Raw genomic sequence first — 72,089 nt, 5'->3', positions numbered from 1 at the left:
TGCGAGCTCGAGCTCGAGCTAGCCATCGCTCCGGCCGTCCTCCCTCACCTCTGAGTGCGCCGTTCGCTCCGCCTCGTCGAGCTGGTCGTCCCTGCCAAAGGAGAAGAGCCCCGAGCCCTGCATCGCCCTCGTCACCTCGTCTTCCACCTTCGGCCACCGGCAAGCCACCGTCGATTCGTCGGATCTCGTGCCTCCCCGAGCAGCCTGAGCATCCCCTCGTCACCGCAGTGAGCTCCGGAGTGTTTCCCGCCATTTTCCCCTCTCTTTCCCGAGCTCTAGGCCCAGTTACACCGGAGCCCGACGAGGACTGCCGTTGTAGCTCGTCTCCGGTGATCCTATGTTGACCGCTTGGTCCACCCGAGGCGTGCAACAGCTCCAGCTCGTCGCGTAGATGCTCTAAGACCCCAACCCCGTGTGTTTTGCCCCCAATTTCGATGACATCGAGGATTCCCGAGCTTCGGCCGCCGCCAAGCTCGTCGCCGGCGTAGATTCCGGCCACCCCAGCCCTTGGGGTTTGCTCCATCGTGCGTGCCATCGAGTGGCCGTTCTCCCAGTGCCTTCTCTCGCTCGAATGGTCATCAGATATGCGTTTCCGACGCTCTCCGCCGTCTCTGGTGCTACCGGAGGCTCACTGCCGTCGAGATCGACCTCGTCGCTGGTGGGTTCAACCCCCTGGGCCTATGACAGGTGGGGCCAGCCCCAGACTAATTAGGTTTAGTTAAATTAAAAGTAGAAGTTTTATTAAAAGTTAAGTAGCCACTGACATGTGGGTCCAGCTCTATTAAATAGCTAATTAAGTTTAAACTTAATCTAAAACTGGCCAGAGTTACTGACCAGTGGTCCCACTCGTCAGGTTTGACTTTCAACGGCCAGCTGGCCTACTAATGTCATGCTGATGCAATAAATCTAATTCTGGTTTTAAATAATTCCAAAATAACTACAAAACTTTGGAAATTCATAGAAATTTGAATATAACTCCAAATCCCATGTTCTCGCTCCTCCTCTTATATTTTGCATTAGGTCAAAATGCTTCAAATTCCTTTATCACGTTAGTTGAACCCATTCCTTTGCATGACATGTCTTTGTCATAGTAATTAGCTAAACCTTGCAACCTAGCATACCTGGTAGATGCTTGAGCCATGATATGTCTTGTCCTGCTATGCATGCTATGCTTAGAGTTGTGTTGGTCTGTCATCTGGGTGATGAACAAGATCGTGAGAATGTGTTCAGTTAATAAGGTTGTGTGTTGAACCTGATTTGGTAAAGGTACCGGTGAAAGGCTATGTAGGAGTACATGGCAGGTTGTTTCATTGGAACCGTCCTTAGGAACTGAGTTCTGTGTATGTAATCCAAGACGAGATACAACCACATGCTGGGCCCGGAAATATGACCCCGCTCGACTTATTAATCGCTTAGTACTCGGTCTAGGAGTCGCAAGTAGTTTCTCGTGTTTATAGTCATGTTGGAGGCCGTGCATAGTGCTGACCTTAGAGGTGGGCTATGATGCGGTAGGCAGTGGCATGGTGTACCAAGTGGCACCCGGATGGTGGGCTTGGGAACCCTGCGCAGATCGTTAGGGGCCACGTCGGAAACCTCGGCCAGACTTCCATGCGGGTTACCTTTAGATAGGCGATAAACCTGGACTAGGTGTTAGCATGGTTAACGGTCGTGGCCGACTCCCTCGCTGGGCTTCCGCTTGAAGGTTGCCGAGGTGCATGACGAGCACATAGCGATAAGTGGCGAGAGCGTGTGTGAAGAAGTACACCCCTGCAGGGTTATGATCTATTTGAATAGTCGCGTCCGCGGATATGGACTACTTGGAAACATATGTTGTTCATAGACAACTATAATGGCTACTCATAAAAGTATAAAGATAAGTGTGAGTGTCGTGGATGGCATTTCTGTAGGAAGACGGGAATGATTCCATGATGGTGTATTGTTGTGTTGTTAGTGGACTCGTGTACGAGAAAAAAAAGTTTTCAAAACTATTTTTAAAACGTAGTTTTGTGTAGCCAAGAGTCAAAGCTGGCTTTCTGCTTGAAACCCCACAACCCCTTGTTGATACCTTTGCATGAGTATATAGATTTGTTCTAAAGTCTTGCTGAGTACTTTTGTACTTATGTTTGCTTAATAAATTGTTGTAGAGGATGTTAATGACCCTAATGGTGGTTCTATCTAGACGTTGACGACGACGATTAGCTGGTGTCCCGGCTACGATTTAGCCCTAGGTTGGGTTTGTAGATAGTCAGGCCATGTGCCTTTACCTTTCCATCTGTCTGTACTCAGACAGTTTTAATCTTGCGCTGGCTTGTAAGACTTGTTTGAATGACTTGTGATGATGGGTCGTGAGACCCCTATCTGTGTAATATTATGTGTGAGGCTCTTCCGAGCCTTCTAAATATAGTTTGTATGTTTATGGTTATGTTGTGATGCCATCGATGTATCTATGCATATCGGGTATGCCATGCGTATGTGTGTTGTACTTGATATGCATGGGGTTTGAACACCTAGTCGTATGCCTTAGTAGCACTCCTTACGGGGAAATGCCCCTTTTTGTTTCCACCGAGCCATGGTAGTTCGCTACTGCTCCGGACACATCGGTTGACCGACATGTGTCCTTCTTAGCTGTTGTGTCTGTCCCTTTGGGGAAATGTCACGCGGTGTAATGGAGTACTTATAGCTTGCTACGACTCGTCTACACTCGCTGATGACTGACACCTGCTTTGCTGGGTCAAGTATGCATGTCCCTGTACGGTACTGCCACTTGGGTTTATGACTAGACATGTCGACCCGGGTTCTTTGACATCGGAATGCTAGCGACACAATTGCATACGTGAGTCAAAAGGCGCAAACGGTCCCGGCTAAGGTAAGGCAGCAGCCGTGGGGTTAACCGTGGGTGAGACTGCAAAGGGATGTGATGTGTTATAGGCTGGATTCATATGGCCTAGAATCAGGGTCCCGGCAACGTTGGTATCAGAGTCTGACTGACTGTAGGATTACCAAGCCAAACTGGTCAAAGTTGAGTCTAGAATTGCTTTAGTTATATATAAGGGAATTGTTTGTGGAAGGGAACATAAGATTCTTGCTTCACTTCTTAAATTATTCTATTCTGGCCATCCTCATCTTTTCTGCGGGGATTAAGAACTAGGTTACTTATCTTTCTCTGAGGATCGTGTATTACTGATCGGTAGATTATAGGATAACGAGTCGAGAGTTACTCCGGGTTTATTTTATTCCAAGGGAAAGAAAGTAGGCTTTGTTGACCATGGAATTGAACTTGATAGTTGAGTGGTTATGCTATCCTATCTTTTGTGGGTTATCTCAAAATTGTTTTTGAGCATTTACAGCCGTTATGCTGCCAAATTTTGTCTTCAGAGCTCTAATACCTTTGCATTACTCTCTATTTCACATGCCTGGCCGTCCTTCTCGTCAGGTGGTCCGTCTGACTAGGTGCATTGATGTGCCGGGTCACACGACAATGCTAGTCAGGATGATGTTAGTAGCCGGTTACCGCTAGTACCCAGAGTATACAGTGGAGGAGAAGTACCGGGATTTTAATCAAAGTCAGTATATGTGCACTGTCAGGGTATTCCCAGATTACCCAGGAGCGGAGGAGCTGACCCATTGGTCTTATGGATTGGGGGTCACTGTTGACATGGCAGTACAAGATGCTGCCTATTCAATGTTGACCATCATGAGAGCCAGACATGCACTGCTGCAGAATTCATAGTTCTGCTATGTTCCCGCCTCTCAGCCAGGAGAAGAAGGATACCTGAGTGGGGTCTACTTTGATTCCTCTATGGAGGATCCGCTACTGCAGTCCACCGCTGAGATGTTAGAGAATAGAGACAGGGATGCTCGTGCCCTTCGTAGGGAGCTCTATGATACACGTGCACGTGTGTGGACGGCTTTGACACAGCTGGCACCTGTAGTCCAGACAGGGTATGGAGATATGGAGATGTTGAACCCTGTTAGGACCCATCTTCCAGCTCATGTTGACTGGCTTGCTATAGGAGGAGGCTCGAGTATTTCCTGATCCGCAGGTTGAGCTCTCAGGCCATGGAGGCAACCTTTATCAGATGTTTTATGCGGATACCTGTGAGTGGAAGAGTAGTATGGTAGTAGTTGTACTTCCACAGTCATGTGTGTCTTGTGGAGTATGCTTATGTCGTGAGATGAATTCCGGAGGCATAGATAAATAATTTATAGGAATCTTGGAAAGACTCTGATGAGTAGTATCATCTTTTCAGTAGTTTGCTCTTCGGGTTGACGTTGTACTAAACTATGTAATGGTGTGTATGAAACATGGTGTATATATAGCAGTTGCTTGTTACCATGTTGTTCGGATGTTCATTTACGCATTCCATTTGTTCAGTGCATTCTTAATCCATGGCTAGTATTGATGTTGATTTTAGTCTAAGTTGTGAGTTTGTTTGCCAGGATGGTGTTCACCAGGCTGAACCGTGCCCCTGCCCATGAGCAGGGAGAGGGTAGTCAAGCACCGCAGGAGGAACTGCCTCACCCTCCTTCTCTAGCGGAAGTTATGCTTGAGGCGGAAAGAAACAGAAGAGAGACCAACTGTTTGCTAGAGCGTATTGAGAAAAATACGGCTCGTCGGCCGAGGAATGATGCAGTGTCCCTCAATGACTTCTTGAAGCTGAATCCTCCGAAGTTCCATCACTCCGTCGATCCCCTCAACGCTGATGACTGGTTGTGCAGTATATCGCGCAAGATTCGCTCTGCAAATGTTTCTGAGGCCGACAAGGTGACCATTGCAGCGTACTTTCTGGAAGGACCCGCCAATCTGTGGTGGGAGAACTTTGAAGCTATGCGTCCTGCCGGACCAGTAGCCACATGGGCACACTTTAGTGCAGCCTTCCGTCTGCACCATATTCCAGAGGGTCTGATGGACCATTGCTATCCCACAGACAACAGCGCCAGAAATTGACACGTTGACAGAGGCTGGTCTTGCGTTGGTTCTTCCCTTGAAGAGGAAAGGGTGATGCAGCACAGGAGCAGTAAGTATTTCCCTCGGTTTGAGAACCAAGGTATCGATCCAGAAGGAGGGTCTCGTCAAGTCCAGAGTACCTGCGCAAACACAAACAAGCTTGCACCCAACGCTTCAAAGGGGGTGTCAATCCCTTCAAGATTGTTTGCAAAGGGAGATCTGAAGGCGGAAAGTGCAACGAAGTAAAAAGTGTAAGGCTGAAAATATGGTGTGGAGTAGACCCTGGGGGCCATAGTGTTTACTAGAGGCTTCTCTCAAAATATCAAGTATCACGGTGGGTGAACAAATTACTATCGAGCAATTGATAGAACCGCGCAAAGTCATGACGATATCTAAGGCAATGATCATACATATAGGAATCACGTCCGAGACAACTAGACCGATACTTTCTTCATCTACTACTATTGCTCCACACATCGACCGCTATCCAGCATGCATCTAGTGTATTGAGTTTATGACGAAAAGAGTAACGCTTTAAGCAAGATGACATGATGTAGAGGGATGATCTCAAACCAATGATGAAAACCCCATCTTTTTACCCCTGATGGAAAAAACACGATGTGTGCATCGCTACCCCTTCTGTCACTGGGTGAGGTCACTGCACGGTATGAACCCAAAACCAAGCACTTCTCACATTGCAAGAATCATAGATCTAGTTGGCCAGACAAAACCCACAACTCGAAGAGAATTACAAGGATATGAAATAATGCATAAGAGAAATCAGAAGAAACTCAAATAAGATTCATAGATAATCTGATCATAAATCCACAATTCATCGGATCTCGACAAACACACCACAAAAGAAGATTACATCGGATAGATCTCCATGAAGATCATGGAGAACTTTGCATTGAAGATGCGAGAGAGAGAAGAAGCCATCTAGTTACTAGCTATGGACCCGTAGGTCTATGGTGAACTACTCACGCATCATCAGAGAGGTCATGGTGTTGATGAAGAAGCCCTCCGTGTCTAAATCCCCCTCCGGCAGGGCACCAGGACGTGCCCCAGATGGGATCTTGCAGAGACAGAAGCTTGCGACGGTGGAAAAGCGATTGCGATGATCTCCTGATTTTTTCTAGAATTTATGAGAATATATATGCGAAAGACCTAGGGAAAAGGGCGTCCAGTGGGCCCACAAGCCTGGATGGCGCCCCCCTGGCCGCGGGGTGGAGGCTTGTGGGGCCCCTAGGGCTCCCCTGCCTTGGCTCCCAAGCTCTCCGATCTTCTTCCGTTCCAAAAAAAATCTTTTCGGGGATTTTCTTCCGTTTAGACTCTGTTTCAAAATATCCTCTAAAACGGGTCAAAACATGGAAAAAACAGGAACTGGCACTTGGCACTGAGTTAATAAGTTAGTCCCAAAAAATATATAAAAGGCATGCAAAACATCCAAAGTTTGACAAGATAATAGCATGAAACCATCAAAAATTATAGATACGTTGGAGACGTATCAAGCATCCCCAAGCTTAACTCCTGCTCGTCCTCGAGTAGGGAAGTGAAAAGAATGAAATTTTGATGTGGAATGCTACCTAGCATAGTTTTCCTTTGCAACTTCTTTCATGTGACATGAATGCTCAGATCCATAAGATTCAAAACAATAGTTTTCTATTGACATGAAAACAGTAATACTTCAAGCAAACTAGAAAAGTAATCATGAACTTTCAAAATAACTAGGCCAAAGAAAGTTATCCCTACAAAATCATATAGTGTGGCTATGCTCCATCATCCTCACACAACTAATGTAAATTATGCACAACCCCGGAATTGGCCAAGTAATTGTTTTCGCACTCTTACTTTCTCAAACTTTTTATAACTATCACGCAATACATGAGCTCGAGCCATGGATATAGCACTATAGGTGGAATAGAGTGTGGTGGTGGTTGTGAGACAAAAAAGAGGAGATGGTCACATTGACTCGGCGTATCAATAGGCTATGGAGATGCCCATTAATATATATCAATGTGAATGAGTAGGGATTGCCATACAAAGGATGCACTAGAGCTATAAGTATGTGAAAGCTCAAAAGGAAAACTAGTGGGTGTGCATCCAACTTGCTTGCTCACGAAGACCTAGGGCAATTTTGAGGAAGCCCGTCATTGGAATATACAAGCCATGCTATATAATGAAGATTCCCACTAGCATATGGTAGTGACAAAGCAAGAAGCTCTCAATCATGAAGAACATGGTGCTATCATGAAGCACAAGTGTGGAAAAAGATAGTAATATTGTCCCTTCTCTCTTTTTCTCTCATTTTTTCATTTGTGCTCTTAGGTCTCTTTTTTTCTTTTCTTTTTTTTGTTTTTGGGCTCTTTGGCCTCTTTTGGTTTTCCTCACATGGGACAATGCTCTAATAATGATGATCATCACACTTTTTATTTACTCACAGCTCAAAGATCACAATGATGATGACTCCATAAGAAATGCCTCCGGCAGTGTACCGGGGTGTGCAACGATCTAGCATGGCGTATAACGTTGAAACATCTCGCTAGCTATCTTACGATCATGCGATGGCAATATGAGAGTGACGGCACAAGTCATGAGACGGAACGGTGGGAGTTGCATGGCAATATATCTCGGAATGGCTATGAAAATGCCATAGTAGGTAGATATGGTGGCTGTTTTGAGGAAGGAATTTGGTGGGTTTGTGCACCGGCGAGAATTGTGCGGCACTAGAGAGGCTAGCAATGGTGGAAGCTGAAAGTGCATCTATACTATGGGCTCACATTAGTCATGAAGAACTCACATACTTATTGCGAAAGTTTTTATTAGTAATCGAAACAAAGTGCTAAACGCATACTCCAAGGGGGAGGGTTGGTAGGTGTAAACCATCGCGTGATCCCGACCTCAACACAAAGGATGACAATCAATAGATCAATTATGCTCCGACTTCCTAACGTAGCGGTTCACCATACGTGCATGCTACGGGAATCACTAACTTCAACACAAGTATTTCTAGATTCACAACACCCTACTAACATAACTCTCAATATTATCGAATCCACGTCTCAAAACTAATTGATAGGAATCAAAAGTTCTGTGTCTACTCAATGCACATGAAGATGGAGGTTTTTGCATCCTCTTTGGGTACCTAGCACATTTGGGACTACTTTCATAGCATAAGCCAACTACCAAATCACGCACTGTCGTGCTCTAAAGATATAAGTGAAGCACAAGAGCAGAAGTATCTAGCTCAAAAGATATAAGTGAAGCACTAGAGCAAAAGTATCTAGCTCAAAAGATATAAGTGAAGCACTATGAGCATTCTAGCAAAATCATGATAAGTGCATGTCTCTCTCTCTCAAAAAGGTGTGCAGCAAGGATGATTGTGACACAACAAAAAGAAAAGACTCCTAAGATGCAAGACGCTCCAAGAAAAACACATATCATGTGGTGAATAAAAATATATCTCCAAGTAATGTTACCGATGGATTGAAGACGAAAGAGGGGATGCCTTCCGAGGGCATCCCGAAGCTTGGGATTTTTGGTGTCCTTGAATTTGGGTTGGGATGCCTTGGGCATACCCAATATTGAGCTCTTTCCACTCCTTATCTCTTTGTCCATGAGAACATCACCCAAAACTTGAAAACTTCACAACACAAAACTTAAACAGAAACTTGTGATAACATTAGTACAAGAAAACAAACTACCACTTCTTTTGTTACTGTAGCAAACTTGAATTCCATCTATATTGATGATGGGCTACTGTATTCTCACTTTCCATGTCTAGTACCCCCCCCCCCCCCCCGATACTAACCATAGTTTCATCAAAACAAGCAACCAACTCAACAAAAACAGAATTTGTCAAAAACAGACCAGTCTGTAGCAATCTGTATACTTCGTATACTTCTGGTACCTCAAAAAATCTGAACAATTACGACGGCCTGGCAAAAAAGCATATCAATCAGAAGCAAAAAGAATCAACTCAAAAGCTCTTTCTGAATAAACATGAAAGATCATCTCGTGAGTGAAAAGTTTCTGTCTTTTCAGCAGGATCAAACAACCATTACCAAGACTAGTCATAAAGGTTTTGCTTTGCTCAAACACAAAAAGAAACACAAAAAACACAATCACAACAGAATTGTGAAAGCATGGACGCAACAAAACAGACAAAAAAAGATAAATTCATTGGGTTGCCTCCCAACAAGCGCTATTGTTTAACGCCCTTAGCTAGGCATAGAAGCGATAGAATCACGTATCGTCGTCTTTGGTGCTCAAACCATAAGTGGCCCACATCATGGATTCAAAAGGCAATCTTATTTTCTTTCTAGGAAAGTGTTCCATGCCCTTCCTTAAAGGAAATTGAGATCTAATGTTCCCTTCCTTCATATCGATGATAGCACCGATAGTCCTTAGGAAAGGTCTACCAAGAATAATAGGGCAAGTAGGATTGCAATCAATGTCAAGCACAATGAAATCCACGGGTACATAGTTCCTATTTGCAATAATAAGAACATCACTGATCCTTCCCATCGGTTTCTTGACCGTAGAATCAGCAAGATGCAAATTAAGAGAACACTCTTTAATCTCATTAAAACCCAGAACATCACATAAAGACTTTGGAATCACAGAAACACTAGCACCCAAATCACACAAGGGATTTTGATTTTGATGGTAGGTTCCCACTCATCATGAAGCTTTCTAGGGATAGAGACTTCCAATTCAAGTTTCTCCTCAAGAGGTTTTATCATAGCTTCGACGATATGATCGGTAAAGGCTTTGTTTTGGCTATAAGCGTGTGGAGAGTTCAACATGGATTGCATCAAAGAAATAAATTCAATCAAGGAGCAACTATCATAATTGAATTCCATGAAATCCACGGTAGTAATTTCATTACTACTCAAAGTTTTAACATCTTCTACTCCACTTTTAATGCTTTTAGCATCAAGATAGATGGACCCCGAATCATTGGGGCAATTTTCAACCAAAGTGGATTCATATCCAGCCCCATAATCATTAGGTTTGACACAAGAAAACAAATATTCAATGGGAGTAACACCAAGCACTTTAAGATCTTCGTGATTCTCATCATGAGAACACGCCTTTTTAAGCCAGTCATGTCTAGCACAAATTTGGGCGGTTCTTTCTTGGCTCTCAATCATGGAAACATGCATAGCTTTCAAAGTTTCATCCATGTTGATTTTTGGAGGAGCACATGTAACTTTCAAAGCATCAACATCACAAGAAATCCTATCCACGCTTTTAGCCAAATCGTCAATTTTGAGTAGTTTTTCCTCTATGGATGCATTGAAAATCTTTTGAGAGTTGATGAACTCTTTGATATTACTCTCTAGATCAGAGGATAATCTATTGTAATTTCCATGAGTATTGTTGTAGGAGTTTCCAAAGTTATTAGAGGAGTTACTAGGAAAAGGCCTAGGAACATAGTTTCCTCTAAAGGCATTGTTGTTGCCAAAGTTATTCCTACCAACAAAATTAACGACCAAGTTAGCGTTGCTACTCTCAATCAAAGAAGACAAAGGCATATCATTCGGATCCAAAGGAGCACTTCTACTAGCAACCAAATTCATTAACTCATCCATCTTAGCACTCAACGAGTTAATTTATTCTATAGCGTGTACCTTCTTACTAGCAGGTGACCTGTCAGTGTGCCACTGAGAGTAGTTCGTCATGATGTTGTCTAAGAGCATTGCGGCTTCTCCTAACGTGATTTCCATGAACGTTCCACCTGAGGCGGAGTCCAAGGTATTTCTAGAAGAAAAATTCAAGCGAGCGTAAAAGATTTGAATAATCATCAAAAGACTCAAGCCATGAGCGGGAGAATTTCTAATCATTAATTTCATTCTCTCCCAAGCTTGTGCAACATGTTCATGATCAAGTTGCTTGAAATTCATGATATCATTACGGAGAGAGATGATCTTAGCCGACGGAAAATACTTGGATATATAAGCATCTTTGCACTTATCCCAAGAATCGATACTATTTTTGGGCAAAGAAGAAAACCAAGTTTTTGCGCGATCTCGCAACGAGAAAGGAAAAGGCTGCAATTTAATCACGTCATTATCCACATTTTTTTCTTTTGCATATCACAAAGCTCAATGAAGGTATTGAGATGGGATGCGGCATCTTCACTCGGAAGGCCAGAGAGTTGCTCTTTCATAACCAGATTCAGCAAAGCGGCATTGATTTCGTATGAATCCGCACTAGTGGCGGGAGCAATCGGAGTACTAATAAAATCATTATTATTAGTATTCGAGAAGTCACAAAGTTTGGTGTTTTCGTTCATGGTGACTTCAGCAAGCAAGCAAGCACACAAGCAAACAAAGAGCACGCGAGAAAAAGGGCGAATGAAAAGGCGAACGAAAAAGGAAAACGAAAAAAGGCAAATTGGTGAAGTGGGGGAGAGGAAAACGAGAGGCAACTGGCAAACAAAGTAAATGCAAGAGATGAGTTTGCGACACCTACTTGGATGAGTTCTTGACTTGATCTTCCTCCCCGGCAACGGTGCCAGAAATTCTTCTGATATCCCACACACAACAGCGCCAGAAATTGACACGTTGAAAGAGGCTAGGCTTGCGTTGGTTCTTCCCTTGAAGAGGAAAGGGTGATGCAGCACAAGAGCAGTAAGTATTTCCCTCAGTTTGAGAACCAAGGTATCGATCCAGAAGGAGGGTCTCGTCAAGTCCAGAGTACCTGCGCAAACACAAACAAGCTTGCACCCAATGCTTCAAAGGGGTTTTCAATCCCTTCAAGATTGTTTGCAAAGTGAGATCTGAAGGAGGAAAGTGCAACGAAGTAAAAAGTGTAAGGCTGAAAATATGGTGTGGAGTAGACCCTGGGGGCCATAATGTTCAGTACAGGCTTCTCTCGAAATAGCAAGTATCATGGTGGGTGAACAAATTACGGTCGAGCAATTGATAGAACAACGCAAAGTCATTACGATATCTAAGGCAATGATCATACATATAGGCATCACGTCTGAGACAAGTAGACCGATACTTTCTGCATCTACTACTATTACTCCACATATCGACCGCTATCCAGCATGCATCTAGTGTATTGAGTTCATGATGAACAGAGTAACGCTTTAAGCAAGATGACATGATGTAGAGGGATGATCTCAAACCAATGATGAAAACCCCGTCTTTTTACCCTTGATGGCAACAACACGATGTGTTCCTCGCTACCCCTTCTGTCACTGGGTGAGGTCACTGCACGGTATGAACCCAAAACCAAGCACTTCTCCCATTGCAAGAATCATAGATCTAGTTGGCCAGACAAAACCCGCAACTCAAAGAGAATTACAAGGATATGAAATCATGCATAAGAGAGATCAGAAGAAACTCAAATAAGATTCATAGATAATCTGATCATAAATCCACAATTCATCGGATCTCGACAAACACACCGCAAAACAAGATTACATCGGATAGATCTCCATGATGATCATGGAGAACTTTGTATTCAAGATCCAAGAGAGAGAAGAAGCCACCTAGTTACTAGCTATGGACCCGTAGGTCTATGGTGAACTACTCACGCATCATCGGAGAGGTCATGGTGTTGATGAATAAGCCCTCCGTGTCCGAATCCCCCCTCCGGCAGGGCACCAGGACGTTCCCCAGATGGGATCTTGCGGAGACAGAAGCTTGCGGCTGTGGAAAAGCGATTGCCATGATCTCCTGATTTTTTCTGGAATTTATGGGAATATATAGGCGAAGGGCGTCCAGGGGGGCCACAAGCTTGGATGGCGCGGCCCCCCTGGCCGCGGGGTGGAGGCTTGTGGGGCCCCTGGGGATCCCCTACCTTGGCTCCCAAGCTCCCCGATCTTCTTCCCTTCCAAGAAAAACCTTTTCGGGGATTTTCTTCCGTTTGGACTCCGCTTCAAAATCTCCTCTAAAAGGGGTTAAAAACATGGAAAAAACAGGAACTGGCACTTGGCACTGAGTTAATAAGTTAGTCCCAAAAAATATATAAAAGGCATGCAAAACATCCAAAATTTGACAAGATAATAGCATGAAACCATCAAAAATTGTAGATACGTTGGAGACGTATCAACCATAAGCGAGAGGAATTATGTGCCTTCACCCACGGAAAATGGACCGTGGATGCTTATAGTCGCGAGTTCGGTAACCTCGCTCGCTATGCAACTGAAGAGGTGTCAACTGATGCCAAGAAGCAACCAAGATTCCACAAGGGTCTGAGCCGTGAACTTCGTCATGACCTGCGCCTCCACGAATGTACAAGCTTTCAAGCTCTTGTCAACAAGGCGATCAGTGCCAAGACAGGTCATACCGACTATGAAGCCACGAAGAAGCACTCCTGTGACTCTGGCTCCTCATCTGGTTCCCGTTTCCAAAACGCACGATGTGGGTTCGAAATAGTTCTCTGCCACCAAGATATACCCCGAGGCCATCCTATGTGGCGCCTCAGGCGAATCAGACCAACCCTCCAGCAAAGACCTATGGTGGTCCAGCTAGCAATGTTGCACCACGTGCCAATCAGGTGATCTGTTACAAGTGTGGAGAACCAGGGCACTATTCACGAGAGTGTCCCTAGAATATAGGTGCAAAGCAACGTGGAAAATCCGTTGGGCAAGGCAAGTCGGGCAAAGCTTACTATGTGAAGACAACTCCTGCACGTGGCCGCGTGAATTATGTTTCAGCAGAAGAAGGTGTAGAGGATCCCGACGTTATATTGGGTACACTCCTTGTCAATCATCACCCAGCGTCTGTTCTTTTTGACACTCGGTCATCTCATTCTTTCATTTCAGAAAGTTATGCACAGTTGCATAACATGTCCTTTTGTGATATGCCAATCCCATTGGTTGTCCAAACCCCTGGTAGTAAGTGGCAAACCTCCAGGATAACCTATGACAATGAAATTCTAGTAGACAGGCTAGTTTTTCTAGCATCTTTGATAGCCCTGGAATCTTCGGATATCAATATCATCTTGGGTATGGACTGGATGTCAGCTCATTATGCCAAGATTGATACTCATACTAGAAATGTTCACCTTACTCATCCCTCGGGTGAGATAGTTAATGTCTCTACTCCAGTTGCCAAATGCCAACTCTATTCCCGCAATGCAAACCCTCTCCCAGAGCTGGAAGACATTCCGGTAGTCCGTGACTTCCCGGATGTTTTTTCAGAAAAACTGCCAGGAATTCCACCTGACAGGGATGTAGAGTTTGTGATAGACCTTGTTCCGGGAACTGTTCCAATAGCTAGAAGACCTTATAAGATGGCACCCCTGGAGCTAGCCGAACATAAGAAGCAACTACATGAGGCCTTGAATAAATGTTTCATTCGTCCTAGCTCTTCTCCTTGGGCTTGTCCCGTCCTCTTCGTCAAGAAGAAAGATGGAACGGACCGGATGGTTGTAGATTATCGACCAGTTAACCTGGTCACCATAAAGAACAAGTATCCGCTCCCGGGATCAACGATATGTATGATCAGCTCGCTGGATCCTCAGTCTTCTCCAAAATGGATTTGAGGTTGGGTTACCATCAAATCAAGATAAAGAACGGGGACATTCCAAAAACGGCTTTTGTCACTCGCTATGGCCAATACGAGTACAACGTCATGTCCTTCGATATAACCAATGCCCCTGCCACTTTCTCTCGCTTGATGAATTCAATCTTCATGGAGTATTTGGATAAATTCGTCGTGGTATACCTCGATGATATTCTCATCTACTCGAAGAACGAACAAGAACATGCAAAGCATCTAAGGCTGGTATTGATGAAACTTCGAGAGCATCGCCTTTATGCCAAGTTTTCAAAATGTGAATTTTGGTTACCAGAAGTGACCTATCAAGGCCACGTAATCTCTGGTAAGGTTATTGTTGTCAATCCCGAGAGAGTTCAAGCCGTCCTTGATTGGACTCAACCTGAATCGGTTAAGCAAGTTAGGAGTTTTCTTGGTCTAGCGATCTATTGTCGCCGCTTTGTCGAGAATTTCTCCAAGGTTGCAAAGCCTCTAACTGAACTCCTCAAGAAAGATAAAAAGTTCGAGTGAACACCACAGTGTGAAATAGTTTTCAGGAACTGAAAAGACGCTTGACTTCCGCACCTGTGTTGCTACCACCAGATTTTTCTAAGGACTTTGTTATCTATTGCGACGCCTCGCGACAAGGATTAGGTTGCATTCTCATGCAGGATCGTCATGTGATTGCATACGCATCTCGACAGTTGCGTCCACATGAGGATAACTATCCCACACATGATCTTGAGCTTGCAGCTGTAGTCCATGCACTTAAAACCTAGCGACATTACCTTCTTGGTAATCATTGCGAAATATTCACTCATCACCAAAGTCTGAAATATATCTTCACCCTGCCAGATTTGAATATCAGGAAAAGACGGTGGCATGAGTTGATCACAGATTACGACTTAGGGATAACTTACACCCCGGGGAAGGCCAATGTCATGGCTGATGCACCAAGTCGTAAGTCTTATTGTAACAATTTGATGTTACAACGAGGCCAACCACATCTCTATGAGGAATTTCGGAAGTTAAACCTCCACTTTGTTCCTCAAGGATTCCTTTCTAACCTGGTGGCGAAACCTACTCTTATGGATCAAATCATAGCTGGACAGAAGCGTGATAAGGGTATATCATGGATCAAGGGGAATATTATTAGCGCAAACCCTAAAGAATTATCCATGAATGATCAAGATGTTGTGTTCTTCCAGAATCGTCTAGTGGTTCCTAAGAGTCCACATCTAAGGCGGTTGATCCTTAAGGAGGCTCATGATTCTCCTCTCACTATTCATCCTGGTAGTACTAAGATGTATCAGGACCTACGCCAGAGGTTTTGGTGGACTAGGATGAAGAGAGAAATTGCTGAGTTCGTTGCTAACTGCGACGTTTGTCGTCGAGTTAAGGCAGAACATCAAAGTCCTGCTGGCACCCTTCAACCTTTAGCTATTCCTGAATGGAAATGGGATAAAGTCAGTATGGATTTCATCACTGGATTTCCCAAGACCAAGAAAGGAAATAATGCTATCTTTGTGGACATTTGCCGTCTTTCCAAAGTAGCTCATTTTCTTCTAGTTCGTGAGAGTATAATAGCTAGCCAGCTAGCAGAGTTATATATCTCTCGAATAGTGTCTCTTCATGGTGTTCCTCTGGAGATTAACTCAGACCATGGAAGTATCTTTACATCTCGCTTCTGGGAGAGTTTTCAGAATGCCATGGGGACTCACCTATCTTTTAGCACTGCTTTCCATCCTCAATCAAGTGGGCAAGTAGAAAGAGTGAATCAAATCCTAGAAGATATGCTCCGAGCTTCTGTTATATCGTTCGGTATGAATTAGGAGAAGTGCCTTCCATTCGCCGAATTTGCTTATAACAATAGTTATCAATCAAGCTTGGGCAAAGCTCCTTTTGAAGTTCTCTATGGACGAAGATGTCGAACACCTCTTAATTGGTCAGAAACCGGAGAGAGGCAACTCTTTGGTCCGGATATGATCCAGGAAGCAGAAGAGCAAGTTCGCATTATTCGTGAAAAGTTGAAAACATCCCAGTCTCGTCAAAAGAGCCAATATGATCGTCATCATAAGGCTGTGACCTTTCAAGTTGATGAGAAGGCTTACCTTCGGGTTACACCTTTGAAGGGTACCCATCGTTTCGGTATCAAGGGCAAGTTGGCTCCGTGTTATATCAGCCCTTTTCGCATTCTTGCCAAACAAGGAGAAGTTGACTACCAATTGGAACTTCCTCCGCATCTTTCCAAGGTTCATGATGTATTCAACGTCTCACAACTCAGGCGTTGCTTTTCGGATCATATCCGCGAAGTGGACCACGAAACGATTGGTCTCCAAGATAATCTTTCATACCGAGAATACCATGTTCGTATTCTTGATCAAGCAGAGTGTACCACTCGACGTCGAAACCTCAAGTTTCTTAAAGTTCAATGGTCAAATCATTCTGAAAAGGAGGCAACATGGGAAAGAGAGGATCGTCTTCGACTTGAGTATCCCGCGCTATTCCCCACGACTTCCAAATCTCGGCACGAGATTCTTTTGAGTGGGGGTGAGTTGTCACATCCTTGAATCCCTAATAGAGTATAGCAAGTTTGTGCTCATGTCTTCTTCTTGCATCCAAGAAAATGAAATGAAATCAAAAAACAAAGCAAAGAAAACAAAAGCCAACCCTAGCAACTCTTTATTCAAAAGCAATTCAAACTTGGTGGCAAATTAAAGAATCCAAAATGGCCATTAGAAAATTTCATCATTTCTGATAATTGTTGAAAACAAAATATCATGGGTGAAATATATTTTCAAAATTATTTTGCCATTTTTTTAATTTAAAAGTTACTGAAATCAACTATATAATTGATTTCAAATATTCCAAAGTTTCCAAAAATGTTGAAACTTTTATATATGTTTGGAAATATTCCAAATAACACTTCAGCATGTTTCAAACTATTTTAGGAATAGTTTGGAGCCAAAAATAAAACAAACAAAGTCAAAAAGGATTTAACAGAAACAGAAATGAAAAAAATAGCAAATACCTTACCTGGCGCTCACCCTGGCCCAGGCCCAGCTCCTCCCCTTCTGTCGTCTTCCTCCTTCGCTAGTCGGAGCAGGAGCTGGCTGCCGCTTCTCCCGGCACGCCCACACACCTATGTGCGTGCCTGGCTCGCCCGGATGAGCTGGAGAGGGAAGATAAGCCTCCCCGGGCTCGTTCCCATCCTCTCCCCCTCCTCACTCGCCCCCTGCATCGCTCTCTCTCTCTCTCTCTCTCTCTCTCTCTCTCTCTCTCTCTCTCTGCCGCCATTGCTGCAAGCTCGAGCTCGAGCTAGTCATCGCTCCGGCCGTCCTCCCTCGCCTCTGAGTGTGCCGTTCGCTTTGCCTCGTCGAGCTGGTCATCCCTACGAAAGGAGAAGAGCCGCCGAGCCCTGCATCACCCTCATCACCGTCGACTTCGGCCGCCGGCAAGCCACCGTTGATTCGTCGGAACCAGTGCCTCCCCGAGCAGCCTGAGCATCCCCTCGTCACCGCAGTGAGCTCCGGAGTGTTCCCCCGTTTTCCCCTCTCTTTCCCGAGCTCTAGGCCAGGTTTCACCGGAGGCCGACGAGGACCGCCGATGTAGCTCGCCGCCGGTGACCCTACGGTGACCGGTTGGTCCACCCGAGGCCTGCAACAGCTCTAGCTCGTCGCGTAGATGCTCTAGGAGCCCAACCCCGTGTGTTTTGCCCCCGATTTTGATGACCTCGACGATGCCCAAGCTTCGGCCACCGCCAAGCACGTCGCCGGCGTAGATTCCGGCCACCCCAGCCCCTGGGGTTTGCTCCATCGTGCGCGCCATCGAGTGGCCGTTCTCCCAGTGCCTTCTGCCGCTCGAATGGTCATCGGAGACGTGTTTCCGACGCTCTCTGTCGTCTTTGGTGCTGCCGGAGGCTCACCGCCGGCGAGATCGACCTCGTCGCCGGTGGGTTCAACCCCCGTGGGCCTATGAGAGGTGGGGCCAGCCCTAGACTAATTAGGTTTTGTTAAAATAAAAATAGAAGTTTTATTAAAAGTTAAATAGCCACTGACAGTCGGTCCAGCTCTGTTAAATAGCTAATTAAGTTTAAACTTAATCCAGTGGTCCCACTGGTCAGGTTTGACTTTCAACAGACAGCTGACCTGCTGATGTCATGCTGATGCAATAAATCTAATTACGGTTTTAAATAATTCCAGAATAATTGCAAAACTTTGGAAATTCATAGAAATTTGAATATAACTCCAAATCAGAAAAATAATATATGCAATTTGATCATAAAAATTCAATGAACACAATGGTGTTGCTTTCATGCATGAGAAACAAAGTTATGAAATAGCATCAGGTCAAATCAATTATATGCTTAAGATAAATATGCCATTTCAAATGATATTTGAATTTGGATTTCAAACGAGATGCAAACTAAGGTTTCACCAACCACATTGAATCATATCACCCTTCATTTCATGCCATGCTCATGCATCATGATTGTTGCATATGGTTGTTATTAATTGTATGTTGTTATTCGGTAGGCCCCGCCCCTCCGGATACGACTGATTATCCGACCGACGGATATCACCCCTCTGCTGAGCAACAAGGCAAGCAACAATTTCGATCATCCCGATAAATCCCATGTTCGCGCTCCTCCTCTTATATTTTGCATTAGGTCAAAATGCTTCACATGCCTTTATCACATTAGTTGAACCCATTCCTTTGCATGACCTGTCTTTGTCACAGTAATTAGCTAAACCTTGCAACATAGCATACCTGGTAGATGCTTGAGCCATGATGTGTCTTGTCCTGCTATGCATGCTATGCTTAGAGTTGTGTTGGTCTGTCATGTGGGCGATGAACAAGATCGTGAGAATGTGTTCAGTTAATAAGGTTGTGTGTTGAACCTGATTTAGTAAAGATACCGGTGAAAGGCAATGTAGGAGTACATGGCGGGTTGTTTCATTGGAATCGTCCTTAGAAACTGAGTTGCGTGTATGTAGTCCAAGACAAGATACTACCACATGCTGGGCCCTGAAATATGACCCCGCTCGACTTATTAATCGCCTAGTACTCGGTCCAGGAGTCGCAAGTAGTTTCTGGTGTTTATAGTCATGATGGAGGCCGTGCATAGTGCTGACCTTAGAGGTGGGCTATGATGCGGTAGGCAGTAGCACGGTGTACCAAGTGGCACCCGGATGGTGGGCTTGGGAACCCTGCGCACATCGTTTGGGGCCGTGGCAGAAACCTCGGCCAGACATCCGTGCGGGTTACCCTCAGATAGGCGATAAACCTGGACTAGGTATTAGCATGGTTAACGATTGTGGCCGACTCCCTCGCTGGGCTTCCGCTTGAAGGTTGCCGAGGTGCATGACGAGCACATAGCGATAAGTGGCGAGAGCGTGTGTGAAGAAGTACACCCCTGGAGGGTTATGATCTATTCGAATAGCCGCGTCAGTGGGTATGGACTACTTGGAAACATATGATGTTCAGAGACAACTATAATGGCCACTCATAAAAGTATAAAGATAAGTGTGAGTGTCGTGGATAGTATTTCCGTAGGAAGACGGGAATGATTCCATGATGGTGTATTGTTGTGGAGTTAGTGGACTCGTGTACGAGAAAACAAAGTTGTCAAAACTATTTTTAAATTGTAGTTTTGTCTAGCCAAGAGTCAATGCTGGTTTTTGCTTGAAACCCCACAACCCCTTGTTGATACCTTTGCATGAGTAGATAGATTTGTTCTAAAGTCTTGCTAAGTACTTTTGTACTCACGTTTTCTTAATAAAATTTTGCAGAGGATGTTATTGACCCTAATGGTGGGTTCTATCTAGACGTTGACGACGACGAGTAGTAGGTGTCCCAGCTACGATCTGGCCCTAGGTTGGGTGTGTACATAGTCAGGCCATGTGCCTTTACCTTTCCATCTGTCTGTACTCAGACACTTTTAATCTTCCGCTGGCTTGTAATACTTGTTTGAATGACTTGTGATGATGGGTCGTGAGACCCCTATCTGTGTAATATTATGTGTGAGGCTCTTCTGAGCCTTCTAAATAAAGTTTGTATGTTTATGGTTATGTTGTGATGCCATCGATGTATCTATGCATATCGGGTTTGCCATGCGTTCGTGTGTTGTACTTGATATGCATGGGGTTCGAACACCTAGTCGTATGCCTTAGTAGCACTCCTTACGAGGAAATGCCCCTTTGTGTTTCCACCGAGCCATGGTAGTTCGCTACTGCTCCGGACACATTGGTTGACCGGCATGTGTCCTTATTAGCTGTTGTGTCTGTCCCTTTGGCGAAATGTCACGCGATGTAATGGAGTCCTTGTAGCTTGCTACGGCTCGTCTACGCTCGCTGATGACCAACACCTACTTTGTTGGGTCATGTATGCATGTCCTTGTACGGTACTGCCACTTGAGTTTATGACTAGACATGTCGACCCGGGTTCTTTGACATTGGAATGCTAGCGACACAATTGCATACGCGATTCAAAAGCCACAAACGGTTCCGGGTAAGGTAAGGCAGCACCCGTGGGGTTAACCGTGCATGAGACCGCAAAGGGATGTGATGTGTTATAGGCTGGATTCCTATGGCCTAGGATCGGGGTCCCGACAAAGTCCCTCCATGGGAGGTAAAACCCCTAGTCCTGCCAGAATGGTTGATGAACCAGTAGTGTTTACAGTATGCTCCTGGAGCTGTTCGTCGAAGGAGGAAGATGGAGCAGCCGGCTCGCGTTCTGCCTCTCCTGTATGGGTGTGTGGGAGAATGGCCGACCCTCTGCATGGAGGGGGGCAGGGGTTTTGTAGATAAACCCCTCGGCCTACAAAATGGATATAAAGTACTAAAGGGGGATCCATTTGGAAGCCTCTCCGGCTAGCCAGTGGGCCCATCGTTGAGCAGTCATGTCTTCTCCGGGGCCCATCAGTCTCTGGGACCCATCGAACGGCCAATGAGAGCCGTGCGTGCTCCTCGTGGATGGGATGGGAGGTACGTTGGCCGTCGTCTTGGGGATCCAGCATCGATCAGCGGTACGACCGCCTCGACTATAGCCACACTTCGCCGGGTAATGGAGTGGTTGGTGGCTAGCGAGCACTGTACACAGATGACAGGTTGTAGCCAGCACCTGTCAGCGGTACGGCTACCACCACTATAGCCACTTGTATCCCTCTTCAGTGTACCTGGGTTGACATATCTTCGCCTTCAAGCGAAGGCTCTTATCGTGTCCAAGGGGTCAAGATGACAGGAGCTCCCCAGCCGACTCGTGGCTAGCCATCCGGCCAGAGAGTAAACGGCCGTGCCCCTAGCCGGCGCGGGTTGCGTAGCTGGCCAGGGAGTAGACGACATTGCTCCTAGATAGCATGGGTTGTGTAGACGGCCAGGGTGTAGACGGCAGTGCCCCTAGCCGGCACGGGTTGCATGGCCGGCCAGGGTGTAAACGACGGTGTCCCTAGACGGTACATGTTGCGTAGCCGGCCAGGAAGAGCCGGCACTTGAGGATACCTTCTCCTCAAGTTATGCTAAAAGGCTATGGAGTAGGCTTGATGAGCCTACCCCGGGGTTATCCTCCCATTGGTACACCCAGCGGGTGAGAATCGGAGCAGCCGACTCGGGCGGGCACGCACCCCATCCGACTTGCCGTCTTTGGGGTACTTGGGGGGTCACCCTCCCCCCCCCCCCCAAATATAGAATGATGTTGTTTGTTGATATTGGTAACCACTCCTTTAGTATCTATCTAGATCATGATGAAATCTTCCAAGCAAACCTAAATGAGGATGACGTTGTCAATTATCCAAGAGCCACTTCACCTCTACTATTCAGCGCTGCAAGGAGAGTGCCCAGTAGTAGTACTCTAGAAGCAGAGCATGCAGAGGCAGAGGCGGAGAAAGAGGCAGAGCAATAACTAGAGGTAGAGCCACATGCCGAGCAAGAGGCGGGGGCACCTATTCCTCTGTAGGTTATAGACCCTGAATTGGATGTAGAGGCAAATGCACATGTAGATGCAAGTAGAAATGAGGAAGTGCACTAGTTTGAGTTTGTCAGAAGTCCATCAGCACAACAAGATGTAGGCGATTTGAGGAAGAAGAAGAGTTAGTGGTAGTGCAACCCAGTCACAACATTGATCATCATATGCAAGCAGAGGATGTTGGGGGAAGCACATCAACTAGGAGGAGTGGTAGGGAGACCAAAATCAGTTATGTTATGGAAGCAGAGGATGAAGCAAGTGATACAGATGATGAGTATTATGACCCAGGTGTACATGTGTACAGTGATAATGAGATATGCAATGATGATGATGACTTGTCTGCAAATAATGTTGATGACGATGAACCATAACAGAAGCAAGACAATAATTGAAATAAGAGATCAAAGCAGAAAGTAAAGCAAGTGCAACATAAAAATGAAGACAAAGGCAAGCAGAAGTACAATTCAAGTGAAGACTTGTGTGAAGGTGAAGATTTGTGGGCACCTGATTCAGATAATGAAGAGCTACATTTGTAGTTTAAAACTTTCACACCAGAGGATCTACATAGGCCAAAATTCCATGTAGGGTAGGTTTTTGTGAGTGTACAACTACTATGGACAGCAACTAAAGGGTACTCCTACCAGAAAAGAGTTGACATCAAGCTACTTGTGAATGATAGGGATAGAGTGAAAGCCAATGCGACGGAGACCACGCCTGGTACTTGTGGGCATCATATGATAACATAACTAAGGCATTCATGGTGAAGCGATATGTGCCTGAGCACACATGCAATAAGAAGTGGAATATTAGGGATTTCACATCAAAATTCCTAGCAATGAAATACCTAGAGAGCTTTAGGGCTGATCAAGATATGAACTTGATGGATTTATCTAGGGTTGTTCAGAAAGAATGGCATATGACACCTGGTAGGATGAAACTCCAGAGGGCTAGGAGAATGGCTATGAAAAATTTATGGTAACGAAGAAGGGAAATACAAGTTGCTTCTGAATTATGCAAATGAGGTTAGGAGAAGCAACCCTCGCTCATCCTTCTATGTTTCACTTGATGAAAATACAAGGTTCAACAAGTTGTACATGTGTCTAGATGCTTTCAAGATAGGATTTCTGCAGGGTTGCAGACCTGTCATCTTCCTAGATGGTTGATGACCCACAAGTATAGGGGTTCAACCGTACTCCTTTCGATAAGTAAGAGTGTCGAACCCAATGAGGAGCGGAAGGAAATGACAAGCGGTTTTCAGCAAGATAATTTCTGCAAGCACTAAAATAGTGGTAAGTTGTTTGATAGCAAGATAACTGTAACTAGTGACAAATAGCAATAGTAACAATAGGTGCAGCAAGGTAGCCCAATCCTTTTATGGAAAAGGACATGCCAGAACAATTTCTTATAATAGGCCAAGCGTTCTCGAGGGCACACGGGAATTTCATCTAGTCACTTCCGTCATGTTGGGTTAATTTGCATTTAGTATTTTGATAATTTGATATGTGGGTGGACCGGTGCTTGGGTGTTGTTCTTACTTGAACAAACCTCACACTTAGGATTTACCCTCCCGCAAGCATCCGCAACTATGAGAAAAGTATTAAGAATAAATTCTAACCATAGAATTAAACATAGCGATCCAAATCAACCCCTTACGAAGTAGTGCATAGACTGGGGTTTAAGTTCCTGTCACTCTCGCAACCCACCCTCTAATTACCCACCCTCTAATTACTACTCCACAATACGTTCACATGAGACCACTAAGGGAATCACAACATTCATATCATGAAAATATCGAACGAATATCAACTTCACATGACTACTAGCAACATGATTTCTCCCATAGTCTCAAGAACAAAAGTAACTATTCACAAGCTATAAACATGCTTATGATCAGAGAGGTATTAAATAGCATAATGGATCTGAACATATGATCTTTCACCAAATAAACCATAAAGCATCAACTACAAGATGTAATTAACACTACTAGACACACCCCAGGTACCAATACGAGGTTCCGGTACAAGATTGAGTACAAGAGATGAACTAGGGTTTTGATAGGATATGATGTTGGTGAAGATGTTGATGGACATTGGACTTCCCAAGATGAGAGGGTTGTTGGTGATGACAATAACTGTGATTTCCCCCTCCGAGAGGGAAGTTCCTCCGGTGGAATTGCTTTGCCAGAGGGCAAAAGTGCTCCTGCCTAGGTTCCCGCTCTAGTACTTCTTCGCTCCAGTATTTTTTATTTATTACAAAATGAATCTCCATAAATTTTTAGCCCAATAGGAGATGTGCACAATAGATATCTCTGACGTGTCTCTTTCAGGTCCAGAATTCCATATGTCGGCATTCTCCCACTTGAAGTAAACCTTGCATATTATGAGAGAAAAGGCAGTAGAATTACTCCACCACATGGCAAAATGCATAAAAACACTATAAATAGCAGTAACAAAACATGATGCAAAATGGACGTATCAACTCCCCCAACGGCGGCAATCGGAACAGGGGAAGATCACCGCCGACGCTATGGACCAAATTGGGCGGAGCGAGCTGACGGGGAGGAAGAGGGGTTCGAAAGGGACCCATTTTCCTCCTAAGCACACCGAGAGGTGCACTACTGCGGCGTTCCTACGACACGACGGCGACACAACAGAAGAGCACGACGGTGGCGTTGCTACGGTTCTAGGAGGGGATCTACTAGCAGGGAACGGGAGGAGATCGGGGCCTAGCTCACCCTACACGTCAAGGAGGACGGGCTCGACATGGAGGAAGAAGACGAAGAAGGGGAAGAAGGGGCTGCAGTTGATTTCGTCGGAGCAGAGGAGGAAGAAGGTCATCGTGGACATCGAGGAAGAAGGGCCTCCTTGCTGCGGGAACGGCACCTCCGGAGACACCACGTCCTCCTGGTGTTATCGAAGGGGCGAAGGGACTTCACGATCTGCTGCTGCTCGAGCTCCCTGAAGGCCTCTCATGGCGTCGGCGTCGCGAGGGGCGTTCCTGACTGCGTGAGGGGGAGGATAAGGGGGGAATGAGTCGACCTAGGGTTGGAGAGGACGGCGAGCGGCTTATATCACCTCGGGAGGCGCGCTGGAGCCGCAGGATCAAGGGGAGGATGGATCGGTGGTGGGGGAGCGTCCGTACAGTGGTGACGACAGCGAGGAGGAAGAAGGTTCACCGGTTGGGCCGCGCTAACGTTGACACAGGGGAGATGGGCCGACGGGAAGGGGGAAGCCCACCCTGTTGCCGCCACTTAAACAGAAAAGAAATCGGAAGGGTTTTTCCTTTTTTAAAACAAAACAGAGCCAAACAATACTACCTAGGCGAAACTGTGGACCCAAAAAATAAAATAAAAATGCCCCTGTCATAAGGGAATTATGACCCATTTAAATAAAATGAAAAGAGGATTTTTGGGCATTTAAAAATAAATTCAAAACAGATTTAAGTAAAAGAACAACAATTTGTCAAGGTGTAGAACAAAAAGAATTAGCACTAAAAGAACCTCTCCTTCTAAACCCACAAGGATTAGCACTAAAAGAACAAAAATAAATCAAGTTTTAAAACCCCTTGACACATTCTAAACCCACAAGGATTAGCACTAAAAGAACAACATTTTTAAATCAGGTTTGAAACAAGTTTCAACAAGGGTTTTCCAAATAAAAAGGAGAAGGAGCTCTTATTGGAATATAGTTTGAAACCAAGCATGGTTTGACCTCCTCATCACCCCTACATCACATCTCACTCATGAAAACAAGCAACACATCATTACCAAATCTACAACAACTGACAAGCAACACCACCACAAGGTTTGACATGAAATCATAAGGCCATATGCAAAGGGGAGACACACCAAAATCATAAGAGATGACACCTGAAATCACAACTCATAAGCAATGTCACATGGATCCAACATGAAAGGATACCAAATATGGCAAATTACATCTGGGACATTACACACTCCTTTATAAATATGTGGGTCATACCAAAAGTAATGTCTTAAATCAAAGAAGATTTTTTTTCTTTTGTTGATAAGTGAAACTAGGTGGTATGTATTTAGCAACAATCTAATTAGCATAATCAGCAAACCACGGTGTATTATGAGAAACATTGACCATAGCTAGTTTTTCATTAGGAAAATTATCATCAATAGGTAGTGGGTCATCAAGAACATTTTCTAACCTAGACAAGTTATCAGCTACGGGGTTCACAGCTCCATTCCTATCAATGATATGCAAATCAAATTCTTGTAACAAGAGAACCCACCTAATAACTCTAGGCTTAGCATCTTTCTTTTCCATAAGATATTTAATAGTAGCATGAGCTGTGCGAACAATTGCTTTAGGATCAATAATGTAAGATCTGAATTTATCACAAGAAAATACAACTGCTAAGAATTCTTTTTTAGTGGTAGCATAATTTCTCTAGGCACTGTCTAGAGTTTTACTAGCATAATGGATAACATTTAAATTCTTATCAACTCTTTGTCCTAGAACAACACCAACAGCATAATCACTAGCATCACACATAATTTCAAAAGGCAAGTTCCAATCAGGTGGTTGAACAATAGGTGCAGAAGTTAAGTCTTTCCTAACTGTTTCAAAGGCTTCTACACATTCATCATCAAAAATGAAAGGAACATCCTTTTGTAATAAATTAGTAAGAGGCCTAGAATTTTAGAGAATTCTTTGATAAACCTCCTATAGAAACCAGCATGATCAAGGAAACTACTAATACCTTTAATATCTTTAGGACATGACATCTTCTCAATTGCATCAACTTTAGCCTTATCCACCTCAATACCTCATTCAGAAATTTTATGACCCAAGACAATACCTTCGTTTACCATAAAGGGGCACTTCTCCCAACTCAAGACAGTGTTAGTTTGCTCACACCTCTGCAAAACTCGATCAAGGTTTCTTAAGAAATCATCAAGAAATTCCGTAAACAGAAAAATCATCCATGAAGACTTCAACAATCTTTTCACAAAAATCAGAGAATATAGCAGTCATGCATCTTTTAAAGGTAGCGAGTGCATTGCATAATACAAAAGGCATATGTCTATAAGCATAGGTTCCAAAAGGACAAGTAAAGGTGGTTTTCTCTTGATCAGGTTGTGACACGGGTATATGAGAGAAACCAGAATAACCATCTAGAAAGCAAAAATGTGTGTGCTTTGATAATCTTTCTAGCATTTGGTCTATGAAAGGTAAAGGATAATGATATTTTCTAGTAGCTTTGTTTAAATTTCTAAAATAAATTATCATTCTATAGCAAGTCACAATACCATGCTCTCATTAGGGAGATCGACATGAGCAACAAAGGTTTCACAGAATGAAGCTACTATCTAAGAGTCAAGTCCATACTTAGTGCTAAAATCATTGAAAGCATTGGTATTCATAAAATATTTAATACAATAAAACTTAGGTTTTATACCTCACTCTTTATCTTGGTCGAGTTCTCACTCTTCGGAGTTGTCTTTAATTCTTTCCAAAAGATCCCACCTAAATTCAATAGTCTTCTTCATAAAAAACAGAACAAGAAGTACCGAGCATGGTTTGACCATTACGAGAAAGATGACTTTAAAAAATCTGAATAATAATTTCTCTTGAGAGATCATGATTGGGGCATGAATATAACATTGACTTCAGCCTTCCCCAAGCTAGAGCCATACTTTATTCTTCACGAGGCCAAAAATTATAGATAAAATTCCAATCATGATGAACAAGATGCATAGGATAATTTTTTTGCTGAAACTCCAATTGCAAGCGATTCCAATTCCAAGATCATGTATCATCACATAGCATATACCATGTCAATATTTTCCCCCCAAAGAAAAAGGGAAAACCTTATTCTTGACTTCATCTCAGGATAAACCCGCAATCTTAAAAAATCCACAAACTTAATCCACATAAATTAGGTGCATATCGGCTTGATTTGTTCCATCTCGTGCATAAGGATTGGCTAGAAGTTTCTCTATCATACCCGAAGGAATTTCACAATAAACAATTTCAGTAGGTTCAACGGGTTGAGGGACAACTCTTGGTGTTCCCGGTCGAGGTGAAGATACCCCAAACAAGCCCCTCAATGGATTACTTTCCATAGTGACAAGTAATAGTAAATTTCAGCACGTAATATAAATTGTCCCTTACCAAATTCCGCTTACCAAAGGCACTTCACTCCCCGGAAACGGCACCAGAAAAGAGTCTTGATGACCCACAAGTAGAGGGGGTCAATCATGGTCCTTTAAATAAGTAAGAGTGTCGAACCCAACGAGGAGCGGAAGGAAATGACAAGCGGTTTTCAGCAAGGTAATTTGTGCAAGCACTAAAGTAGCGGCAACAAGTTGTTTGATAGCAAGATAACTGTAACAAGTACAAGTAGCAATAGTAACAATAGGTGCAGCAAGATATCCCAATCCTTTTGTGGAAAGGGACAAACCAGAACAATTTCTTATAATAGGTAAAGCGTTCTTGAGGACACACGGGAATTTCATCTAGTTACTTTCGTCATGTTGGGTTAATTCGCGTTCGGTATTTTGATAATTTGATATGTGGGTGGACCAGTGCTTTGGTGATATTCTTACTTGAACAAACCTCCCACTTATGATTAACCCTCCCACAAGCATCTGCAACTATGAGAAAAGTATTAAGAATAAATTATAACAATAGCATTAAACATAGGGCTCCAAATCAGCCCCTTACGAAGTAGTGCATAGACTGGAGTATAAGTTTCTGTCACTCTCGCAACCCACCCTATAATTACTACTCAACAATGCATCCCTTAGGCCCAAATATGGTGAAGTGTTATGTAGTCTACATTCACATAACACCACTAGGGGAATCACAACATTCATATCATCAAAATATCAAACGAATGTCAACTTCAGATGACTACTTGCAACATGATTTCTCTCATGGTCTCAAGAACAAAAGTAACTACTCACAAGTGATAAACATGTTCATGAGCACACAAGTATTAAATAGAATAACGGATCTGAACGTACGATCTTCCACCAATTAAACCATAAAGCATCAAATACAAGATGTAATTAACACTACTAGACACACCCCACGTACCAATCCGAGGTTCCGTTACAAGATTGAGTACAAGAGATGAACTAAGGTTTTGATAGGAGATGGTGCTGATGAAGATGTTGATGGAGATTGGCCTCCCCAAGATGAGAGGGTTGTTGGTGATGACGATGGCCTAGATTTCCCACACCGGGAGAGAAGTTCCTCCGGTGGAATCGCTCCGCCGAAGGGCAAAGGTGCTCCTGCCCAGGTTCCACCTCAAGAAGGCGGCGCTTCATCCCGGAAGTCCTCCCCTTAATCTTTTCAAGGTCAAATAGATTTTATACGTGAAGATGATCGCAAGAGGTGGGCCAGGTGGCCCACTCACATCAGGCTGGTGTCTAGTGGGCGCCTGTTAGCCCCCCTCCGGTACATCTTCGCTCTAGTATTTTTTTATTTATTACAAAATAGATCTCCATAAGTTTTCAGCCCAATTAGAGATGTACAAAATAGGTATCTCTAACGTAGCTTTTTCATCTGTAGAATTCCATGTGTCGGCATTCTCCCACTTAATGTAAACCTTGCATATTATGAGAGAAAGGCGTTAGAATTACTCCACCAAGTGGCAAAATGCATAAAAACACTATAAATAGTAGTAAGAAAACATGATGCAAAATGTAATTATCAACGGTTGCCATATTAAAACTAGATACACAGGTCAATTGGTTGTAGCTATTGGGGTAGGTCCAAATAACTACATATTTCCAATAGCCATTGTTGTAGTTGAAGTTGAGGACTCCCTAATTAGGCATGCTTTCTTCACACACTTAAAAGGGATCTAGGCATCATAAATATTGAACCTTGGACTATCATGTGAGACAAACAAAAGGTAACTATCAACTATCTTTATTCAATGTTTGTGAAACTTGGGTTATGAATAGCTTCAATGTTTTCGACTAGTTATGTTCTTCATGCATTGCAAATGTAGGGGATCATCAATGTAGTTGAATTATTTTCCCTAAGTAAGGAAACAGATTATGTGTTAGGCACGTGTCGCAGAACTTTCAACAATCTTTCAATGGTGACATCTTCAATAATCAACTGTGGCAGATAGCAATGAGCAATACAGTTCAACTATATGAACAGGGCATTGAGGAAATGAAGCTTCTTAATGTTTAGGCACACAAATGGCTGCACGAGTTAGAGCCCAACACTTGGGTTAAGGCTTTTCAAAGTGACTTGCCAAAATGTGATATTTTATTAACAACATTTGTGAAGTTTCCAATAGGTGATAGCAAATGTTAACTACATGAGTAATGTACATTTTTTTTGTTGCATCAACAATCTCATGAACATATGTGGTTTGTTGTTAATTGTAGGTACATCGTGGAAGCAATGGAGTTGCCAATACTTACCATGGTTCATAGGATTTATAGGCAGCTTATGACAAGACATTACAACAAACAGTTGGAGTCAAATAACTGGTCAGGAGACATATGCCCAAAGATCAGGAAGAAGATTGAGAAGGCAACATAGTTTGCAAACTCATCCTATGTGGAGGGATCAAGGGATGGTTTATTCCTAGTGGTGGATATAGGACTGAACTACATAGTAGACACACACAAAAAACCTGCACCTGTAGAAGAATCCAGAAAGCAGAGATATCATGCTCTCATGTGATAGCTTACTGAAAGAAACATAGATTGATCCTTTGAAGATGGTTGATCCTTACTACTCCAAATAGGTGTTCAAGAAAGCATATGGCAACATTATCTATCCTTGCAGAGATAGGAGAGAATGTGAAGACTTACATGGGTCCCCAATATTGTCACCGTTGTACCAGAAGCATGTTGGTAGGCCATGTACTAGAAGGAGACAAGAACCTGGAGAGGTTGATCATAGAAGAGAAGCTAAGTAAATCACAAAGCATGGTGTCATTATGCATTATTCTTTCTGTGGTGAGTGATACGTCTCCAACGTATCTATAATTTTTTATTGTTCCATGCTATTGTATTATCTATTTTAGATGTTTTATATGCATCAATATGCTATTTTATATTATTTTTGTGACTAAACTATTAATATCGAGCCTAGTGCCAGTTTCTGTTTTTTCCTTGTTTTGAGTATTACAGATAAGGAATATTAAACAAAGTCCAAACGAAATAAAATCTCCGGAATGATTTTTCTTGGACCAGAAGAAACCTGCCAAACATGGAGAAGGGGACAAGAGACTGTGGGGAGACGACAAGCCTGCACGGCATGCCCCTTGGCTTGTGGGCCACCTGCAGGCCTCTTAACCCTAATGTTTGTCGTATAAATTCCCAAATATTCCCCCAATACCATACGAGCACCAAAAAAATACTTTTTCGCCGCCAGGAGCCTCTCTTCCCATGAGATCCAATCTGGGAGCCTTTTCCGATAATCTTCTGGAGGGGGATTCAATCACGGAGGGCATCTAAATCAACTCCATTGCCCCTCTAATGATGCGTGAGTAGTTTATCACAGACCTATGGGTCCATAGCTAGTAGCTAGATGGCTTCTTCTCTCTCTTTGTTCTTCAATACCATGTTCTTCATGATCTTCATGAAAATCTATCCGATGTAATACTCGTTTGCGGTGTGTTTGTCGAGATCCGATGAATTGTGGGTTTGTGTTCAGATTATCTATGAATATTATTTGAATCTTCTCTTAATTCTTATATGCATGATTTCATATCTTTGAAAGTCTCTTCGAGTTATTGGTTTGGTTTTGCCAACTAGATTGGTAATTCTTGCAATGGGAGAAGTGCTTAATTTTGGATTCAATCTTGCGGTGTCCTCACCCCGTGACAAAGTAGGGGTAGCGAGGCACGTATTGCATTGTTGCCATCGAGGATAAAAAGATGGGGTTTTCATCATATTACTTGATTTTATCCCTCTACATCATGTCATCCTACTTAATGCATTACTCTGTTCTTCATGAACTTAATACTCTAGATGCAGGTAGGAGTCGGTCGATGTGTGGAGTAATACTAGTAGATGTAGTATTGTTTCGGTCTACTTGACACGGACGTGGTGCCTATATGCATAATCATTGCCTTAGATATCTTCATAATTATTCCCTTTTCTATCAATAGCTCGACAGTAATTTGTTCACCCACCATATTATTTTCCTTCATGAGAGAAGCCTCTAGTGAAACCTATGGCCCCCAGGTCTATTTTCCATATTATTTTTTCAGATCTATAAACCAAAAATACCAAGAATATATTGCTCCTATTTATTAACTTTTGTTTTACTTTCAGTTCTATCAATCTTTTATATCTATCTCTATCAGATCTCATCCTTGCAAATAACCATGAAGGGATTGACAACCCCTTTTTAGCGTTGGGTGCAAGAGTTTGATTGTTTGTGTAGGTGCTATGATTGGGTCTTGCTTGTTCCTCCTACTGAATTGATACCTTGGTTCTCAACAAACTGAGGGAAATACTTATATACTTTTTTTTGCATCACCCTTTCCTATTCAAGAGAAAACCACGCAAGCTCAAGAAGTAGCAAGAAGAATTTCTAGCGCCGTTGTCGGGGAGGATACATAGCAAGATCAAGCCTACCAAGTACCCATCACAAAATCATCTCTTACATTTACTTTATTTTCCACTTGCCTATCGTTTTCCTCTCCCCCACTTCTAAAACTATTTTCAAAAAATACCAAAAAGATTTACCTTTTTATTCGCCCTTCTTTTGTTCGTCTTTTCGTTTGCTTTTTGTTTAATTGTGTGCTAGATCTATTCGTTTCCACCATGTCTGAATCTGGGAAGGTTTTCATTGAAAATTTCAAGCGTATTTCTAGTACAAATCTTGAGAAAAAAAATTGGATCTTGCTCTCTAGATCATGAAACTGAACCTCCTCCTAATTATAAAGCTAAAACTTTTCAAGTAGGGGATGGTAATATTATTGGGAAGAGTGTTATTCAAGAGTTCTTTGATTGTACGAGAGTAATACCTATAAATAAGAGATCTATTCTTCTTAGCACAAATTTTTACGTGGATGCTATTGTCATGCTCGTTGAAAAATTGGAAAGAAAATATTTGCACGTTCATCATGCTTTACAAAAGATGTTTTATGAACTTCCCAAAATTAATCATCCTACGGCTAAAAAGATTGCCACTATCATCCTTATGCGTGAATTTGATTTTATCATACAAGAATCTAGGGAAATTTTTGCTTTCTATAAAAAGGATATTGAACACCCTCCGATTGAAGAAATCCTACATGATAAAGAAACCTTTCGTAGCCTTGAGTCTAGAGATTATCAATCTTACCGTGATAATCTTAGAAGAAGAGTTCCCTATTCTGAAATTACCCAAACCATTTACCTTGAAACCTATGATGAATTGGATTGGATCACTAGGGGAATTTATGTAGGATTAAGTGACAATTTGTTAGAAGAAAAAAATCAGGGAACCCGTTAAAAATGAGATAGGCATTTTATATGATGATATTTATGGTGATGATCCAGATTATGAGTTTATGAATGTCAAAGTTACTAATCCAACTCTCTTTAATGAACTCAGTTCTACTATTAGAAAGGAAAGGAAAGAAATAAAGGATTTCCTAAAAAGGGTTTTGGAAGATATGATTGAGAATGGATTGCATACCAAAGATGACAATACCTAGATCTATTGCATTATGCCTAGCTAGGGGCGTTAAACAGTAGCGCTTGTTGGGAGGCAACCCAATTTTATTTTTATGCTTTTATTTTTTTCTTATGTTTTTGAGTGCTACACAAATTATTAACTCTGTAATAATTGTGTTTTCTTGTTTTATTTAGTGTTTGAGCCAAGTAAGACCTTTGGGATGGTCTACGGTGTTTTCAAGTTGATTTTGTTGAAAAATAGAAACTTTCGGCCTCGGTCCAGAAATTTTGTAAATTCACTGGAACGTGATTTTGATCTGCATTTTTTACAAAAGACTTATATACAAATTGCCTTTACTTTCCTAATGTTTTAGAAGTTTGTGAGTTATATAGGTATTCGAAGTATATAGATTGCTACAGACTGTTCTATCTTTGATAGATTCTGTTTTCTTTGTGTTGTTTTCTTATTTTGATGTATCTATGGGTTGTATCGGGGGGTACGAACCATGTAGAAGTTGAAATACAGTAAATATTACACCAATATAAATAAAGAATGAGTTCACAATAGTACCTAAGGTGGTGATTTATTTTTCTTATACTAATGGATCTCATAAGTTTTCTGTTGAGTTTTGTGTTGTGAAGTTTTCAAGTTTTGGGTAAAGATTTGATGGACTATGGAATAAGGAGTGGCAAGAGCCTAAGATTGGGGATGCCCAAGGTACCCCCAGCCATATTCAAGGATACAAAATAGCCTAAGCTTGGGTATTCCCCAGAAGGCATCCCCTCTTTCGTCTTCAATCCATCAGTAAATTTACGTGAGGCTATATTTTTATTCACCACATCATATGTGTTTTTCTTGGAGCGTCTTATATGATATGAGTCTTTGCTTTTTAGTTTTCCAAAATCATCCTTTATGTACACATTTTTTGAGAGAGACACGCTGAATCGTGAATTTTTTAGAATACTCTATGTGCTTCACTTATATCTTTTGAGCTAGGCAATGTTGCTCTAGTGCTTCACTTATATCTTTTAGAGCACGGTGGTGTTTTATTGTTAAAACTCTCGTACTTCCCTTATATTATTTTGAGAGTCTTTTAAACTAGCATGGTAATTGTTTTAGGTTACGAATTTAGTCCTAATATAACGGGCATCCAAGAGGGATATAATAAAAACTTTCATATTAACTGCATTGAATATGATGAGAAGTTTGATTCCTTGCATATAGTTTTGAGATACGAAGATGGTAATATGAGAGTCATGCTAGTAAGTAACTGTGAGTTGGAAGAAATACTTGTGTTAAAGTTTGTGATTCCCGTAGCATGCATGCATGGTGAACCGTTATGTGATGAAGTCGGAGCATGATTTGTTTAATGATTGTCAACCTTTGTGTGGAGGTCGGGATCGCGTGATGGTTAACTCCTACAAACCCTTACCCTAGGAGCATGTGTCTAATACTTTGCTTCGATAACTAATAGGCTTTTGTATAAGTATGTGAGTTCTTTATCACTAATGTTGAGTTCATGGATTATATGCACTCTCACCCTTCCACCTTTGCTAGCCTCTCTAGTACCGCACAACTTTCGCCGGTGCATTAAACCCACCTTCCTCAAAACAGCTACCATATACTTTCCTCAAAACAGCCACCATACCTACCAATTATGGAATTTCCATAGCCATTCCTAGATATATTTCCATGCAACACCACCGTTCCGTTTTTTTATGAAATGCACCACCACTTCCATATTGCATATAGAGTCATATTTTTTTGGATATCGAGTTGTAAGTAAATAAAAGTGTGATGATTTGCATTATTAGAGCATTTTCCCGTGTGAGAAAAGGATGATGGAAGCTATGATTCCCTCACAAGTTGGGATGAGTCTCTGGACTTAACAAAAAAATAAAAGAGGCCAGCGAAGCCCATAAAAATAAAAGAGGCCAAAGATGCCCACCGAAAAAGGAAGAAAAAGAAAAAAATGAGAGAAAGAGAGAAGGGACAATGCTACTATTTTTTTCCACACTTGTGCTTCGAAGTAGCATCATGGTGTTGATGATAGAGAGTCTCCTAGTTTGTCACTTTCATATACTAGTGGGAATTTTTTATTATAGAACTTGGCTTGTATATTCCAATGGTGGGCTTCCTCAAATTGCCCTGGGTCTCCGTGAGAAAGTGAGTTGGATGCACACCCACTTAGTTTCTTTTTTAGCTTTCATACACTTATAGCTCTAGTGCATCCGTTGCATGGCAATCCCTACTCGCTCACATTGATATATATTGATGGGCATCTACATAGCCCATTGGTACGCCTAGTTGATGTGAGACTATCTTCTCCTTTTTCCTTGCAACCTCCACCATATTCTATTTTCACCTATAGTGATATATCCATGGATCACGCTCATGTATTGCGTGATGAAAAGGTTTGAGAACATAAAAAGTGTGAAACAGTTGTTGGACTTTCGTCGGGGTTGTGCATGATTTAGATACTTTATGTGGGGAAGATGGAGCATAGCCAGACCATATGATTTTGTAGGGATAACTTTCTAAGGCCATGTTATATCTAAAGGACACAATTGCCTTGTAAGTATGCTTGAAGTATTATTGTTTTTATGTCAATATTAGACTTTTGTTTTGAATCTTATGGATTTGAATATTCATGCCACAATAAACAATATTACATGGATAAATATGGTAGGTAGCATTCCACATCAAAAATTCTGTTTTTATCATTTACCTACTCGAGGACGAGCATGAATTAAGCTTGGGGATGCTGATACGTCTCCAATGTATCTATAATTTTTTATTGTTCCATGCTATTATATAATATGTTTTGGGTGTTTTATATGCATTAATATGCTATTTTATATTATTTTTGGGACAAACCTATTAATCTAGAGCCTAGTGCAAGTTTCTGTTTTTTCCTTGTTTTTGAATATTGTAGATAAGTAATATTTAACGGAGTCTAAACGGAATTAAATCTCTGGAATGATTTTTCTTGGACTAGAAGAAACTTGACAGACTTGGATAAGGGGGGAGGAGACCTATCGTGAGACGACAAGCCTGCACGGCGCGCCCCAAGGGGGTCACGCCCCCTCACTTGTGGTCCCCCTGCAAGCCTCCTAACCCTAATCTTCGTCCTATAAATTCCCAAATATTCCCCCAATACCACATGAGCAGCAAAAAATACTTTTCTGCCGCCTTTGTTCGTGTGATATCCAATCTAGGAGCATTTTAGCATTTTTTGGTAATCTGCCGGAGGGGGATTCGATCACGGAGGGCATCTACATCAACTCCATTGCCCCTTCGATGATGCGTGAGTAGTTTATAACAGACCTACGGGTCCATAGCTAGTAGCTAGATGGCTTCTTCTCTCTCTCTTTGTTCTTCAATACCATGTTCTTCATGATATTCATGAAGATCTATCTGATGTAATACTCGTTGTTGGGGAACGTTGCATGGGAAACAAAAAAATTCCTATGCACACGAAGACCTATCATGGTAATGATCATCTACGAGAGGGAGATGGGATCCACATACCCTTGTAGATCTCTAAGCGGAAGCGTTACTAAACGTGGTTGACATAGAGGTACGTCTTCATGATCCGTCCCACGATCCGTCCCACGTACCGTCTCACGATCCGTCCCACGATCCGTCCCGATCAAGTGCCGAACGTACGGCACCTCCGTGTTCCGCACACGTACAACTCGATGACGATCTCCACCTTCTTGACCCAGCAAGAGGAGGTGGAGAGGTAGATGAGTTCTCCAGCACGGCGGCATGGTGGTGGTGGTGATGCTATTCCAGCATGGCTTCGCCTAAGCACCGCTGAAACAAGAGGAGAAACATATCTAGAGAGAGAGGGCAGCACGTGGTTGTTTTCTGTTGTGTCAAAAACCCTCAAAACCCTTAGTATATATAGGAGGAGAGGAGGGAGAGGGCTATGCGCTAGTTCAACCTTTTTTATCTCGCGTGCAAGGGAAAGAGGAGGAGTCCTACTCCAATCCTATTTGGAGTAGGATTCCTCCTTCCCACTTGGAAACTCTTTCCACCTTGTGTTTTTTCTTCTCAAACCTTATGGGCTTTAGTGGGAACTTATTCCAGCCCACTAAAGGATGATTTATCTCTTCCCATAGTGCATGAGGCCCCTTGGGGCGTGACACCCCTCCCGATGGTCCCCGGCACCCCTCCCGGCACTCCCGGTACACTACCAATGAGCCCGAAACTTTTCCGGTGACCAAAAGAGGACTTCCTATATATCAATCTTTACCTCCGGACCATTCTGGAGCTCCTCGTGACGTACGTTATCTCATCAAGGACTCCAAACAACCTTCGATCACCAACAACTATAACTCAACTATACCAAAATGTCACCGGACCTTAAGTGTGCACACCCTGCGGGTTCGAGAACTATGCAGACATGACGTCAGACACTCTCCGGTCAATAACCAGCAGCTGGACCTGGATGTCCATATTGGATCCTACATATTCTACGAAGATCTCTATCGGTTGAACCTCTATGTCAAGGATTCATATAATCTCGTATACTATTCCCTTTGTCCTTCGATATGTTATTTGCCAGAGATTCGATCATCCGTATCTCCATACCTAGTTCAATCTCATTACTGGCAAGTCTCTTTACTCATTCCATAATACAACATCACGTGACTAACTCCTTAGTCACATTGCTTGCAAGGCTTGTTGTGATGTTGTATTACTGAGTGGGCCCTGAGATACCTCTCCGTCACACGGAGTGACAAATCCCAGTCTTGATGCATGCCAACCCAACAAACACCTTTGGAGATACCTGTAGAGCACCTTTATAGTCACCCAGTTACGTCGCAACGTTTGATAACCCACAAGGTATTCCTCCGGTGTCCGGGAGTTGCGTGATCTCATGGTCATAGGAACAAATACAATGACATGCAGAAAACAGTAGCAATAAACTGACACGATCATGTGCCACGTTTATAGTTTGGGTCTTGTCCATCACATCATTCTCCTAATGATGTGATCCCATTATCAAGTGACAACACTTGTCTATGGTTAGGAAACCTTAACCATCTTTGATCAACGAGCTAGTCAACTAGAGGCTTACTAGGGACAGTGTTTTGTCTATGTATCCACACATGTATTTGTGTTTCCAATCGATAGAATTATAGCATGGATAATAAATGATTATCATGAACAAAGAAATATAATAATAACTAATTTATTATTGACTCTAGGGCATATTTCTAATAGTCTCCAACTTGCACTAGAGTTAATAATCTAGTTCACATCACTATGTGATTTTAACGGATCCAACACCCATACAGTTTTGGGGTTTTATCATGTCTTGCTTGTGAGAGAGGTTTTAGTCAACGAGTCTGAACCTTTCAGATTTGTGTGTGTGCTACAATTCTCTAAGTTATCATGTAGATGTTGCTACTACATGCCATTTGGAACTATTCCAAATGACTGCTCCACTATACGAATCCGCTTTACTCCTTAGAGTTATTCGGATTAGTGTCAAAGCTTGCATTGATGTAACCCTTTATGACAAACTTTTTAATCACCTCCATAATCGAGAAAAATTCCTTAGTCCATTAGTTATTAAGGATAACTTTGACCGTTTTTTAGTGATTCAATCCTGGATCACTCTTTGTACCCCCTTGACAGACTTATGGAAAGGCACACATCACGTGTGGTACACATCATAGCATACTTTAGAGCCTACGGCTAAGGCATAGGGGACGACCTTCGTCCTTTCTCTTTCTTCTGTCGTGGTCGGGCTTTGAGTCTTACTCAAATTCACACCTTACAACACAGCCAAGAACTCTTTTTTTGCCGATCTATTTTGAACTCCTTCAAAAACTAGTCAAGGCATGCATTTCATTGAAAGTTCTATTTAGCATTTTGATCTATCTCTATAGATCTTGATGCTCAATGTTCAAGTAGCTCTATCTAGGTTTTCCTTTGAAAAACTCCTTTCAAACAACCCTTTATGCTTTCTAGAAAATCTATATTGCTTCCGATCAACAATATGTCAACCACATATACTTATCAGAAATTCTATAGTGCTCCCACTCACTTCTTTGGAAATACAAGTTTCTCACAAACCTTGTATAAACCCAAAAACTTTGATCATCTCATCAAAGTGTATATTCCAACTCTGAGATGCTTGCACCAGTCCATAGAAGGATCGCTGGAGCTTGCATACTTGTTAGCATCCTTAGGATCGACAAAACCTTCCCGTTGTATCACATACAACCTTTCCTCAAGGAAACCATCGAGGAAACAATGTTTTGACATCCTATGTGCAATATTTCATAAATAATGCAGCAACTGCTAACATAATTCCAGCAAACTTTTAGCATCGCTATGAGTGAGAAAGTCTCATCATAGTAAATTCTTTGAACTTGTCGGAAACATCTTTGCGACGAGTTGAGATTTTCTCAATGGTGACTTTTCACCACCATCGTCTGTCTTCCTTTTAAAGATCCATATGTACTTAATAGTCTTACGACCATCAAGTAGTTCTTCCAAAGTCTATACTTTGTTTTTATACACGGATCCTCTCTTGGATTTCATGGCCTCCAGCCATTTGCGAGAATCAGGGTCCACCATTGCTTCTCCATAGCTCGTAGGTTCATTTGTTGTCCAACAACAAGACCTCCAAGACAGGATTACCGTACCACTCTGTAGCAGTACGTGACCTTGTTGACCTACGATGTTTATAGTAACTTGATCCGAAGCTCAATGATCACTATCACCAGTTTCCACTTCAATTGGCATAGGCGCCACAGGAACAACTTCATGCGCCCTGCTACACATTGGTTGAAGTGACGGTTCAGTAAGCCCATCAAGTTCCACCATCCTCCCACTCAATTCTTTCGAGAGAAACTTTTCTCGAGAAAGGACCCGTCTCTAGAAACAAACATTTTGCTTCCCGATCTGAGATAGGAGGTATACCCAACTGTTTTGGGTGTCCTATGAAGATGCATTTTTCCGCTTTGCGTTCGAGCTTTATCATGCTGAAACTTTTCTACATAATCATTGCAGCCCCAAACTTTTAAGAAATGATAGCTTAGGATTCTCCAAACAATAGTTCATACGATGTCATCTCAACGAAAATATGTGGTGCCCTATTTAAAGTGAATGTGGTTGTCTCTAATGCATAACCCATAAACGATAGTGGTAATTCGATAAGACACATCATAGTATGCACCATATCAAATAGGGCGCGGCTATGACATTCGGACACACCATCACACTATGGTGTTCTAGGTGGCATGAGATGTGGAACAATTTTCACATTTGTCTTAATTGTGTACCAAACTCGCAACTCAGATATTCATCTCTATGATCATATCGTAGACATGTTAACCTCTTGTCACGACGATCTTCAACTTCACTCTGAAACTACTTGACCCTTTCGATAATTCAGACGTGTGTTTCATCAAGCTAATACACTAGTATCTACTCAAATCATCTGTGAAGTAACAACATAACAATATCCATTGTGTGCCTCAGCACTCATTGGACTTCATACATTCAAATGTATTACTTCCAATAAGTTACTTTCTAGTTCCATATCCTCGTGCTACTAGGAGTACTAGTAAAGTACACATCAATATCATGTATATCAAATATACTTATATCGACTTCGCCAGCCTTTTCATCTACCAAGTATCTAGGGTAGCTCCTCTTCAGTGACTGTTCCCCTCATTACAGAAGCACTTAGTCTCGGGCTTGGGTTCAACCTTGGTCTCTTCACTAGAGCAACAACTGGTTTGTCGTTCCATGAAGTATCCCTTCTTGCCCTTGCTCTTCTTGAAACTACTAGTTTTAATAACCATCAACAATTGATGGTCCTATTTGATTTCTACTTTTGCGATGTCAAACATTGTTAATAGCTTAAGGATCATCATATGTATCTTTGATATGTTATAGTTCATCACAAAGCTCTAGTACCTTGGTGGCAATGACTTTCGACAACCATCACTATCTCATCTGGAAGATCAACTCCCACTCGATTCAAGCGATTGTAGCACTCAGACAATCTGAGCACAAGCTCAATGATTGAGCTGTTCTCCCTTACTTTGTAGACAAAGAATCTTGTCAGAGGTCTCATACCTATTAACAAGGCCACGAGCATGAAATCCCAATTTCATCTCTTGGAACATCTCATATGTTCCGTGACGTTTCAAAACGTCTTCAGCGCCCCAATTCTAAGTTGTTTAAGCATTACGCACTGAACCATCACGTAGTCGTCAAAAACGTGTATGTCACATGTTCGCAACATCCACAGATGATGCTGGAGGTTCATCACACTGAGTGGTGTATTAAGGACATAAGCCTTCTGCGCAGCAATGAAGACAACCCTCAGTTTACGGACTCAGTCCGGAAAATTGCTACTATCATCTTTCAACTAAATTTTCTCTAGGAACATATAAAAACAGTAGAGCTACAGCGCAAGCTACAACATAATTTGCAAAGACCTTTTTGACTATGTTCATGATAATTGAGTTTAGCTAATCATATTACTAATAACTCCCACTCAAAATAGACATCCCTCTAGTCATTTGAGTGGCACATGATCCAGATCCACTAACTCAAGTCCGATCATCATGTGAGTTGAGCATAGTTTCAGTGGTGAACATCTCCATGTTGATCATATCAACTATATGATTCATGCTCGACCTTTCGGTCTCTTGTGTTCCGAGGCCATGTCTTGCTAGGCTTGTCAAGTTTAACCCGAGTGTTCCGCGTGTGCAACTGTTTTGCACCCGTTATATGTGAACGTTGAGTCTATCATGCCCGATCATCACGTGGTGTCTCGAAACGACGAACTGTCGCAACGGTGCGCAATCGGGGAGAACACAATTTTATCTTGAAATTTTAGTGAGGGATCACCTTATAATGCTACCGTCATTCTAAGCAAAATAAGGTGCATAAAAAGGATTAACACAAAATAAGGTGTCTCGAAACGATGAACTGTCGCAACGGTGCGCAGTCGGGGAGAACACAATTTTATCTTGAAATTTTAGTGAGGGATCACCTTATAATGCTACCGTCGTTCTAAGCAAAATAAGGTGCAATTCATTAGTGACATGATATGGACATGATCTTGTGCTTCTTCATCTCCATCACCAAAGCACCGGCATGATCTCCATCGTCATCGGTGCCACACCATGATCTCCATCATCGTGCCGCCATCGAGGTTGTCGTGCTACCTATCTATTACTACTAAATCTACAACCTAGCAATTTAGTAAACGCATCTCAAGCACAAACGTTAGTTTAAAGACAACCATATGGCTCATGTCGGTTGTCGTAGCATTGACGTGCAAGTTGATATTAACTATTACAACATGATTCATCTCATACATCCAATGTATCACATCATGTCGTTGGCCATATCACATCACATGCATACCCTGCAAAAACAAGTTAGGCGTCCTCTAATTTGTTGTTGCATGTTTTACGTGGCTGCTATGGGTATCTAGTATGCTCGCATCTTACTTACGCAAAGCCACAACGGTGATATGCAATTTTCTATTTAACCTTCTCCAAGGACCGCCTCGGTCAAATCCGATTCAACTAAAGTTGAAGAAACAGACACCCGCCAGTCATCTTTATGCAACAAGTTCCATGTTGGACGATGAAACCAGTCTCTCTTTTGTGTTGTACTTGAGATATCATCTACGCATGAACCTAGCTCATGATGCCACTATTGGGGAACTTTGCATGGGAAACAATAAAATTCCTACGCACACGAAGACCTATCATGGTGATGATCATCTACGAGAGGGATATGGGATCCACATACCCTTGTAGATCGCTAAGTGGAAACATTAATAAACATGGTTGATGTAGTGGTACGTCTTCACGAACCGTCCCATGATCCGTCCCACGAATTTTCCACGATCCATCCCAATCAAGTGCCGAACGGACGGCACCTCCGCGTTCCGCACACGTACAGGTCGATGACGATCTCCACCTTCTTGATCCAGCAAGAGGTGGTAGAGAGGTAGATGAGTTCTCCAGCACGGCAGCGTGGTGGTGGTGGTGGTGATGCTATTCCAGCAGGGCTTCGCCTAAGCACCACTGACACTAGACGAGAAACATATCTAGAGAGAGAGGGCAGCACGTGGTTGTTTTCTGTTATGTCAAAAATCCTCAAAACCCTTAGTATATATAGGAGGAGAGGAGGGAGAGGGCTGCGCCCTGGGGCAGCCTTTTTTCTCTCTTGCGCAAGGGAGAGAGGAGGAGTCCTACTCCAATCCTATTTGGAGTAGGATTCCTCCTTCCCACTTGGAAACTCTTTCCACCTTGTGTTTTTTCTTCTCAAACCTTATGGGCTATAGTGGGAACTTACTCTAGCCCACTAAGGGTTGATTTATCTCTTCCCATAGCCCATGAGCCCCCTTGGGGCGTGACACCCCTCCCAATGGTCCCCAGCACCCCTCCCAGCACTCCTGGTACACTACCGATGAGCCCGAAACTTTTCCGGTGACCAAAACAGGACTTCCTATATATCAATCTTTACCTCCGTACAATTCCGGAACTCCTCATGATGTCCGGGATCTCATCCGAGACTTCGAAAAACCTACGGTCACCAATACCTATAATTCAACTATACCGAAACGTCACCGAACCTTAAGTGTGCAGACCCTGCGGGTTCGAGAACTATGCAGACATGACCTGAGACACTCTCCAGTCAATAACCAACAGTGGGACCTGGATGTCCATATTGGCTCCTACATATTCTATGAATATCTCTATCGATTGAACCTCTATGTCAAGGATTCATATAATCCCGTATACTATTCCCTTTGTCCTTTGATATGTTACTTGCCGGAGGTTCGATCGTCGGTATCTCCATACCTAGTTCTATCTCGTTAACGGCAAGTATCTTTACTCGTTCCGTAATACAAGATCTCGTGACTAACTCCTTAGTCACGTTGCTTGCAAGGCTTGTTGTGATGTTGTATTACCGAGTGGGCCCCGAGATACCTCTCCGTCACATGGAGTGACAAATCCCAGTCTTGATCCATGCCAACCCAACGGACACCTTTGGAGATACATGTAGAGCACCTTTATAGTCATCGAGTTACGTTGCGATGTTTGATAACCCACAAGGTATTCCTCCGGTGTCCGGGATTTGCATGATCTCATGGTCATAGGAACAGATACATTGACATGCGGAAAATAGTAGCAATAAACTGACACGATCATACGCTACGTTTATAGTTTGGGTCTTCTCCATCACATCATTCTCCTAATTATGTGATCCCGTTATCAAGTGACAACACTTGTCTATTGTTAGGAAACCTTAACCATCTTTGATCAATGAGCTAGTCAACTAGAGGCTTACTAGGGATAGTGTTTTGTCTATGTATCCACACATGTATTTGTGTTTCCAATCAATACAATTATAGCATGGATAATAAACGATTATCATGAACAAATAAATATAATAATAACTAATTTATTACTGCCTCTAGGGCATATTTCCAACACTCATTTGCGGTGTGTTTGTCGAGATCCAATGAATTGTGGGTTTATGTTTAGATTATCTATGAATATTATTTGAATCTTCTCTAAATTCTTATATGCATGATTTCATATATTTGCAAGTCTATTCGAGTTATTGGTTTGGTTTGGCCAACTAGATTGGTAATTCTTGAAATGGGAGAAGTGCTTAGTTTTGGGTTCAATCTTGCGGTGTCCTCACCGAGTGACAAAGTAGGGGTAGCGAGGCACGTATTGCATTGTTTCCATTGAGGATACAAATATAGAGTTTTCATCATATTGCTTGTGTTTATCCCTCCACATCATGTCATTTTACGCAATGCGTTACTCTCTTCTTCATGAACTTAATACTCCACATGTAGGCAGGACTCGGTCGATGTGTGGAGTAATACTAGTAGATGCAGAATTGTTTCGGTCTACTTGACACGGACGTGATGCCTATATGTATAATCATTGCCTTAGATATCTTCATAATTATTCGCTTTTCTATCAATTGCTCGACAGTAATTTGTTGACCCACCGTATTATTTTCCTTCATGAGAGAAGCCTCTAGTGAAATCTATGGCGCCCGGGTCTATTTTCCATATTATATTTTCAGATCTATAAACCAAAAATACCAAAAGTGTATTGCTGCTATTTATTTACTTTTAGTTCTATCAATCTTTTATATCTATCTCTATCAGATCTCATCCTTGCAAATAACTGTGAAGGGATTGACAACCCCTTTTTAGCATTGAGTGCAAGAGGTTGATTGTTTGTGTAGGTGCTAAGATTGGGGCCTTGCTTGTTCCTCCTACTAGATTGATACATTGGTTCTCAACAAGCTGAGGTATATACTTATCTACTTTGCTCCATCACCCTTTCCTCTTCAAGGGAAAACCAATGCAAGTTCAAGAATTAGCAGTGAGCGAGATCACAACACGAAGGAGTGCAAGTACTTGAAGGTTGGACTGCCTCCACAAAATCGAGGTGATGCTGGTGGCAATGTGCTACCCCCAAATGAAGGTGTTGCTACTCGCAATGTTCCACCTTCAACAACTCAAGCTGATACAGTTTTAACATAGGTAGCACCGTCCTGTTAATTACATAGTCACTTCCATCGTCTCATGTCTAGCACTTATCTAGCAAAAACTACTGTAGGAAGAGGAAGAACCTTCAAGTTCTTATGATGATCTCATGGTTGACAACATGATTGCCCAGGTAATATAACTACCACATGAATGCCCATATGATGATCTTAGCTACATATCCCATTGATCTCATGAACTGTACATTCTTTATAGATGCCAACACCTAGGGTTGTGGAACAAAGTCCAGTACCTAGTTCTGCTTTCCATACTGCTGCCCAAGTGTTGCTCAACCAAACCCATGGTAGCCAAGGAAGCCAAGCTAGTTCAAGCACCATAAGGCTAGGTGAGTTGGCACGGAATTGGAGGCCATGAAGAATTGGAAAGATAGGGAAGTAGAGGAGAGGAAGCAGGCAATACTTGCATCTAGAAGGTCAAAGGAATTAAAGAGAGCTGAAGATATAACAAGAAGGAAACATGAGGTAGCACAGAAGAAAGCTGAGCTTGCAGAGAGAAGAAGGGTGGCTGCATTGGAGAGAGAGCTTCCAAGAAGAAAGAAGAAGCAGAAATAAACAAGAAGGTTCAAGATGAGATGAGACAAATTATTCAAGGCACTAAGAAAACAATAGTTGTTGAGAGGAAAGTAGAGAGGAGAGCTACTATTGAGAAGAAGGAGGCGGAAAAGAGAGCAGAGAGGGAGGCAACCATTGCAAAAAGAGAAGAGCAAAAGAAACTTGCTATTGCACATAAAGAAGAAGAGAAGAGTCTTGATGCTGCACAGAAAGAAGAGGAAAAGAGGCTTTGTAAGTGCATCTAGTGCCCCTTAATTATTTTGTTGGATTGAAGACTTATAGGTTAAGAGGCTGATATGTTTGTGAGTGTACACAGGCTATATAAGTCCCTGAGGAGTTTGAGTTATTCGAAGAATATCGACCCCTAAAATTGTATGTCTTCGGGTGAATACTTTGGTCATTCCTTGAAGACTTTGATAGCAAAGAAATTGCTATTCCTCATGAAGACATTGAAGATAAGGAATTAAGTGTGTCCCGAAGAAAATGCTCTCAAGACTTTGAAGCTTGAAGATTTACTCTTTTTGTTTCATTTTCTTCGATCTTGAGTCATAGGATCACCATACTATTGAAGGTGGTCGAGGTAAAACTAAGGAAATAATTTCCTGATGATGCTCAACTCAAACCTACACACACCAAATCCTCCAAGTGAGGAACATGATACACATGAGTACTTTCACAGTTGAAAGTTCCGACCGTTACCGCGCTGCGTGCCACCTGTCCCCAATCTTATCCACACAACGGTCATATCATTGTGGGCAATAATGTCATATCATGTCGGGATGCTCCCAGGCTATAAATAGCCGCCCCCTACAACCACTAGCTGGTTGGCTGCTCCGAGAGAAACTGACACTTGTCATTTAGAGAAACCCAATTCCTCGAGGTCTTTGAGCGAAAATCATCATGTGAGGAAAAACCCCAAACACCCAAACCAAAACCGAAAGCACAAAGTGATTGAGCATCACTGAAGAGATTGTTCCTGTGTGGAACTGACGGTTGTTACCTTTGAGGAGTATGCATCCTCTAGACGGTTAGGTGTCATGGTCTAGAGAATCCATCAGTCAATTGTGGATCGCCAGGTGACCGAGTTTGTGAGGGTTTTGAAGTCTGCCCTGAAGACTTACCACGAGTGTTGGGTGAGGATTGTGTGTCCTTAGCTCAAGGAGACTACGATAGGGACTATGTGTCCTGGGACTGTGTGTCCTTTGGTTTCAATACCAAGGCGCTCCAAACCAGACATACAACTAACATAGCAGTTGGAACTGGGTCATCAACCATTGTCTTCATTGAGCTACGGGTTCTATTTCTTCAACTCTTTTCATTTCCTCAATAGCATGTTGAAGACTTCCATTTGTACTGTTTTAAGAATTTGACTGAAGAGTTTCTCTGAATTCCTCACCTCAAATTCTTCACCTGAGTTATTCATCACCTACGTATCCGGTTTACATGACATGTGCAAACCGAACATATCAACTCACTATGAGTACTTTGTTGTAGTCGCTTTTGCATATCTGTTTAAGTACTATTTCCACTTCACTAAGTTCATGACTCAGGACTTTCCTCACTAGGTATTTCCATAGTGATGAATTTGTAAAAATCTCCTATTCACCCCCTCTAGTCGATGTAACGCACTTTCAATTGGTACCAGAGCAAGGTACTCCCTTGTTCTGTGTGATTTTGCTTTAACCGCGTGGAGTTTTAGTTATGTCGGCCTTAGGTATGATCAAGGTTACTTTGGGTTTTCCTACCTTCAAAGGAAAGGATTTCCCCTACTGGAAGAACAAGATGTGAATGCACCTTCAAGCAATTGACAACGATCTCTGGTATATTGTGGAAAATGGTGTTCCATGTGTCACTTCAACTATCACTACTGCTGATGTGAAGAGATTCAAGTAACTCGACTTCCAAGCAAAGAATATCATCTATGGCCATCTGAGCAAAGGTCGGTATGGCAGAGTGAGTGCTTTGGGCTCTACGAAGCTTATCTGGGAAAGGTTGTCCAAATTCAATGAGGGAGTCTCCACACAGCGTGACTCTCGAGTTGATGTTCTTCGCAATCTCTTCAACTACTTCAAGAGACTGGATAATGAAAGCTACCAAGATACCATCGATCGCCTCACTGACGTATCCAATGAGCTTTGGTATCTTGGAGCCATAGACATCACTGACCATGAAGTTGTGAAGAAACTGCTACGATCTCTTGATCCATCATTTGACACACTGGTACTAATGATCCAAGAACGAAGAGACTACAAGACGCTTGGTCCTGCAGATATACTTGAGAGACTCAATACTCATGAATTCCAACAAGAAGAGAAGAGATACCTTTCTGGACCAAGCTATTCAAGACCTCGTGTGCTGAAGGAAAGGTTGTTTCCTCATCTGAAGAAGAAGAAGCTGACTGCAGTCTTGGTGATCCTGAAGAACTTGGTCAGGAACTTGCTATGCTCGTGAGGAAATTCCAGAAGTTCTCAAGGCATGGCAGTTCAAAAAGTCTTGAAGAAGAGACATGAGGAAATCAGAATCTTTACCTGAGGACTACAAGAAAAGAACCTGCCATAAATGCAAGAAATATGGTCACTACATTGCTGATTGTCCTCGTTGGGTGAAGGAATCGAGGAAAAAAGAAGTACAAGGATGACAGTTCTGACGACTCAAAGAAAAATAAGAAATCTTCAAAGTCCTCATCTTCAAAGTCCTCATTGCACAAGATGACCAGTTTCACAAAGGCTCGGGCACTCGTTGGCAAGGAAATGGATTCTGAAGAAGAATCTCACGAATGTGATGAAGAGGGAGGTTCTAAAGTGGAGTCAGAGTCTCGTGTGGCAAGTATGGCACTTGCTACCACATTCGTCAACAAGTCCATCTTCAACCTTGAAGAAAATGACAACGTCAACAACACTGATGACTATGATGATAACTTTGCTCCCACCTATTGCTTCATGGCAAAAGGGTCAAAGGTACCAAGCCACACATCCCCTTCTGATTCTAGTGACTGTGAACCTGATAATTAACCAAAACCCAGTTAGTATAAACTTGCCAACATTGCCACTAAGTAACAAAGTGCTATTGATAAGCTTCAGAAACTGCTAGACAAAAGCGACGACCTGTTGAACAATGAAATGAATTGTACTTAAATCCTCACTGAAGATTTTCAAAGTCTTTAGTCTAGATTTGATAGTCTTCAAGAACGTTATGGTGCACTCTTGGCTGATCATGAGAAGCTTTCCTATGAATTTCTTCAAAGGGAGCTAGATCTTGAGAAGCTGAAAATGTCCCGTGATGATCTTCTAATGGAAAATGATTCATTGCTTCCTCAACAGATCAGTACCGCTTAGGAAGATTTCATTCCATCTTGTCTGAAATGCATCGATTATGAAACTACTAATTCTTCACCTGAAACTTCAAATGCTTCTATTGCTACAAATTCTGCAACTATTCCTGTGGTAACCAATTCCTCACCTGAGGAAACCACAAATGTTACTGACAAAAATGCACGGTTGAAGGAATTGTATGTGACACGCATATACAAAAGTCTCAAAGGGCATAAAACCCTTTGTGATGTGCTCAAAAAGCAGATTCTGAATAGGAACCCGAGGAAAGAGGGCATTGCCTTTGAGAGGAAACTGGATGTTGATGGGTCATACTGGAAACCTGAGCAGTGCCCCAAAAACTCATGGGTTGCTGCAAAAGGACCTCTTGTTGATCCATCCACACTAACAGGATTTTCAGGTGAAATGTCTTATTCCTCTTATGAGTAATTTGACTCTAACTATAAACTGTTCAAAAATCAAGTTGGTGAAGTATTTTCTCGATATGTTGGACCTAACTGCAGGAATGGACCACCCCTCAGGAAAATCTGGGTCCCCAAAAGTAGCTTGGAAAGTCTTCAGGTGAATGTCCTCATGACACCACCAGCGAAGAACAGGAACCCCAGATAAAATTCCTTAGGTGGAGCAAAGTCTTCACGAGGATCAAATTCCTCAAATGGTCAAAACTATGCTCGTACTCGCACTAATGCTTATGATATGCAGGGAAACTACAAGGGACGTGAATATGTACACTATTCCTCAAATCACTATGTTCATAAGTCCTCAAAGTATTTCTCTGCCTATTCATTTGAGTACTCTAACCCCCCTCTTCTGAAAAGAAGTGCATTAGCTTCAATGCCTCAATTCTCATATGGTGTTCACAGGATGATGAACTCTTTACCGCCCCTTCACATGTGGGTGGTGAATAAATCGAACTAATCACTTCTGCAGATCGGGTCTCCAGATGAAAGTCGTCATATGAAGAATTTGCTCGAGACCTGAGGAAATTGCTTGATAGGACGCAAGCTAAAGCAAATGATCTATCATTTCACATGTCCTCATTATGTCCTCTACTTATTTTTGTGATGAAATTCAAGTCTGGTGAAATTGATATCATATTCTTCAATCTGAAACATATGAGATGGTAAGCAGTACTAATTCATCTGCAGGATGACCAACCGAAGACCACAGAGTGGGTTCTTGATAGTGGGTGCACAAATCACATGACTGGTGATAAAAGCTTATAGATGAATATCCCATTGACTCCATCACCACTGAAGCATATCTCATATGCTCACAAAGGTAAAAGCAAGGTATTGGGACTACGTAAGGTGGCCATCTCTAAGGACCGGCACATTGACAAAGTCATGCTTGTTGAATCCCTTGGGTTTAACCTCAAGTCACTCTCAATGCTTTGTGATCTTGATATGATTGTCATCCTTGGAAAATATACATGTGTAGTCATCATGGAATCTGATAAATCCAAAGTCTTCAAAGGCTTTAGGAGAGGAGACTTGTATAATGTTGATTTCTCTGCAGGTCCTCAGCCAGCCACGTGTCCGCTAGCAAAAACCTCAGAAGGATGGCTATGGCATCGACGACTTGGTCATGCAGGCATGAGGAATTTTCACACGCCGGCGAAGAAGCATGTCATTGGCATCGAAATCGTCAAATTCCTCAAGACCATCTCTACGGGGCTTGTGAGTCTCGAAAGTTGACTAGATCCAAACACCCCTCGAAGACTATCATGACTACTACTCGTCCTTTTGAATTGCTTCACATGGATCTCTTTGGACCTAGTCATTATGCTACTCTAACCAATGCAGCATCTCTATGTGGCTTTGTCATCATTGATGATTATTCTCATTATACTTGGGTGCATATCATTCTATATAAAACTAAAGTGCAGGAAGTCTTCAAACGATTTTCCTCACGTGCCTCGACGAACTTCGACGTCAAGATCAAACACATCAGGAGTGACAATGGGAGAGAATTCAAGAATACATGTCTTGATGATTATCTTGATGAACTTGGTATTACTCATGAATTGTCTCCTTCTAATACTCCCCAACAGAATGGCGTCATTCAGCGCAAGAACAGGGACTCTGGTTGAAATTGCATGGACTAGGCTTGAAGAATATCAGACTCCTCGTCGCTTTTGGCCTGAGGCAATCAACATTACTTGCCACATCATCCACAGGGTATATCTTCACAAATTTCTCAAGAAGACTTCATACGAACTCCTCACTGACAAGAAACCCAATGTAAGTTATTTCAAAGTCTTCGATGCAAGATGTTGGATTGGAGATCCTCGCCATAGCTCAAAATTTGCACCAAAAGCACATCAGGGTTTTATGCTTGGTTATCGAAAAGACTTGTACACCTACAGAGTCTTAAACACCTATCACAACAAGGTTGTTGAAACTCTAGATGTGCGGTTCGATGAAACTAATGGCTCGTAAAGAGAGCAACTGCCTCGTGTGCCAGATAAATTGACTCCTGAGGAAGCTATTAAGCACAAAGCTACTGAAGATATCATTCCTACTGTGGAACAACCTCCTGTTGAAGAAGTCGTCCCCAACTATGATGAAATTCAAGCGGCTACACCTGAGGAAATTCCTCCAGATCAAATTCCTCAGCCCAACAAAAGTCTTCAACCTACACATCTGAGGATTGCAAATGAAGTGGAAATTGACAAGATCCTCGATGACATCAATGTGCCACGTCCCCTCACTCACTCAAAAGCCTCACAATTAGTTAATTTTTGTGGGCATTTCTCCTTTGTGTCTATCACAGAACCCACCAAAGATGATGAAGCCTTCATGGAACCTGAGTGCATTCAAGCCATGCAAGATGAACTTCATCGATTCAAGCTAAATGACCGATACGTCTCCAAGCGTATCTATATTTTTTTTATTGTTCCATGTTGTTATATTATCATTCTTGGATGTTTTACAATCATTTTATAGTCATTTATATCATTTTTTGGTACTAACCTATTGACATAGTGCCCAGTGCGAGTTGTTGTTTTCTACATGTTTTTTACATTGCAGAAAATCATTACCAAACGGAGTCCAATCGCAGCGAACCTTTTTGTGGATTTTTTTGGGCCACAAGACATCCACTGGGCCAGGAACGCACCTGAGGGGAGCTCCGAGGGAAGCACAAACCACCAGGGCGTGCCTGGGGGCCCAGGCGTGCCCCGGTGGGTTGTGCCCTCCTTGTAGGCCTCCCGCACCACCTCTTTGCTCTATAAATGCTCCAATATTCCAGAAACGATAGGAGGGGGAGAAAATCAATTCCAGCCGCCGCAGACTCAAGAAACACCAGATCCAATCTAGACACCATCACGGAGGAGTCCATCATGTCCATTGGTGCCTCTCTGATGATGTGTGAGTAGTTCTTTGTAGACCTACGGGTCCGTAGTTAGTAGCTAGATAGCTTCCTCGCTCTCTCTCTCTCTTGATTATCAATACAATGGTCTCTTGGAGATCCATATGATGCAAGTCTTTTTGCGATGTGTTTGTTGGGATCCGTTGAACTCTGAGTTTATGATCAGATCTATGTTTTTATCCATGAAAGTTATTTGAGTCTTCTTCGATCTCTTATATGCGTGATTGATTATAGCCACGTATTTATTCTACGATATTTTGGTTTTGTGCCAACTTGATCTATTTATCTTGCAACGGGAAGAGGTGCTTTGTGATGGGTTCGATCCTACGGTGCTTGATCCCAATGACAGAAAGGGAAACGACACGTATGTATCGTTGCTATTAAGGATAACAAGATGGGGTCTATTTCTACATAAATAGATCTTGTCTGCATCATGTCATCGTTCTTCTTGCATTACTCTGTTTTTCCATGAACTTAATACACTAGATGTATGATGTATAGCGGTCAATATGTGGAGTAATAGTAGTAGATGCAGGCAGGAGTCGGTCTACTAATCTTGGACGTGATGCCTATATAATGATAATTACTTGGATATCATCATGATTATTTGAAGTTCTATCAATTGCCCAAGAGTAATTGTTTTCCCACCGTTTGCTATTTTTCTCGAGAGAAGCCACTAGTGAAACCTACGGCCCCCGGGTCTCTTTTCATCATATTTGCCTTTGCGATCTATTTTCCTTTGCTTTTATTTTCAGATCTATTAAACCAAAAATAAAAAATAACTTGCTGCAATTTATTTGTTCTGTGATCTATTTATCCTATCTACCACTTTTACCTCACTTATTTGCCTATCTTGAGGCGTCGTACCCGAAAGGGATTGACAACCCCTTTAACACGTCGGGTTGCGAGTATTTGTTATTTGTGTGCAGGTGATGTTTAGATGGTGTGAGGAGGTTCTCCTACTAGTTCAATAACCTTGGTCTCATCACTGAGGGAAATACCTACCGTTGCTATACTTCATCATCCCTTCCTCTTAGGAGAAATACTGACATAGTTCTAGCAGACATCAAAAGGAATTTCTGGCGCCGTTGCCGGGGAAGATCAAGTCAAGATAGTCTCCCGCCAACGTGCCAATTTCTGGCGTCGTTACCAGGGAGGATCTTCAACATCAACCAGGTTCCTAATCACCAATCTCATCTCCTTGCAATTTACATTATTTGCCATTTGTCTCTCGTTTTCCTCTCCCCCACTTCCCAAAAATTTGCCTTTTTATTCGCCCTTCTTTCGTTTGCCTCTTTGCTTGTGTTACCATGTGCCTTCTATTTTCTTGCATCTTTGCTTGCTTAAAATCTGTTGATATGGATCCTCATCCACTTGCTAATCTTTTCAAGATATCCAATTATGACGAACCAATTGCTAGTGAGTTGAGTGTACTTGATTATCTCTATGAAGTTTTGCTTGAGATTCATGAATCTGAAAATTGTGATGAAGTGATTCACGATGTTTCCTTGAATCAAAAGCATGATTGCAATGATATTGTTATAAATTCTACTAATATCAATTGTGCTAATGATATGCAGAGCCACAAGCTTGGGGATGCTATATTTGATGAGTTTGCCATGACCACTACTTATTGCAATGATCATGATTGGGGTGATAATGCTTCTTGTGATCTTGCTAATTTATTTAATACCCTTGATGCTTATGATATTGAAAGTGGGTTCGGAAGAGTGTGAACTTTAGGCATTATTGATCCCACTATTTTGGAGAGTGTTCAACCTTATGAAATTTTTGACAGACGTGGGTTTGGAGAGGTCGTGTCTTTATTTAATGATAATCCCACTATTTTGGAAGAGTGTCAACTTTGCATGCATGTGGACCATGAAGAGAAAATTTTATACTATAGTTATATTGTTGAATTCCTTCATGATGGTACAGAAATTTATTATGAGGGAGGAACATATGCTTGTAGGGATTGCAATAATATCAAGTTTCCTCTCTATGTGTTTAAAGTTTTGAAGTTACGCTTGTTTTGTCCTCCTATGCTAGTTGATTCTTGCTCCCATAAAAAATTTTCTCATAAAATCCCTATGCATAGGAAGTGTGTTATACTTAAATATGATTGCCATGTGATTCATGATGCCCTCTTTATGTTTCGATTATTTACCTTTATGCGAGCATCATTGAAATCATCATGCCTAGCTAGGGGCGTAAAACGATAGCGCTCGTTGGGAGACAACCCAACTTGTATCTTTTTGCTTTTTGGTTTTCTTGCTATTTTAAGTAAAATAAACAATCATTCATCTGGTTAGATGTGTTTTTGTGGTTCAAATTAGTGTTTATGCGAAGCAAGGCCTTTAGGATGATTTGGGTGAAAGTTGATTTGATCTTGCTGAAAAACAGAAACTTTTCCTCTCATGAAATTATTTTTCATTTTTAACAGAATAGTTATTTTGATTTTATTATTTTTTACGAAAATTAATAAACAAATTATTCACGTCTTCCTAATTTTTCACTATTTTTGAAGTTACAGAAGTATTCGAAGTAGTCATATTGCTACAGACTGTTCTGTTTTTGACATATTCTGTTTTCTTTGTGTTGTGTGCTTGTTTTGATGATTCTATGGTTTTCTTTGATGAGTTTTTTCCATACAAATTTTTTAATACAGTATATATAATGCAAAAATAAAATATGAATAGGTTTGCAATAGTACTTATAGTAGTGGTTTGCTTTCTTATACTAACGGATCTCACGAAGATTTTGTTCAGTTTTGTGTGATTGAAATTTCCAAGTTTTGGGTGATCTTACGATGGATGAAGGAATAAGGATTAGTAAAAGGCTAAGCTTGGGGATGCCCGAGGCACCCCAAGATAATATTCAAGAAGTAGCAAGCAACGAAGCTTGGGGATACCCCCGAGTGGCATCCCCTCTTTCTTCTAACAACCATCGGTATTTTACTTAAAACTATATTTTTATTCATCACATATTACGAGTTTTGCTTGGAGCGTCTAGTATGATATGAGTCTTTGCTTGTTTTTCTTTGTGTTTTAAGTCTTTAATCCTTGCTGGACACCCCTCTTTTGAGAGAGCCAAAAATTATGCTATGCTTGCTCCTATGCTTCACTTCAATTTTTAGAGCCATGGATTTGCTCTAGTACTTCACTTATATCTTTTTGAGCACGGTATGCTTTGTTATTTTCGAAGAAATTCTCTCATGCTTCACTTAGATTTATTTGGGAGTTAGTAATTTTTTTAAGAAATTCTCTCTTGCTTCAGTTAGATTATTTTCAGAACAAGAAAAATTATGCTCATGTTCTTCACTTAAATTTGTTTGAGCTTATCAAAAGCAACATATGAAAATAGTTCCAAAGTGATAGATATACAAGGAGGATATAATAAAAACTTTCATGAAGATCATTGGACAAAATAAACTTGGTTCTTAGTAATGGTTTTGAGATATGATGATATGATATGTGAGTCATGTTGATGAGTAATTGTGCTTTAGTAAGAATATTGATGTTTAGGTTTGTGATTCCCTATGCAAGCACGAAAGTCAATAGTTATGCAATGAAATTTATATCCTACATGTGGTGCATTATTAGGTGTTACTTATGCTTAATGCTTGGGTACGCAATTTTTCGTTTCTTGGTTGGTCGCTTCTCAATCTTTTTGCTAGCCTTCATTTTGCACTAAGTATGATCACTACTTATGCATCCAAAACCCTTTAAACCAGTTTTGCCATATGAGTCCACTGTACCTACCTATATGCGGTATTTCCATGCCGTTCTAAGCAAATTTGTATGTGCCATCTCTAATTTTCAAAATAAATTTCTCTTTTGTGTGCTCTACCGCTTGCGAGGTGGTGAGGGCTGGCCAATATTTTCCATGCTAGATGTGTTATTCTCACGATGAGTGTTTATTCACTTGTCATTGCACGAGAGTACAACAAAGGTATTAGGGATGCCCAGTCCCGAAATGAAAAAATGAATTTATTTTTTGTTGTCAAATAATAAATTCCTTGGAAAATAATTGTATGGAGGGCCCCCGTGGATACGGACAAGCCATGGAAAGTGAAAGTAATGGTGGAAAAAGGAATGAACATTATTTTCTGTTTGGGATCCGCCTATGTTGTATCTAGCATGGAAAGTGTTGGGAGCTCTAAGTCGTTTTCGTTGGTGGGAAAAGTATGCCTCCCAAAATGTTTTTATCTCTCAAACTTTGCTTTGAGCTCTGGCACCTCTACAAATCCCTACTTCCCTCTGCGAAGGGCCTTTCTTTTACTTATGCAATTTTTATTCTGAATTTGAGTCTCCATCTTCTCTCGTAAAGCACCAACTAAGGGGCACTATGATCGTATTTGAGCATTGGGTGTAGCCAATATTCGAGTGTGTTTCATGAGTGGATCAATGATTGAGCATAATGGGCGAGAGATAACTTGCTTTAGTGTTGATATTTTGAAAGACATGGTTGCTTGTTGGTATGCTTGAGTATTAAAGTCTTCATGTCAAAACTAGACTATTGCTTTGAACCATATAACAGTCCAAATGTCCATGCTATAAAGAAAATAAATGTGATGAACATGTTAGGCAGCATTCCACATCAAAAATTCTGTTTTTATCATTTACCTACTCGAGGACGAGCACGAATTAAGATTGGGGATATTGATACGTCTCCAACATATCTATAATTTTTTATTGTTCCATGTTGTCATATTATCATTCTTGGATGTTTTACAATCATTTTATAGTTATTTTATATCATTTTTGTGTACTAACCTATTGACATAGTGCCCGGTGCCAGTTGTTGTTTTCTGCATGTTTTTTACATCGTAGGAAATCAATACTAAACGGAGTCCAAATGCAGCAAAACTTTTTGTGGATTTTTTTGGGCCAGAATACATCCACTGGGACAAGAACACACCTGAGGGGAGCTTCGAGGGGAGCACAACCCACCAGGGCGTGCCCCGGTGGGTTGTGCCCTCCTCGTTGGCCTCTCGCACCGCCTCTTTGCTCTATAAATACCCCAATATTCTAGAAACCCTAGGAGGGGACAAAAACCAATTACAGCCGCCGCAGAGTCCAGAAACACCAGATCCAATCTAGACACCATCACGGAGGGGGTCATCATGTCCGGTGGTGCCTCTCCGATGATGCGTGAGTAGTTCTTTGTAGACCTACGGGTCCGTAGTTAGTAGCTAGATGGATTCCTCTCTCACTCTCTCTCTTGATTATCAATACAATGGTCTATTGGGGATCCATATGATGTAAGTATTTTGCGGTGTGTTTGTTGGGATCCAATGAACTTTGAGTTTATGATCAGATCTATGTTTTTATCCATGAAAGTTATTTGAGTATTCTTTGATCTCTTATATATGTGACTGATTATAGCATTGTATTTCTCCTCCGATATTTGGGTTTTGTTTGGCCAACTTGATATATTTATCTTGCAATGGGAAGAGGTGTTTTGTAATTGGTTCGATCTTATGGTGCTTGATCCCAGTGACAGAAAGGGAAACGACACGTATGTATCATTGCTATTAAGGATAAAAATATGGGGTCTATTTCTTCATAAATAGATCTTCCCTACATCATCTCATCGTTCTTATTGCATTACTCCATTTTTTCATCAACTTAATACACTAGATTCATGCTGGATAGCGGTCGATGTGTGGAGTAATAGTAGTAGATGCAGGCAGGAGTCGGTCTACTAATCTTGGATGTGATGCCTATATACTGATTATTGCCTAGATATCGTCATGATTATTTGAAGTTCTATCAATTGCCCAACAGTAATTGTTTTCCCACCGTTTGCAATTTTCTCGAGAGAAGCCACTAGTGAAACCTACGGCCCCCGGGTCTCTTTTCATCATATTTGCCTTTGTGATCTATTTTCCTTTGCTTTTATTTTAAGATCTATTAAACCAAAAATACAAAAATACCTTGCTGCAATTTATTTGTTCCGTGATTTATCCTATCTACCACTTTTACCTCACGTTATTTGCCTATCTTGAGGCGCCATACCCGAAAGGGATTGACAACCCCTTTAACACGTCGGGTTGCGATTATTTGTTATTTGTGTGCAGGTGATGTTTACATGGTGTGAGGAGCTTCTCCTACTGGTTGATAACCTTGGTCTCATCACTTTGGGAAATACCTACCATCGCTATACTGCATCATCCCTTCCTCTTTGGGGAAATATCAATGTAGTTCTAGCAGACATCAACAACGTCTGGGAACTCGTCAAAAGGCCTGATCCTTGCAAGCACAGTATCATCATCGCCAAGTGGATCTACCAAAACAAGCAAGATGAGGATGGTCGGGTTGTGAGGAACAAGGCACGACTTGTAGCCCAAGGCTACACACAGGTTGAAGGAATCGACTTCGATGAAACTTTTGCATGTGTTGCTAGATTTAAAGCTATTCATATATTGCTTGCTTATGCTAACCATCACAATATTATACTATATCAAATGGATGTGAAAAGTGCATTCCTCAATGGTAAGCTTGAGGAAGAAGTATATGTTGCTCAGCCCCCAGCTTTTGAAGATCCAAAGCATGCAAACAAAGTCTTCAGACTCAAAAAGGCATTGTATGGCCTCAATCAAGCCCCTCGGGCATGGTATGATACATTGAAGGAATTCCTAGTGAAGAAAGGCTTCAAACCCGGTTCACTCGATCCAACTCTTTTCACAAAATCCTATGATAATGAACTGTTTGTATGCCAAATATATGTGGATGATGTCATCTTTGGATGTACTGACAAACATTACAGTGATGAACTTGCCTACATGATTGGTGAAGAATATCAAATGTCCATGATGGGGGAGCTGAAATTCTTCCTAGGCCTTCAAATTCGTCAACAACGCAATGGCATCTTCATCTCTCAAGAGAAATACCTCAAGGATGTCCTGCAGAAATTCGGCATGAACAAATGCACATGCGTCAAAATTCCCATGCCTACCAACGGTCACCTCTCCACTGAAGAAAATGGTACATATTTTGACCAGCAGGTATATCGCTGTATAATTGGCTCTTTATTGTACCTATGTGCATCTAGGCCAAACATTATGCTTAGTGTTTGCATGTGTGCACGTTTCTAGGAAAAACCGAAGGAATCACCTAAGGCTTTGAAACATATTCTTCGTATTCTAGCTCACACACAAAGCCTTGGATTATGGTACCCCCAGGGCTCAAATCATCACCTAGTTGGATATTCTGATTCTGATTATGTTGGTGACCGTGTCGATCGCAAGTCAACATCACACACATGTCATTTCCTCAAATGATCCTTAGTCTGTTGGTCCTCAAAGAAGCAGAACTACGTATCACTCTCCGCTGCTGAAGCTGAATACATTGCTGCTGGATCTTGTTGTGCTCAACTGTTGTGGATGAAGCAAGCCCTCAAGGACTACGACATCAACATGAAGAATGTGCCCCTCGTCTGCAACAATGAGAGTGCAATCAAGATTGCCTACAACCTAGTACAACACTTGAATACCAAGCACATCTAGATTTGTCATCATTTTCTTCATGATCATGTACTCAAGGGAAACAGCATCATCGACTATGTGAAGACCGAAGGCCAGCTAGCAGATATATTCACTAAGCCCTTGGATGAGAAAAGGTTTTGCAATTTGCGGTGTGAGCTAAATATCCTAGAATCTTCGAATGTTCTGCGAAAAGGCACACATCCTAACACTTACGCAAAATTCATGACTTAGACGCGCAACACACAAAGTAACATTTTTCTTCAAACAATGAAGAATAACATTCTAAGTGTGAAGAATTTAATTCTTAGGGCCCTACGACAATTGTACGCGGCACCTGAAATCATCATTCTTATACGGTGGGTCACGCCACCACCAAAATTTGAAATTTTTCAAATTCGAAATTCTTCAAAGTTGAAATTCTCCAAAACTAAGACTTTTTGCAAATTCCTCAAATTTTCAAAATCTCCAAAATTTTCAAAGTCTTCAAATTTTTGTGATGATCTTCATTGACTATGTATATAGATATATATGAGCTTTCAATGTCCTCAATAGCATTCACTTATTGTTAAGTCTTCAAGTTGGTTTTTCATCTAAGTGAATGTGATTGGACCCGTCTCCCCTCTATGCTAAAGCTTAAACCAAACTATTTTCAATTATTCATATGTGTTCTAATTGACACTTGTTCAAAGTCTTCACTGAGTCCTTGTCAGCTGAAGACTTTACTACAAAATCCTCAGAATTTTCAAACTTAAATTTTTCTGCCGTTACCGCTCTAACTGCACCCACTACTCACGATAGGATAACCTAGATCTCCAGTATCTCCACCGCTTCGTACATGGGTAATGCGTGTCACGCGGATAGGAAAGGGCGGGGGCAGTTCGTTCCGAAAGTTTTGCTTTGAACCATTTTCACCTGAGCTATAAATAGCCTCCTACCCCCTTCAGTGAAAACTCTTCCTCTCGCTTTCATCTTCCCCCGCTTGACCTCTACCCTAGCGCCGCCGCTGGAAATCTTTGTCGCTAGCGAGTAACAACTTCGCTGCTCGACCTCACCATCGCCAAACCCACGCCAACTGCAGATCATCTCCCTCCGTTGATGTCGTATTTGTCTCCAGTCGCCAAGTTAGGGCACTAGAGATCTGAACAGATGAGCTTCAGTTTTTACCTCCTCAATTCGTCGTGTTCTTCACACACGGTAATTAGAATCTAATTTTACTACCCCTGTTGATCCATTTATTTTCATTAGATTTGTGAAATCTGTTATTCATTAGAAAATCCTTCAGATGAACACATCCATGCCTAGAACACCTCATGAATTTCTCTAAGTTACTAAATTCTTCACGAGATTCCTCAATTGTGTAAATTTTCGAATCTGCACAACTCGAGAACCCAAGATCAGAATGCTTAGCGAAATTCGTCACCATTGTATTGGTCAAATTCCTCAACTTGAGTCATTTTTCAAATTCCTAAAATCTGAGAACGCATATGACCTCTCCAAATTCTTTACACCTATACTTTGTTCACACGTACAAAATGTCACCTGATGAATCACTAGGTTCTCATCAACTTAACTCATTTGCAACGTTTCTAGAAGAAAATCTACCCGTGTCATCAGATTCCTCTAGAATTCAAATTCCTCAGCAAAGTCCTCAACTAAAGAAAATGGAGGATGACAAGAAACAAAAGCGTGGCAAGAAGCGAGAGTAGAAAACTGCCTTTCAAATTTCTGATGACACCTATGTTGATTATTGTACACGTGATGAAGAAGTTCATGGGAAGGAAACATATATGAAGCGCAAGATCAGGCTTCAAAGGACTGAAAGGAGATGGGCTCATGAGTGGAAGAAATACAAGTATGTCACTCGCAAGTATGCCAGAAAGTTTGTCGTCAAGCCTCCTTGCACCAGACCTCCTCTCGGAGAACAACAAAGTGCCCATCCCTCAAGCATGGTCACTATTGAAGAATATCCTGAGGAAAAAACCAAGTATTTGGCAAAGATGAGGAAAAATGCCAAAGAAGTTGTGATGAAGTTCAATGAGGATTCTGTGCTACAGCTGTTGCTGCCTCCTTCTCTACTGTTGAGGCTTTTTCCACTGAACAACCTCCCAAGAAGGCACTGATGAAGAAATCAGGTGTCAAGCCAAAGTCCTCAACAACAATGTCCAAACAGCAAATTCCTCAAACATATCCAACTGTGGCTGCAAAGCCCTCAACGGTTGCAAAGTCCTCAACTACAGCAAAGTCTTCACTTCCTCTACAGCCCCAGTCTAGTCAGCAACCAACAGGGACCTCAATTCCCTCAAAACCATCAGCCTCTGGCACATCACACAAATCCTCAAGTGGCATACTGAAGACAAAGATGACTGCTGGGCGAGGAACAAGGCCTAGTCCAAACAGAATCATCCTCAATGTTGTTGGAAATATGCCCTAGAGGCAATAATAAAATAGTTATTAATATATTTCTTGTTACAAGATAATCGTTTATTATTCATTCTATAATTGTATTGAATGGAAACACAAATGCATGTGTGGATACATAGACAAAATATTGTCCCTAGTAAGCCTCTAGTTGACTAGCTCGTTGATCAAAGATAGTTAGGTTTCCTAGGCATAGACAAGTGTTGTCACTTGATAACGAGATCACATCATTAGGAGAATGATGTGATGGACAAGACCAAACTATAAACGTAGCTTGTGATCGTGTCATTTTGTTGCTATTGTTTTCTGCATGTCAAGTATACATTCCTATGACATTGAGATCATGTAACTCACTGACAGCGGAGGAATACCTTGTGTGTACCAAATGTTGCAACTTAACTGGGTGACTATAAAGGTGCTCTACATGTATCTCCCATGGTGTCCGTTGAGTTAGCATGGATAAAGACTGGGATTTGTCACTCCGTGTGACGGAGAGGTATCTCGGGGCCCACTCCGTAATACAACATCACATACAAGCCTTGCAAGCAATGTGACTAGAGAGTTAGCCACGGGATCTTGTATTGTGGAACGGGTAAAGAGACTTTCAAGTAACAAGATTGAAATAGGTATTGGGATGCCGACGATCGAATCTAGGACAAGTAACATACCGAAGGACAAAGGGAATGATATATGGGATTAACTGAATCCTTGTCATAGAGCTTCAACCGATAAGATTATCGTAGAATATGTAGGATCCAATATGGGCATCTAGGTCCCTCCATTGGATATTGACTCGAGAGTGTCTCGGGTCATGTTTACATAGTTCTCGAACCCGCATGGTCTGCACACTTAAGGTTCGGTGATGTTTCGGTATAGTTGAGTTATAGGTGCTGGTAACTAAAAGTTGTTCAGAGTCCCGGATGAGATCCAGGACGTCATGAGGAGCTCTGGAATGGTATGGAGGTCAAGATTGATATATAGGAAGTCAATTTTTGGTCACCGGGAAACTTTCGGCCTCATCGGTAGTGTACCGGGAGTGCTGGGAGGGTGCCGGGGGACCACTAGGAGGGGTGTGACGACCCTAGAGATTCATGGGCCAAGAGAGGAGGCAAACCAGCCCCTGGTGGGCTGGCTGAAACCACCTCTAAGGGCCCATGCGACTGGAGTGGAAAATAAGGTAAAAGTACAAAAGGTGGAAAAGGTTTCCAAGTGGAAGGGGAATCCTACTAGGAGTAGGATTGGAGGAGGACTCCTCCTCTCTCCCACTTCGGCCGACCCAAAGGGGCAGCCCTAGGTATGGTGGCCTCCCTCCTGTCCTCCTATATATACTAGATCTTTTGAGGGTTTTGATACACAACAATTTCAGCCACGTGTTGCCCTCTCTCTAGATCGTAGTTCCTCTCTTCTAGTTCAACGGTGCTTAGGCGAAGCCCTGTTGGATTAGCTCCACCACCACCACCGTCATGCAGTCACGCTGCCGGGGAACTCATGTACCTCTCTGCCCCTTATTGCTGGATCAAGAAGGTGGAGATCGTCATCGAGCTGTACGTGTGCTTAACGCGGAGGTGTCGTCCGTTCGACACTAGATCGGGACGGATCAAGGGACGGCTGCGATTTGGATCACAAAGACGTCCGACTACATCAACCTCATTTCTTAATGCTTCCTGCCTAGCAATCTACAATGGTATGTGGATCCAATCTCCCCTCTCATAGATCATCATCACCATGATACGTCTTTCGTGTGCGTAGGAAATTTTTTGTTTCCCAAGCTATGTTCCCCAACAGTGGTATGAGATCTAGGTTCATGCGTAGATGATATATCAAGTAAAACACAAAAGATTTTGTGGGTGTTGATGTTCAATTTGCTACCCTCCTTAGTCTTTTCTTAATTCAGCAGTATTGTCGGATTGAAGCGGCCCGGACCAACTTTACTCGTACGCTTACGAGAGACCGGTTTCATCGACTGACATGCAACTTGTTGCATAAAGATGACTAGCGGGTGTCTATTTCTTCAACTTTAGTTGAATTGGATTTGACCGAGGCGGTCCTTGGAGAAGGTTACATAGCAATTTCATATCGCCGTTGTGGCTTTGCGTAAGTAAGATGTGATCATACTAGATACCCATAGCAGCCATGTAAAATTTGCAACAACAAATTAGAGGATGTCTAACTTGTTTTTGCAAGGTATGCATGTGATGTGATATGGCCAAAGACATTATATGATATATTGGATCTATGATATGATCATGTTGTAATAGTTAAATATCCACTTGCACGTCGATGCTATGGCAACCAGCAGGAGCCATAGGGTTGTCTTTAGATTTATTTTGCGCTTGTAGATGCTCTTGCTATATCGCTAGGTAGTAGCTTTCGTAGTAACAGCGTAGATAGCGCGACAACCTCAATGGCAACATGATGATGGAGATCATGGTGTAGCACCGGTGACGATGAAGATCATGTCGGTGCTTTGGTGATGGAGATCAAGAAGCACAAGTTCATGGCCATATCATGTCACTTCTGATTTGCATGTGATGTTAATCTTTTTATGCACCTTATTTTGCTTAGAACGGGAGTAGCATTATAAGGTGATCCCTCACTAAAATTTCAAGATAATATTGTGTTCTCCCTGACTATGCACCATTGCGACAGTTCGTCATTTCGAGACACCGCGTGATGATCGGGTGTGATAGACTCAACATTCACATACAACGGGTGCAAAACAGTTGCACACACGCAACACTCGGGTTAAACTTGACGAGCCTAGCATGTACAGACATGGCCTTGGAACACAAGACACCGAAATGTCGAACATGAATCATATAGTTGATATGATCAACCTGGAGATGTTCACCATTGAAACTAATCTCAACTCACGTTATGCTTGGACTTGAGTTAGTGGATTTGGATCATGCTTCACTTGAATGACTAGAGGGATGTCTATTTGACTGGGAGTTTATTAGTAATATGATTAGCTAAACTCAATTATCTTGAATATAGTCTAAGTAAATCTTTGCAAAACAAATGTTGTAGATCAATGGTTCGCGCAGTAGCAACCCTGAATTTTAATGCGTTCCTACAGAAAGCAAAGTTGAAAGATGATGGAAGCAACTTTGTTGACTGGGCTCATAATCTGAGGCTTATTCTTCAGGCTGCTCAAAAGTCATATGTCTTCGATGAACCGCTAGGTGATGAACCACCCCAACCTTCGCTACCTGATGTTATGAACGTCTGGCAGACACGAAAGGATGACCACTCGCTAGTTCCATGTGCAGTTTTGTATGGCTTAGAACCGGGACTTCAAAGATGTTTTGAAAGTCACGGAGCATATGAGATGTTCTAGGAGTTGAAGTTTATCTTTGAGAAGAATGCCCGGATCGAGAGGTATGAGGCCTATGATAAGTTATATGCTTGCAAATTAGAGGAGAACGGGTTTATCAGTGAACATGTGCTCAAACTGTCTGGGTACTCACACCGTCTAGCTGAGTTGGGAATTGTTCTCCCGCAAGAGGCTATCATTGACGAAGTTCTTCAATCACTATCGCCAAGCTACAAAGGCTTTGTGTTGAACTATAACATGCAAGGGATGATTAAAACACTCGTCGAGCTGTTTGCGATGCTGAAAGTCGCAGAGTCCAGAATCCAGAAGGAGCATCAAGTGTTCATGGTCAATAAGACCAGTAGTTTCAAGAAAAATGGCAATGGAAAGAAGGGTAACTCCAAGAAGAGTGTCAAAGCTATTGCCCCTCCGACGAAGAAACCCAAGTCTGGACCCAAGCCGGAGACTGAGTGCTACCATTGTGAAGGAACTGGTCACTGGAAGCAGAACTGTCCTAAGTATCTAGCCGATAAGAAGGCGACCAACGCCAAGCAAGGTATATTTGATATACATGTTATTGATGTGTACCTTACCGGTTATCATAGTAGTGCCTGGGTATTTTATACTGGTTCTATTTCTCACATTTGCAACTCGAAACAGGAACTAGGTATAAATGAAGACTGGCAAAGGATGAAGTGACGATGCGCGTGGGAAATGAATCCAAGGTTGATGCGATCGCCGTCGGCACGAACTCACTTCAGTTACCATCGGGATTAGTGATGAACTTAAATAATTGTTATTTAGTGCCTGTGAACATTATATGTGGATCTTGTTTATTGCGAGACGGTTACTCATTTAAGCTAGAGGATAATGGTTATTCTATTTATATGAGTAATATCTTTTATGGTCATGCACCCAATGTGAGGAGTTTGTTCATATTGAATCTCGATAGTGATGACACTCATATCCATAACATTGAGACCAAAAGATGTAGAGTTAGTAATGATGGCGCCACTTTCTTGTGGCACTGTCGCTTAGGTCATATTGGTGTAAAGCGCATGAAGAAACTCCATGCTGATGGACTTTTGGAGTCATTTGATTTTGAATCACTTGACACATGTGAACCATGCCTCATGGGCAAGATGACTAAGACTCCATTCTCCGGAACAATGGAACGTGCAAGTGACTTATTGGAAATCATACATAATGATGTGTGCGGACCGATGAGCATGGAGGCGTGCGGCAGATATCGCTATTTTCTCACCTTCACTGATGATTTGAGTAGATATGGCTATATTTACTTAATGAAGCACAAGTCTAAAACGTTTGACAAGTTCAAGCAATTTCAGAGTGAAGTCAAAAATCATCGTAGCAAGAAGATCAAATTCCTGCAATCTGATCGAGGAGGTGAGTATCTGAGTTACGAGTTTGGTGCTCACTTAAGACAATGTGGAACTTTTTCACAGTTGACATCGCCTGGAACACCACAGCGCAATGGTGTGTCCAAACGTCATAATCGTACTTTATTAGATATGGTTCGTTCTATGATGTCTCTTACCGATTTTCCATTATTGTTTTGGGGCTATGCATTGGACACAACTGCATTCACTTTAAATAGGTCACCATCAAAATCCGTTGAGACGGCAACATATGACTCGTGGTATGGCAATAATCCAAAGTTGTCATTTCTTAAAGTTTGGGGATGTGATGCTTATGTCAAAAAGCTTCAGCCTGAAAAGCTGGAACCCAAAGCGGAAAAGTGCGTCTTAATAGGTTACTCAAAAGAGACAGTTGGGTATACCTTCTATCTCAAATCCAAGGGTAAAGTGTATGTCGCTAAGAACGGGGCTTTTCTTGAGAAGGAGTTTCTCTCGAAAGAATTGAGTGGGAGGAAGATGGAACTTGATGAGGTTGTAGAACCTTTGCTTCGACAAGATGGTGGCGCGGGACAGAAAGATTTTTTTATTGAGGCTTCACAAGTTGAAGAGGAAGCTAATGATAGTGATCATGAAACTTCTGATCAAGTTTTTTTCCAACCTCGTAGGTCGACAAGAGCACGTAGTGCTCCTGAGGGGTATGGAAATCCTGTCTTGTCAATAATGTTGTTAGACAACAATGAGCCTGTGAATTATGAAGAAGCAATGGTGGGCCTGGATTCCAACAAATGGTTAGAGGCCATGAAATCCGAGATAGGATCTTTGTATGAAAACAAAGTATGGACATTGTAAGTACTACCTAAAGGCCGAAAGACTATTCAGAACAAATGGATCTTTAAGAAGAAGACGGATGTGGACGGTAATGTGACTGTCTATAAAGGTCGACTTGTGGCAAAGGGGTTTTCACAAGTTCAAGGAGTTGACTACGATGAGATATTCTCACCCGTAGTGATGCTTAAGTCCGTCCGAATCATGTTAGCAATAGCTGCATTTTTCGATTACGGAATCTCGTAGATGGATGACAAAACGGCGCGTTCCTTAACGGGTATCTTAAGGAAGAGTTGGATATGATGCAACCCGAAGTTTCTGTCGATCCAGAGAATGCTAACAAAGTATGCAATCTCCAGCGATCCATTTATGGACTAGTGCAAGCATCTCAGAGTTAGAATCGGCGTTTTGATGAGGTGATCAAGGCGTTTGGGTTTATACAAGTTGTTGGAGAAGCTTGTATTTACAAGAAAGTGAGTGGGACCTCTATAGCGTTTCTAATATTATATGTGGATGACATATTGTTGATTGGAAACAATACAGAATTTTTGGGGAGCACGAAGGATTACTTGAATAAGAGTTTTTCAATGAAGGACCTAGGAGAAGCTCCTTACATATTAGGCATCAAGATCTGTAGAGATAGGTCAAGACGCCTAATAGGACTTTCACAAAGCCCATACCTTGATAAGATTTTGAAGAAGTTCAAAATGGAACAATCCAAGAAGGGGTTCTTTCCTGTGTTACAAGGTATAAAGTTGAGTAAGACTCAATGCCCAGTTACTCCAGAAGATAGAGAAACGATCAGTGTCGTCCCCTATGCTTCAGCCATAGGGTCTATCATGCATGCAATGTTGTGCACATGACCGGATGTGAGCCTAGCCATAAGTATTGCAGGTGGGTTTGAAAGTAATCCAGGAATGGAGCACTAGACAACAGTCAAGAATATTCTAAAGTACCTGAAAAGGTCTAAAAGAAATGTTTTTTGTTTATGGAGGTGACGAAGAGCTCGTCCTAAAGGGTTACATCGCTGCAAGCTTTGACACTGATCCACATGACTCTAAGTCACAAACCGGATACTTATATATTCTTAATGGAGGTGTGGTAAGCTGGTGCAGTTCCAAGCAAAGCGTCGTAAATGATTCTAAATACTAAGCAAAGTACATAGCAGCCTCGGAGGCGGCTAAGGAGGGTGTCTGGATGAAGCAGTTCATGACAGATCTTGGAGTTCTGCCGAGCACACTGGATCCTACAAATCTGTTGTGACAACACTGGTGCCATTGCTCTAGCTAACGAACCAAGGTTTCACAAAAGGACCAGACACATTAAACGATGCTTCAATGCCATCCGTGATTACACCGAGGAGGAGGACATAAATATTTGCAAAGTGCACACGAATCTGAATGTTGCAGACCCGCTGACTAAGCCTCTTCCACGAGCTAATGATGACTGACACCAGAATTGTATGGGTGTTAAATTTGTTACATTGTAAATCACATAGAGATGTGATGCTAGATTATTGACTCTAATGCAAGTGGGATACTGTTGGAAATATGCCCTAGAGGCAATAATAAAATAGTTATTATTATATTTCCTGTTACAAAATAATCGGTTATTATCCATGCTATAACTGTATTGAATGGAAACACAAATACAACTTTGGATACATAGACAAAATATTGTCCCTAGTAAACCTCTAGTTGACTAGCTCGTTGATCAAAGATGGTTAAGGTTTCCTAGCCATAGACAAGTGTTGTCACTTGATAACGAGATCACATCAATAGGAGAATGATGTGATGGACAAGACCAAAATATAAATGTAGCTTCTGATCGTGTAATTTTGTTGCTATTGTTTTCTACATGTCAAGTATACATTCCTATGACCATGAGATCATGTAACTCACCGACACCGGAGGAACCTTGTGTGAATTAAACGTCGAAACGTAACTGGGTGACTATAAAGGTTCTCTACAGGTATCTCTGAAGGTGTCCATTGAGTTAGCATGGATCAAGACTGGGATTTGTTATTCCGTGTGACGGAGAGGTATCTCGGGGCCCGCTCGTAAATACAACATCACATACAATCCTTGCAAGCAATGTGACTAAATAGTTAGCCACGGGATCTTGTACTACGGAACGAGTAAAGAGACTTGCAGGTAATGAGATTGAAATAGGTATTTGTTGGAAATATTTCCTGGAGGCAGTAGTAAATTAGTTATTATTATATTTGTTTGTTCATGATAATTGTTTATTATCCATGCTATAATTGTATTGATTGGAAACACAAATACATGTGCGGATATATAGACAAAACACTGTCCCTAGTAAGCCTCTAGTTGAGTAGCTCGTTGATCAAAGATGGTTAAGGTTTTGTAGCGACCCGACTCAAGACGAGTCAAGCCTCTGTGTTTCTGTGCCATCCCTGGATCAGTATGCTGGCACACACAGTACATCAATATATATATCAAAGTGCAATCACATGTAAAATAGCGTAAAACTGATATATACCTTAATTATCTCAGCGGAAGCGGTCAAGGGAGTAGAGTCCCAATAAACACCAACGGCAAGTTGAGTGTAGACCGTAACCCTGAATCGTACTCTTACTCGTCGAACAAAAATATCTGCAACATAAGACGTTGCAGCCGTGTAGGTCAGCATATTGAATATGCCGGCAAGTCACTTTGATCATACTAGTGTACCATGATTACGAATGTATGTGTCTCCTTGGTAATCATGGTACACTAGTATGATCAAAGTGACTTGCCGGCATCTTCAATATGCTGA

The sequence above is a fragment of the Hordeum vulgare genome, chromosome 1H (assembly GCF_904849725.1).
Source record: "Hordeum vulgare subsp. vulgare chromosome 1H, MorexV3_pseudomolecules_assembly, whole genome shotgun sequence".
NCBI classification, from domain to species: Eukaryota; Viridiplantae; Streptophyta; class Magnoliopsida; order Poales; family Poaceae; genus Hordeum; species Hordeum vulgare.
This window is presented reverse-complemented; position numbering follows the sequence as displayed.